Source organism: Numida meleagris, chromosome 2, assembly GCF_002078875.1.
Source record: "Numida meleagris isolate 19003 breed g44 Domestic line chromosome 2, NumMel1.0, whole genome shotgun sequence".
Classification (NCBI taxonomy): Eukaryota; Metazoa; Chordata; class Aves; order Galliformes; family Numididae; genus Numida; species Numida meleagris.
In genome coordinates, this window is record NC_034410.1 from 34,341,978 (window position 1) to 34,414,066 (window position 72,089).

General features: G+C 39.5%; 1 protein-coding gene and 1 long non-coding RNA gene across 7 annotated transcripts; one reads left to right on the forward strand and one right to left on the reverse strand.

Moving 5' to 3' along the window:
- Positions 2,057 to 16,312, reverse strand: DAZL (deleted in azoospermia like). 6 transcript variants are annotated; one of them, XM_021388367.1, is made up of 11 exons: positions 15,904 to 16,141; positions 11,459 to 11,593; positions 11,095 to 11,186; positions 9,735 to 9,786; positions 8,419 to 8,485; positions 7,949 to 8,082; positions 7,318 to 7,395; positions 5,718 to 5,768; positions 4,503 to 4,607; positions 3,703 to 3,801; positions 2,057 to 2,938 (listed from the first exon to the last, which is right to left on the reverse strand). In XM_021388367.1, exons 2-11 carry the CDS (start codon positions 11,495 to 11,497, stop codon positions 2,885 to 2,887), a joined length of 771 nt encoding a protein of 256 aa, XP_021244042.1. In that variant the 5' UTR covers positions 11,498 to 11,593; positions 15,904 to 16,141; the 3' UTR covers positions 2,057 to 2,884. The 6 variants fall into 6 exon arrangements, with proteins under 6 accessions (XP_021244042.1, XP_021244040.1, XP_021244036.1 ...); XM_021388365.1 differs by lacking the exon at positions 15,904 to 16,141 and adding an exon at positions 15,322 to 15,897; XM_021388361.1 differs by lacking the exon at positions 15,904 to 16,141 and adding an exon at positions 15,311 to 15,897.
- Positions 16,449 to 27,300, forward strand: LOC110394482. Its single transcript, XR_002435651.1, has 4 exons — positions 16,449 to 16,532; positions 21,586 to 21,747; positions 26,276 to 26,386; positions 27,264 to 27,300. It is a non-coding gene; the product is annotated as an uncharacterized LOC110394482 (long non-coding RNA).

The window sequence follows — 72,089 nt, forward strand, 5'->3', positions numbered from 1 at the left end:
GCCTTGCCAGCAAGGAAGCTTGGGGTTCACAAGGAGCCAGGAGGGGACGCTGCCACACTGTCAACCTAAGCTGGTCAAAGGGATATTTCTTACCACACAGCATCATAATGAACAAGAGAACCAGGGAGAGTTGGCCAGGTGGACGAACTGCTGTCAAGTAAGCGAATTGTGCATCATTTGTTTTGTGCATTTTTGTCTCTTTCCTAATTAAACTGCCCTTATCTTGACCCCCCAAGTTCCTCCCCCATCCTCTCCCCTGCCACACTCTCCCTAATCCCACCAAAGGGGGTGAATGAGCACACAGCTGTGTTGTGTTTGCCAGGTTAAGTCACAGGGACAAGTCAGGAAAAACTTTGTTTTGCTTGCACAAGCTAAAAATAAAGAGGCATATCCAGAAGAACCCACTGCTGCACCTACTAGTTCACAATTAACATGGTCCACTCAGTTTAGTAATACAAGTGGAACAAACTGCAAGAAGCTAATTGTGCACCTATTTTCAAACTGCCTTCAGCTACAGCCATACTAAACAGATGTTTTAACTTTCCAAATGCAACACAAAAGAGATTTACCTACAATTTTTGTGTTACGCTTATAGGGTACTTCAAACAAACATTAAAGATGTATGTTCTTAAGTTATAACTTGTTACTTTTAGTGGCATATGCCACAAAGTGTACAATTCCCAGATGGGAATAAAAAAATTAAAGCATTTCCTACGGGTGAGAAACAGCTAACAAAAGGAGCTCAACACAATCTAATGGAAGAGGAAATAAATGGTGCTTGTAAGGCCTGAGCTATGCATTTCACTATAAGCCTTCTCAGCATGCTTGTAAGAACAACTCATATCTAGCACCAACCATTTCAAACATACTGAACAATCAACTTGCTCAACAGATGGTCTGATTGGAAACACTTGGTCAAATAAACATAGAATTTGCACTTTATTTAGATATCTTCCATTTTTATCACTTCTTTTGGTGTTGAGACTCTTCAATGAGAGCTACATATAGGCACATCATGTTTTCTTATAGCTACAGCATAAGGAATCAAATACATACCAAGGCAATTAAGCCAACTAGAACATTAAGCAACATGAATTCTGCATTTGCAAAGAAACAATTACCTTTATCAATAAACTCACATCACAGATGTAATAACCCAAGCAGGCTGCTGCTTAGGTACTTAAAGTTGCAAAGGAAAGGGTCCTCGTACTCAGAAAACTACAGATTCCTTGTATGAGGAGTTTAATTGTGTACGACTGAAAACCACTTCCACAAAAGCCAGAAACGTGGAAGTTAAGTATATCAAACTAACAATACTATCAAAGGAATAGGTTGAGAAAAACATGGTGATTGATAGGATGGAAACACACGTACGGACACAGCATCTTCAGTAATGTGGAACAGTCTGAGCAGACAAAAAGTTAACTTTGTTTTTTCAAGTCAATTTACGTTACAAGAACTTTTTTTTTTAAAACCAATTTTATGTAGAACTGCACCAATTATTATTTATATCCCCCAGGCCCTGCCCCTCTCCTCCCCCTCCATTTAATAATCTCATCTTGAACACTCCTACTCCTGAGCAACAGTCCTTGCACATTTTTGTGCTGTATTTTATGGTCGGCCATCCAGGTCTGTAGCAACGCAACTCTTATTGCACATTTCACTGACATCTACTTCTGGACATTTGAAGTAGGACATGCCATTCTATTCATTCATATATACATATCTACAAAGGAACAGTTATTTCCTTTTTTATTTGGAGAGACTGAAGTGTTAGGATAGTAATAAGAGAAAAATCAGACTAGGACTCAACAGACATGAAGACTGAATGCTGTTCTCAGTTGTACTCTTTCAAAATTGCATGTAGGAACTTATACCAAACATGATAAGTTGTTGCTACAAACCTGCAGTAATTGCAATTCTTATGTAGGGTAACCAATCTTCCGTTCCTTCAATAAATATTATGCTGTATGTCTTTCCCAAAGCAGCTTAAAATTAAGAAGTATTATATTAGGACGTCACTCACACTGGGAAGGTAAGTCAAAATAAAAAATTTTAATTGTTTCAAAATACATGACTAAAATCTACATAATTATTATTAAAATATGCTTACATGTATTCTTTGATTAACAGATTGCATCACAAAGTTAGGCATATTTTAAATGCAGTATTTTCTCACAATTTTAAGATACAGGTATTGCTAAAATTAATCCAGTAAAAAAAAAACGCATACTCCACTAAGCAGCCAATATAACTAATTACATTCTTGCATCTTAAGTTACATACAGGAATTTTAGGATTCACGTAGATAAACTGTCATTAGCAAACAAAGACATTGATTAGGTAGCCTAAAGAGAACCAGGACTTAAAGGGCTTCAGTTGAGTTACACCTTGATGTCTTCTGTTCCACTGATTAAGAGCTCAGTTTTAAAATACTCCATCTTGGACAAGGAACTGCTTCAACTTTTGAACTGCAAGAGGTAACTGGTTGACGTTAGTAACTTAAAATTGTGGTTTAATAAGAACTAAATTTTAACATGCAACAAACTGTACCTTAAAGCTCAGAAGAAAATCCACATGTACCAAACAAACCAAGAGTGTTTTTCTTTTTTCCCCTTCCCCAGATAAATTCCGAAAGATTGGCATTCCAGTTAGTTAGTGGGAAAAGCATGCAAGCTAGTAATAAAACCTGGAAATATTTCAACTCTTACAACTCCAAACTTCTCAAGCAAAAAATAGCTACTTTGGAACAGGTAAAACAGGAACACAAACTTCAACTTGAAGCAACTTTTTGAAAAAGGTTACACTTTTACTACACATCTTACTAAACTGAACTGTAGGAACATCAAGGTAATACATTTATGTACTTCAAAGTCTTTGTTGATCAAACACTTTTGAGCACTGCTCTTCCTTTTCTGAAGTGATGCGCCCTCCTCTCCTGGAATAGGAGGAAAAAAAAAATCAGATAAAAACATGTTTCTAGACAACAATCAGACCAAAGCAACAAAAGCTTCACAAATATCTCAAGACATTTTCTGTACTACTCAGTCCCCTCCACAACTGTCAAACACAGCTCCTCTATTCCTGCTTCACAGTACAGGTTCCTAGTTCACGTCTTTTTAAAAACACAAAAGTAGCAGAATTCTAAGTATAACGTTAAAACCCAACATAAAACAAGAGAATGTAATTGGAAACCAAAACTCTATGAAGATTGAAGGCACAGCAAAAAAGATTTCCATTAATACCTGATGACCAGGTACTGACCTAACTACAGCCTACTACAAGTTAAAAAGTAGATAATTTACACAAAGTATAGAGAGTCATCTACAGTGGATTTTTAAGTGGAGGAAAGACCATAAACATTTAAACTCTGCTCCCTTGTTTAGAAAATGCAATCTGCTTACCTTTCAGCAGGTTGTTACTGAGGGATGATTAGCTCTAAATATCCAATAGCTGACTGCTCAGCAGTTTTTAATGCAGCTTTGTATCAATGCACTCAAATCCACTGAACTCAATTTCTGCAATTTGCTTTTAGTACTAAGCAGCTGAGTGCTAAACTATTCAAAAACTCATCTCAGTGCACATACAAAAAATAAAAACTCGAGCAAAGTACAAATAAATCTTTGTCTTTACAGTATCCTATATATGAAAAAAGTTAAGATCAGCTGGTTTTAGAGATTTAATTTTGCTTTCACTACATACCCTGAAGTAGTCTTCTTGTGACACAAAGGTGTTCCTCAGACGGTTCTCAGGATTAAACAGACAAGATACTACTGTTTGTATGCTCCTGTCCACAGACTTCTAAAATAAAAGTTAGAGATGCATCTATAACAATTCTATCAGTTACCTTACTACCAGCAGTGTGAGTCTGTCGCAGGGTTTACATTTCATTCAGAATTCCTCTCAGTTTTCTTGCTTCCTGAAATTTTCCCTTTAATGCTGCTAACTGGTATCAATGCCCCCAGTTGTCACTCGCAGCGTAGATGTTTTTATCAGTGATATGAGAGTACAGCAGTAGAAAAGGCAGACAGGAGAGCAGTAAAGTCTCCTTTAAAAAAAGGAATACAGAGCCAGCTGCTGGCCAAACAGAGATAGCTTTCCACAAAAGCAAGAAGAAAAGAGACTAATACATTTCGCCCACCTAGACGTTTTGAGATTCATAGATCTGCATAAGGTAGGAAGCGCTACCCAATCTGTCTTTTTAGTATCTGCAATTTTCCCATAATTCTTATCCAATTAAGTAAAATCTTGCCACTTAAACACATTTTATACATCCCTAAACACTACAGACTAGGTATTAGTAGTTTCAAGGAAGCAAGATAGCCTTCTGAAATCATGCAGGAATCACAGTGCATTAAGCAACAGCTGCAATGACGATTATAACCTTAATTCTAGGGGTGATGAAGAGGTCAGAAGACCTCTTCACCAAGCCACGTAACCCTCACACACAAAATACCTGGGAACAGGACTAACAACAGAAAATGCTCTGAGAAAGAACTTACTTTTTGTGGACTATTACCAGACGACTGTGTGGGCTCTGGAGCAGCACATTCTGTCTGTATAAACTCCGGATCCTCACTGTAGTGATAGTTTACTGAAGTATAAACCTGCATATTTAAGACAGTGCAGTATTTTAGTAACACTGCAAGAATATGCGTAACTATGTTGTCACTCATTCCCACCTATTCAGAAGCAATGTCTGCCTTATCCTCCTGGTAAGGCTTCACAAGTGGGATAACAGTGCATCCTGATCTGCTTTTAAGACAATTCTATCTCCTTCCAAGAAACAATACTTTCAAATATTTGTCTTTCCTCCTCACTGTAATTACTTTTGAAAGCCAGCTCCTCAAAACGTGTCCTCCATGTAGTGTCCTCACTAACAGAAATAGACTTTCCACAAACAGAAAGGCTGAAAACAAAGCTTAGTACACATGATTTAAAGTAAGTAGTAATTAATTTTTCTTTTAAATGATTGGAGACAAACGAATGCCAGGAGTAATATATACGCATAAAGTTTTGTTTTCTGATTCTCACCTCTGTCCCATTTGCCTTCCAGAGTCTACACACATCTGCTGGGAACAAGCTTGAAAGATATCAGCTCTCAAACACTTAATAGTACTCTAAAAATACAATATTATAACTGAGGAATAGAAGATGCAAATTTAAGATCCAATGTTGATCCTGTTCAAGTAATATCGTATAATTTTCCTCTCTTGTGGATGCCACTTGTGGGAAGTCACGAAAAGTTAGTTATTTTCTTGGAAGCCACCAGCATCATCTAGTCTGTACCAACCTCACTAACTGCTCAGAAGAGCTCTTGACCCAAAAACATGATCTGCAAAGAAAAATATTCTGAAGACTTTTATAAATCTGCAAAAGAATTGGAACAACCTGTAGTATTTTATTGATCTTAAAAATCCAGGTTGTGCATTAGATGTTATTGTTCCTTCAGCTTTTCGTGAAGAACCAATTCCGTCTCCATATTAAGATTCCAGAGTTCACTAATTAGTAACAAGGTAAGACTGATAGTTCCGGTTCCATCATACAGATTCTAAATTAACACCACGTCAAAAGAAGACCTAAACAACTATTTACTGTCAGCAACTATGGATGTATATAGACTAGATTCCACACAGACCTAGGAAACCCACAGTCTGATTTTTTAAGTATCAAAACACTTATCTCAGAAGTCTTCAAATTAAATACTGCAGACTTACCGGAGGCATAACATAGTTTCTTTGCTCCCCAGGAACCCATTGTGGTGGAGCCTTAAACAGGAATTGAAGAACAATCAACTTTTATCTATTCATTTCCTACACAGGTAACTGCTCTTTAAGAGCCACAATATATGTACGCACCATACTTCACACCTGGATTTTTTCATTCTTACAGTCCTTAGTGCAGCTCGATACCTTTTTCATGAGGACCTCACACAGTGTTCAGCGCAAGGTCTGTGCTACCACAAATTCAACTGCCTCCTACCTTTTCTCATTCCAAATTTAACAGAGATTTCTAAAGATTAGGAAAAGAACTAAGTGCAATCACAGCAGCCATACTGACAAAACATTTCAAACCTTCAGTTACTACAGTTACTAAGCTACCCCATTTAGTCTGAAAGAACAAAGACAACCTACACATTTCATTTACAAGCTCAAAAACTGCTACCAAGTACCTTCCTGTACATTTTTCTACTTTTTGAATATATCCCATATTTTAAGTCCAATTAGCAATTGTTTATTGATTTTGTTTACACTGTACAAGTGCAAAGTCTCCCCCCGTAAGAAAAACTAACTTATCAGTTTAGTTATCATTGCATACTTTAAAATACTAAGAAGTGATACCATGTTACTCAATGGTTTATTTTAAATGCACAAAGAATAAAAACAAAGTCAGTGGTTTTTATCAGAATCTGTCAAGCAGAAGCTGGTATAGAATCCATTTCAAGCAAAAACAAAAAGAGATCAAACTCCAGTTACAGATTGTTCATTCATATAAAATTATGTGAGGTTATCAACTTCACTTCCCAGAAGTTCAGAACTAAGTTTGTTTCTGTTTTTAAGTATTCACCCAAGACAGCATCTCTATAATTTTGCTGGCCAAAAATCTCCACTTTCTGATGCTTAGCAGGAACATTTTTGTTAAATTTGCCCTGATTTTCTGAAAAGAATTGTCAACAATTTCATTGTGGTTGAAAAAAATTAAGTATAACCTACTAGGTACAAGATAATATAAACACACAATACACAGTACATTTTAGAAGCTTTCAAGCATCAAGTCGCTGCTCACTTCCCCTTTTTTTTTTGCGCCAGACAAGAGCCTCCTTTTCCCCCTACGTTTCTAGTTTAATCCAAACTTGAACTCCAGGGCACTGCCCGGGTCATGGTGCACAGCAGGGGTAAGTTGCAGATGCACACCACCCTTCCATAAACTTTACCACCATTGACTCTGGAAGGTGCAGAGCAAGCCATGGAAGGAACATACTACAGTTACAGACCATGGTGAGTCCAAACAGGCTTCAGGATACATCACATGGCACACGTAAGCAGAGAGTAAATGCACCTTCCTGAAGTTCTGTGTGGTTACAATACTTGGCACCAGAACTCTTAACCAACTGAATGCAAAGCCAATTCTAAATGATTATTTTTTAGAACGGAATGTTGCCACCTTGCAATACTTTTATCAATACCACTCACCTAATAACATGAAACAGGTTTGACTGTTAACTTTCCTTAAAAGGCTTTTTTCAATCCCTCCAAAAACACCTGTAGCGCTAAGTCTCCCAACAACCTTTCTGCTCCAACTTAAAGAATTACGTACCTGATAGTTGTATGCTGGCTGATATCCTACAGGAACTTGCTGCTGTATCAATAAAGCTGGTGAACTGTACGCATATGTCTACAAAATGAAGTTATTTTTAAATTCAAGTTCAAAGCAAGGTGTTATGGTATCTGCTGTGACGAGCACAAGTGTCCCTACAAAGGCAGCAATAGTTCAAAAACAAGAATTTGTTTCCCTAGGAGAAATGAGTAACACAGCCAACATCTGCTTCCATAAATGAGAACACTGGATTTTAAAGTCTGTGGTTTATTTCAATAAGACAACAATACAGTAAATATCTGGATGCACGACGAGCAGCAAGTCCGCTGAAAAACTATGATTTAATTGAATGCTCTACCTACAAGAGTTCTTATTTTCAAAATAAGAAGTGCACCATCTCCCTGCATTTTGTTTTATAAAGAGATCACATCAATGATTGAATTAATTTTTCAGGGCTGTTGGAGCTATTTTCAAGTACTTTTAAGTTAAGACCTTTATTGGGAAACACAAGGCAAAAATGAGCAGGGAAGATGAGACTGGAATCCTTATATGGATTTGAGAAGTTGTTATGTGCTTTCGTTTTCATAAATGTTTAATTACAATTCCCAATCAGCAGCACAAATAAGCTTACCTGTACATACTGAGTTAGTGGGCTCACCACAGCTTGAGGCTGCACGTAGGTCTCTGTATTTTGATTACTCCATACACTGTGGAATTGTGGTGCAGGAGGATTGAAAGCCAATGGTCTAGGCTGCACATAAGAACCTTGTTTTAAGGCAAAGAAAAACAAAATATTAAAACATTGTAATGAGTATTTCATAAATAATTTGAGTTCAACGTGCAAAAAACTTTCCAACATTTTTACTCTTAAATTCAGCTCAATGACTTAACTATATCGTATTTTCAGCTATTAGATTGTGCTCCCAACCTTCATTCCATTTTATCATCAAAACTGTACATCCCACAAATACCGAGGCTGCAATTTAGAGCTGACATTAATTGTAATATATGCACTGCACTGGAAAAAAAAAGGACTCGCAAGAATGTTCATGTATAATTATGAAAAAACTAAACTTACATATGACGTCAGATTATACTTACACAAGTTTTGTTGTTTTCTAATTGCTGGCCCCAGTTTCAGCCTTTTGCCATGGACACTGATTTGTGACTGAAAAATACGTTATTCCATAAGCTGAAGAATCAGTAAGGTGGGTGGTCAGTTTAACTTTCAGAAGACTACTTTATTTCCATACTACAGTGCCACCAACTCACATACACTTTCCAAGAACCTCCATTTTCCTTCTTTCCCTTTCAACAGCCTAAGCCTTTTACCCTTAATATCCTGTAATGCTCACAACTACACCCACATATCTACTCACGGTCTTCACAAACTTTATATCTTTCACTCCTACTTCTAATCTTGAATTACTTATTAGTGACTGCCAGTCTTCATTCTGTTCTATGCACGCTATCCTTGCCAATCTTTGCTCTGTTTCATCCTTGCCTCAGTATGCAGCCACTTACCTTTCCTCTCACAGATCTTCCAGCAGGCTTCACATGACACAAGACTTTAAATCACACCAAGACTAGGACTACATTAATTTTGTTTCTGACTTGATATACAGAGAGCATACAGCAACAGCAGTAGGTATTTGTTTTAGTTTCAGCTGGTACAGTTACTTTCTTTCAGTCTGGTATGATGCTTTGTTTTGGTTTTAGGAGAAAAAACTATGTCGACTGAAACACACTGATGTTTCCAGTTGTTGCTGAGCAGTGCTGTATGGAACCATTTTAGTTTTCTCAACCTCTTGTACTGTCCTGCTACCAACAGCACTGGGGGTGGGGGGGGCACGAGGAGCTGGGAGGGGACAGAATCAGGGCAGTTGACCTAAACTTGCTAAAGGGATATTCCATAACATATGAAATTATGTAGAAAGAAAGTATGAAAAAAGGAGGAGTCCATCGGGCAGCCCGCCACTGCTCAGGGACTAGCTGGGCATCAGTTGGTGGGTGGTGAGCACTGCTTGTGCATCACTTGTTTTTTCTATTAACGTGTAAAGGGTAATAGTTATACACATATACACATAATTATCGTAACTGTTACCCTTTTTTCCTCTTCCTGTTCTCTCAGTAAACAGTTTTCATCTCAACTCACAAGCTCTACTTCGTGGTGTTTCTTTTTTTTTTTTTAATTAATTCTCTTCCCATACCACTGGGAAGGAATGCAGTGAGGAAATTACTATATGGTACTTAGCAACCTGCTGGGTTAAATCACAACAATATTTAAACAAGTTTACTTTGGGGTAGTTCTAGTCTCTCCTTTTCCTCCTTTTCTCAAGGTGACTGTTTTCCCCTAACCATGCCTACAGCCTTCAGACAGAAAGTTCTTCTGGTAACTTAAGACATGAGGAGCTTACCTCTACTATTTTTTGAACATCCACATTGTCCAGGAATGATACAAATCCATACCTGAAAAAGAAAAAAAATATATTGTTCAACTATTACATTTTCATTTCTTTGATAGCTGTTAGCTTATTTTTAACAAAAACAGTTAAAAGAATGTTAACTGGTACACCAAGTGTATTATTCCAAAATGTTAAACAGGACATTAATATATCATTCAGCATGAAAATGCATTTGCTGCTGACTGACAGTATACACTACTGGGCCAAATGAAAGGAATTAAATGCCAGATTCAATATTCTCCCATTTAAGTTACTCAAGTGAGTACTATTGTTAATATTAGTAGCATCAGAAGGCAAAAAGCTCCTTTAATTAGGATGTACTAAAACTTGTATTTACTGCAGAGGTTTTAATGAAAGGAGGATCTACAGGAATAATTACACTATTGAGGAAGTGATCCCAAAAGAGGTTTTCAATTTATCTCACGACTTCTTGTTTAAGTCTTTAATATTGGAGACAATGCTAAGTTTCAGAGAACTATAGCAGTGTCAATCAATGGAATGTGCCAATTAATTATCAATAATCAGAATATATGCTGGCTAATCACACATTAGAATTCACCACAAAGACCTGGCGAAAGACATTAAGCTCAATATTTTCAGCTCATTACTATATATGCTTACGAAAAAAAACACGCTACTTTTTGGAATCTGCTCAGAGTCACAGAAAAATTGGTGCACCTCTAGAGGTGAAGTCTTCTTCTCAAAGCAGGTCTAACTTCAAAGCTGGGAGTGCTTCCTCTGAACTCAACTGGGCAGGGTTCTAGGCACCTTCACTCAAGTTCTTTACTACAGGTCAGAGCTCTTTCTATATAAAGAATGGGAATTTCCTAACTTTCTACCATCCCTTAAGTTTCATCCACCATTTGAAATAGTTTGTCTCTAACTTATCCCTGAGCAACCAAAGACTGCAGGCCAACCACCCCGATGAAAGTCTACTCCCTCCCTCAATTGTGTCAGTGGTACTACACTGACTGTTGCTTAATTGCTATGGCCATCAAGGAAAAGTCAAAATTTCAGCCTGCGAAAGAACAGCCTCCACAAGCATCCTTTAAGTTTTATGCTTTGCTCCCATTGCTTAAGTGACAAGAACACTATTTTCCCTGAACAGGTACACTGGCAACATAAAAAAAATCTGACTATTCTCAATTGTAAGATTATAAAGCTGGACCGATCTTAAATCTGTAAGTGTTTCACGACTTTAATTCACCTTACTTTGAAAGGCTTAAGAAGATAAGTGAGCAACTACTTAACAACATACAATTTATGTTAAAACCACATCTAGATAAGCAGTAACTAATGACATTTCGCTCACCCTTTGGAAACACCAGTTCTGTCAGTGATTATTTTCACCTCTTTCACAGTACCATACTGTTCAAAGTAACTCCGAATTTCTGCTTCATTCATCTGAAAGAAACAAAGTCTTTAACTGCTTCACAGACACAGTAAATTGTTACAACTGCTTTAAAGCAACAAGTACAACTTTAAAACTTATCTCCTAATATTCCAGGAAATAAACTTATTTGTCTGTTTCAAAGTTCTCTTACCATAATGCATTACTTCAAGATTTGTAAAGACCCAATTAAAAAAGCCCTCCATCTCCAGAAGTTAAAATTCCCATTTCTTTCCCACTAAAGAGTGGGATATGTAGCTTAAAAAGATTGAAAGCATACAAATACCCTTATATCAATTCCACCAACAAAGACTGTATTTGGCATGATTTTTCCTTCTGGTAAAACATATCCTTGACAGGCTGTTGACAAACGGGTATTATCCTCTGAGATACTTGCACACTGGGCTTCCGCATTTACAGACTGAAAAGGTTAAACAGAAATACATCAGTCACATTATAATACACTTCCAGGTAAGCCTTCATCTTCCTACAGATAGTTTGACACAAATATCAATGGCATCTTTCCAATTGCTTAAACCAAGTATTTACTGCTAATGGAACACTCATCTGGACAAGTCTGAACCAACTCCTCTTTGAGGTTAAGACTTCAGATCTAGACTCAAACAAGGCTACATCAAGCAGCTTTGCCTGACTAGAAGCTTCATGACCATTGTTACTACCACCCAACATACAATGAGAACCCCCAATTTTTTTTTTATTATTTATTATTTATTTTTACACAATTACTTACAGATGTAAGCAAGAAATTATTAAATTCTTTACTACGAATTCCTTATCCAATGAACAAATTCCACCATTCTCCTGATCAAAAGCCTGAAATGCTCAAGAAATGAGTGAAGCTTATGAAATTCCTTAGAACACAGACAGAGTCATACTACAATTTAGTTGTGAGGTAAATAACACAATCTTGATGGAATAATCGCACTATTTATCTGCATCTCAGAAAGAAAAAGTTTTAGTCAATTTAACTACAGGAGAAATATGAACGACTACTACCTTGCTACTGAGTGGCATGCACCAGAGCAGGATCTCAAGTGTGCACAGCACATATCTACATCATGTCATGGAATAACTACAGCCATGATGCGCTTTGCACACCCACACGCCACATGCCCCCTTTTGACTTGAACGTAACTCACGATCTCAAAATGTCTCATTCAATTCAGGTCAGAAGAAAGTAGATGCTGGATTAATGCTTATTTAGGGAGTCATTTGTTCAGACAGACAACAAGCAATCCCATTTCTTGTTACTGATGCTACCAAGATGTGTTCCGTATTCTAAAACGGACTTCAAACATTATACAAAGATATTTGCAAGAATTGAAATACACCACAGACACCAGAAACTTCAGTTCCTCATCTTCTCACCTGAAGGAATGGTTCTAGGTACCTGCCATTCTTTATCTGGCTTGTAAAATTAAACTACTTTGACTACCTCAGTAGTGTTCATCTCTGTATTAAGGCATTTCAAAATGATAATAACCTCTTCCTTACAACTGAACTGGTGTTGCATTATCACTATTTCAGATAGGCAGATCTTTTGATTTAGTTGAGGTTACTGATACTTTGAAACCTAGTGATCATTTACAATCACTAGCACCCATTTTTCAATGTAACAATTTACATGTTTAATGCAGAGTTATTTCAACTGCAGCTATGAGTGATCAATGTTCATTCAAACTGGACACCCAGTAAGGGAATAAGAAAATTACAAGAACCAAACTGTCCACATGGCATGATTCAACCAGCAATTAAGTAATGCCAGAACTAGAATTCTGCCTTCCACAAGTATGATTTCAGCACGACTGAACCAAGTTAGCACCAGACTACCCCTAAAAAGCAGAGATAGTTTGCCCCATCTCTTTTCTTACACCTCCTTTGCACAAGTTTCAACAGCTGTCAAGTTCACAATAAGCTTAGTTTCTGAGAAACAGTAGCACTAAGAGAGCAGGTTTTGATCAGATTAGTATGCTGTTATTTTAGACAATAGAATCAACTTACTGTGCTATCAGATAAGCATCAGATTCACCTCAGAATCAGTGGACACAGAAGAAATGGAGATGGAAAAGACCCAGTCTGAGAAGCACAGTTCAACTGCATCTCATGAAGCTAGACCTTGAAGTACCTGGCTCCATCACATCCAGTACCATGTATGTACATAATTCCGTTTACTTCACTGACTACATGCTATCTACCGCAAATTGTGTAATAGAGTACTTCTGTTGTACACAGATAAACAACAGTCTTCCCCCTTCCTTCCTACTGTACCAGGACAACTCTTTATACCACTGCACATGGTATTGGGCCCTACATTTCACAGGAGAAAAATGGTCGTAATTTTCAGACACATCTGCTTCTGATCCAAGTTCATTCCGCAGTTGTATAAACACTCGTTCTAGCATGAGAATGCATCACAGCAAGAAGGAAACAAGAGGAGGGCTGGAGATCGCTTCTTTGACCACACCCCTAGATAAAGAACATTTGAACTCAAATAGGAGACTACAATTCCACAGTAACCTTGAGATGACCTGTTAGCTTCTACTGTTCCTTCCTTTTAGACCTGTTTCAGTGACCCAAGCTGAAAGAAAGTATTCACTTGGCTGTGCAAATTCTCTGGCAACATTAAACAGGAAGCAGCTCACAGCAAATGCACCCAGGAGAGCTAGAATCAGCGCAAGAAAGTGGGTCGGCATACAGATACTGCTGATATACAGGTAAGAAGTGGCCTTGGCTGCCATGGAAGCACATCATTAGTTTCCTGCAATACTGATGCAGAATAAAACTTTCAAAAAAATACAGTTCTTTAACCCTTTTGCACATTAAGTATCTAAAGAGACAAACAGGTTCCTTAGGCATTCCAACAAGCTTTTCAACATCAAAAAATAAGCTTTAAGATCCATTAATATGCTTATTTCTCAAAACATAGAAAGGAGCTACTGATGAACACGATGAAAAAGTCTTACAGTATGAAGACATAAAACGTCTTTCTCCTTTCAAAGTTATTTTTGAAGTCTTCAGTACTACAATGGAAAACTTCTGTCAATTCAAACAAAACATCACGCTTATTTTACCAGTATAAAGCATCACTGTTATTTTACTACCCAGTGCAGCCTTACGTACACAACTGTACTTCTATGCATACTATGGGCAAATGACACTGCTGCTGAATCAGTATCCAAAGCCTACGTTACTTCCAATTACCAAAACTGAAAAAAACGCTTCAACAGATGAATTGTACCATGAAGCTACAGTATCTGCTGAATCACATAATATCCCGAGCTGGAGAGGACCCATAAGGATCACTGAGTCCAACAAAAGTGACCCAACCATTCAAAAATGCCTTGAGCAGAGCTCCACTGTCTCTGCAGCTCACAAGGTAACTTTGAAAACCAATTTCTAGGTGTGAAAAGACTCACGGTTTATTCAGTCTTTCAACCCACTGAATTTCCCCCTACCCCTTTTCCCGTATCACAAGGTAAATTAAGTAATTTACTCTCGGCATTATTTTACAAAGCATCGACTTCAAGGCAGGAAAACGAAATAACCCCTTAATTACAGCGGGGGTTGGTTAGACTTCTGGCAAACAAAAGAGGTGGAACTGTGTAACCGAGTGATGTCCGCAACAGTGTCTAGGGGAGGACAACCTTCATTTTTCCCTCGGCCACGGAAGTACTGCTTCCTGATGTCTCATCAGACTGCTTTCTCCCTAAACCTCACAAGGGGTTTACTTAAAACAAGGGGCATCCAGCGCCGTATTCACGGCCGCTAGCCGCCTTCCCGACGAGCACTCGGTTGCCATGGCAGCAGCTGCGGAAGGAGAAGATGGCGGCGGCGCCGGGCCGCTCCGCCCGCCCGGAGGCGGCAGGGGGAGCCGTGCAGCAGCGCTGCGCCGCTCAACTCCGCTACGCGGTCCTGCCTGGAAGTTGCTGAGGTGCCAGCGTTACAAAAGCAGATAGCCTTCTTAAAAAAAAAAAAAAAAGCCAGAAAATAAAGAATCTCTTGAAAAACAGTACTGCGTGGGACCAGTTTAGCTTCAGCCGCCGTCTCATGCACCAGAGCACAGTCACCTCGACAGAACACTTTACTGCTGCCTTCCCTGCAGATGTTTAGCACCAACCAGAACTGTACCCGGATCCGGCGACGCCAGGCTTCGCCCCAACCGGGGCCTCATTACGCAGAAAATTCTCGAAGACGAAGGAGCACCGTGCACGGAAGGGGCACGTGCGGGGCCGGGCAGTATCCCCGCTGACCGCAGGGGGCCCGCGGAGCACTGCTGGAAACCACCTGCCGAGGCGAGACCGCTCTGCTCGGGCCCCGCGGCGGCTGAACAGCTCGGCGCCGGGAAACGGGTCACGGGCCTGGACGGGCTTAGAAAAAGGGGGAGGGAGGGAGAGTGCCAAAAGGCTGAGGACAGCCGAAGCTGTCAGAGTGATGGAGAGCCCGCGGCGGGCACGCCGGGCCCAGGCGGCGAGCGGGTGTGACTGCCACCTCGGGACACGGATTGGAGGCGGCGGAGACGCGTGGAGTAGAAGGGCCGTGACTCCGTGACGGCAGTCACAAAATGGCCGCTCGTGGCAGGACGCGTCTCCTCCCTCTCTCGAAGTCCTCACACCACGGCTCTGAGCCCGACACCACCTCATGTCTCAGCCTTATTATTACTTTCCTCGCAGTATCACTGAAATCGATACCCCACATTTAAGATTCTAGAACCTATTGTAAAAGGCAGTAATCCTCGGGCGTTCCGCCGGGCCGCCGCTCACGGCGCCGTGAGGCAACACTGCCTCACCTGTGGGGCGACCCGTCCCCCGCCCCAACACCCCGGCAGCGACGCGGGCCCCAACCGCCGCCGCCAAAGCCACAGGAGACCCGGCAGCGGCCCCACGGCCCGGCACACCTCACCACCCCGCTCTCCACCCTCCCTACCACCGCTCCCCTGCTGTCCCCCGCCCCAACTTACCATCGCTCCCCGGACGTGTGACAGCGCCCACTCACTTAAAAACAAACGAGGCCTTTAAAATAAACACAATAGGAGCGTTGGGAAAACAGACACTGGAGTACCCCCACTTTTGTGTTTCCCTTTTTCCTTTTTTTTTTTTTTCTTCTTTTTTTTTCCTTTTCTTTCTTAAAGGGGGGGTGTGAAAGAGGCAGCTCTTTTCGACGGCCGCTCTTCTCCTTAAGTAGACCCCGGGCGAAGGGGCGGGGAAAGCCCCACCCGCCCCGCCGGCCTGGCCCGCACCGCCGCGGTGTGAAGAGTGCGCGGCCCTCGGTGTGTGTTTCAGGAGGGGGCTGCAGACGAAGGGGGATGAGTGCCGTAACCTTTTCCTTTGTTAGGAGATTAGGTAGAGCCATTGTTTGCGGCCCTGTTGAGTGCGTGGTGGTAGCGCTTTTGTGTCACAAGAGCTGCGTTATGGCCTGTGAGGTTGAATTGCTGAGGAGGCTTTGGTTAGAATTGCTCACTTTGAGACAAAGCTGAACATTTTGGTAATGTTTTCTCAAACCGACGTTATATGGATATTCTGGAGTAGGCTGGTTCCATTACATCATAATGCCTGTTGTCTTCTCACTAGACTTAACAGATCTTTCTAGAAGGAAACATCTCTGGAAGCTTTTCTTTTTCTATGTTAATAAGGTGCTTCCACTGCCTTTGGAAGTTGGTTTTAAATACTCACTGCTTGCTTCTCTTGAGAACACATCTAGATTTTCGGATGCTTCTGGGAGAGGGAAACTTCTGGATGCTGTTACAAAATAAACTGTGCCAGCTTAGCAACTTTCTCTGAGTGTCAAAAGTATAAGACAGATGAGTCGGGGGGGAAAAAAAGTACAAGGCTAAACTGATCAACTGGCGTGCATATAACAAGCAGGCTGTTTTCTCACATGTGACTTTATTTGGTCTAATACCTCTATCATTTATAAAAGCGTACCAAATGTGCACCTTTTTAGATGCAGGCACTAATAATCAAAAACAGCTCGCTGCACTAGATATACTTGGACCCAGAGTTGGTTTAGATAATAGCAATAAATAAGTTCTTACTTACTTACTCCTTCTTAGGAGGCTACCGTATTATCTAAACATAAGCATCTGCATAGGTTTTCATGTAACAAATGTCCCTTAAATAGAATCAAGAATGATTTGGGTTTGAAAGGACCCTTAAAGATCATCTAGTCCATCCTCCTTGCTATGGGACATCTTTCACTAGAGCATGTTGCTCAAAGCATTGATCAACCCAACTGTGAACACTTCCAAAGATGGGGCACATGCAGCCTCTGGGCAACCTGTCCCAGTGTCTCACCACCCTCATTATGGGAAGAAAAAAAAAAAAAAAAGATGCTCTACAATATCTACAGTACCGTATCAGCTCTTTTCCTTTTTTTTTTTTTGTTTGTTTGTTTGTTTGTTTCAAATGGCTGAAACCTTGAAAATAAAATCCAGCAGTGAAGGGAAAGTACTTATCTTTTTCGATTGAATAGATTCATATTTGATTTCAAGAGCGGCAACACATTAGTATCATTATTTCTAAAGCACAAAAAGTAAATCTGCTTGTAATAGCTGCTGAAACTAAGCTAGTCTTAATATGCCAAAATAGAGCAGAAACCAGATTGTATTTTGGTTGGATTTAATTTTCTGAGGGGGGAGGGGAGGAGGGAAGCAGTTGCTGTCTTTACACCTCTATTATGGCCCTAACTAGAAGCATTCTTAGGGAACAATTATCTCCTGTTTGCTCTTAAGTGGAAGATACCTGTCTTAGAAGAGGTGCTACAAATACTATTAAAAAAAATTATTGATCTTTTAAATAGTAAGCTAGTTTTGAGACATCCTCTTGAGAAGAGTTCAGTATTTCTGTAGGTAGAAACTCAGAATAGTTGATTTAAGAAGGAACTTTAGAAGGTCATCTGATTCAGTCTCCCACTCAAGCAGGGACACCCAGAGCAGGCTGCCTTGGCCTGTGTCAAGGTGGCTTTTGAATATCTCCAAGGAGGAGACTCCACAGCCTTTGGGCAACCTTTGCCAGTGTTTTGTCAGCTGCATAGTCAAGTGTTTCTGATTTTCAGACACCACTTCTTGTGTTACAGTTCATACCCATTGCCTCTTCTCCTGTCACTGGACACCACTGAAAAGAGCCTGGCTCCAGCTTCTTTCCATTCTCCCTTCAGATTCACATACATCAAAAGATCACCCTGAGCCTTCTCTTTTGGCTATAGAGCCCCAGATCTCCCAGCCTTTCCTTATAGCAGCCATGCTCCAGTCCCTTTATCATCTTCTTAGCTCTTTGTCGATCTTTCTCCAGTATGTCTCTCTTGTACTAGGGAGCCTGAAACTGAATACAGCACTACAGGCGTGACCTCACCAATGCTGACTAGAGGAGAAGGGTCACCTCCCTTGACCCACTGGCAATGTTTTCCCTAATGCAGCCCAGGATATCAGTAGTCTTCGTTGCAGCAAGGGCACAGCACTGACTCATGTTCAACTTGGTGTCCACCAGGACCCCAAGATCCTTGTCTACAAAGCTACTTTCCAGCTGGGTGCCCTCCCCAGGTGCAGGACTTTGCACTTCTCCTTGTTGTGCTTTATGAGGTTCTTAAAAAGATGCAGTAAATATCTGGATGTATAAAATTCATGGAAATTAAACATAGAAACATAGAACATCCTGAGTTGGAAGAGACCCACAAGGGTCATATAATCACTCGAGCTGGAAGAGACCATTAAAGGTCAGCTAGTCCAACTCCCCTGCAATGAACAGAGACATCTACAGCTAGATCAGGTTGCTCAAAGCATGGTCCAGCCTGACCTTGAATGTCTCATCAAGTCCAACTCCTGGATCCACACATGACCACCCAAATTCAAACCCTACATATAAGAGTGTTGTCCAGATGCTTCTTGAACTCCCGCAGCTCGAGGCCATGACCTCTGCCCTGGGCAGACCAGTTCCATACTCACCACCCTCTGATGAAGAACTTTTTCCTAACTCACAATCTGACCCTCCCCTGACACAGCTCCATGCCATTCCCTCGGGCCCTGTCACTGTCACCACAGAGCAGAGCTCAGCGCTGCCCCTTCGCTCCCTGTGAGGAGCTGCAGCTGCCATGAGGCGTCCCCTCAGCTCCTCTGCTCTGGGCTGAGCGAATCAAGGCACCTCCGCCTCTCCTCATATGTCTTGCCCTCTAGACCCTCTCCCATATTTGTAGCCCTCCCTTGGACACTTTCTAATTGCTTTATGTCCTTCTTACATTGTGGTGCCCAAACCTGCACCCAGTGCTTGAAGTGAGGCCACACAGTGCGGAGCTGAGAGGGACAGCCCCTTCCCTCACCCACTGGCTGTGCTGGGCCTGATGGACCCCAGGGTACAGTTGGCCCTTTGGGCTGCCAGGGCACACTGCTGACTTCGATTCAACTTGTCATCAACCAGAACCCCCAGATCCTTTAACATGGGACTGCGCTCCAGTCTCTGGTTATCTTTTTTTTCCTTGATTTGGATGAATATGAGAATATTATTTTGAACATTAATTTAATGACTTGTTAGGGAATTCCTTAAGGGATTATTTTTCTAGAAACTGTAATATTTTTGAACACTTTAATTAACCTGATAATAAATTTAACTTGATACAGTAGGCACACAATAATTCAGTGAAAATTTAGCATCTAAACCATACAGACTTGAGTAACCCATAATCTCAGCTGGGGCAATGCTGAAGTCATCACATGAGTTTATTCTGTGGTCAAGATTATATTTAACACTAACTATTCATTGTGATTAGTTTTAGGTATTTAAATGCTGACTATTTAATCAAATTTTAACTTGAATTACTGCTGAAGAAAAGGTCTCTGATTTAATTTGTACTATAGCATGTGAGGTGACTGTGAAAAAAAAATAATGTTTTGTACAGGTGTGAAATATTCTTCATCCAAACATTTTTAATGAATGAATTGTACAAATACAGAGGAGCATTTAAAAATTACTCTGTATGGTTAGATCAGAAGTGCCTCTAGTCAGTATTTTTGTTCATAAGAGCCTGCAGGAATACTCAGACGAAGGGTGCAAAATCATGGCCAGAACAGAGCGATTTTTTCTTTGTTATTTCTCCTTGTGTTTGGCCACAGAGAAAGCTTTATTGTATTTGATAATACTTTATTTTTCCTGAAAGTTTTTCTGACCACTTCTGAACTCAACTTATACATCGGCCTGCATGGTAGTTCAGCATTGAGTTCCACTAAGTAAATAGGCATTGTTTGGAAAAAGTAATTGTTAGTTTAAGCTTTCAGTATCTAAAGGGGGGCTATAAGAAGGAAGGGAACGGACTCTTCAGTGGAGTCTGTTGTGACAGGACAAGGGGAAATGGTTCAAACTGGAAGAGGGAAGATTTAGACTGAATATAAGAAAAATGTTTTATACAATAAGAGTGGTGAGGCACTGAAACAGGTTGCCCAGAGAGGTGGTGAAATGCCCATCCCTGGGGACATTCAAGGTCAGGCTGGATGCAGCTCTGAGCAACTTGATCTGGCTGTTGATGTCCCTGTTCATTGCCGGGGAGTGGGACTAGATGACCTCTATGGGTCTCTTCCGACTCAAACAATTCTATGATTCTATGATTTTTTTCTGATAACTTTATTAGTTTGATCTCATTCATGTCTTAACAGCCAGGGTTGGAGTTTTTCCTATTACTGATGCCATTTGTGACCTTACAGACTGTTGTCATATCTACCTCCAGCTTTCAGACTAAAGAGCCTGGACACTGTTTGCTTTTCTGTTCAGGGCAATGGTTGTCAGAATTGAGTGTCAGCAGCCAGCCTGTGACTTGCTCAGCCTCTCACAGGGCAGCAGCTCTCGTTTCGGTTTAATCAAATTTCCCACCCACCCTCCTGCCCCCTCTTGCCCTGCGTGACCTGCGCATGTGCTCAAGCAAGGCCTCATTTGCAGCACATAAAAATCAGCACAGAGCCTCCATGCCACTTAAGGCCCAAGGTTTTGTGCCACTCTAGAACAGAAATCTGGAATTGCTTAAGTGTGACAAGGCCTCTGAGTCAGCTGCAGCTCAGAAGTAGGTACATCTAAGTCTTTTCCTTCAAGTGAGTCCCCAAAAAGGCCTTTAAGCGCAAAAGACTGTCTTTATTTGAACTAGTAATTAAACAGGACAGGGATTTTAATTGTATTAAAGACTATAATTCATTCATTCATTTATTTACTTATTTAAAGCAGTCCCCCCCCCCTTGCTGCATCCTTATTTCCATGCTTAATCAGCTTTGAGACCTGAGAAGCCACTGAACTGATTGGAACTGAGCAGACAGGCAAGTCCTGCTCTGAATTACAAGTTGTACACATCTCAAAATTTTAGAAGTAGGTTTTTTTGCATTGTAAGAGGAGACTTGAGTATCTTTTTTTCTCATCTGCTTCTTAGGTTTGCTGCAGGCTCTTCTGCCTCTTGTGTAACCCTGCAAACTAATTCCTTGAGCATGCTAAGAAGTGTGAGTGGCTTACAGTGTCCCTTCTTTTGGGGAGTTTCACCTTATACAGTACCTCTCCTGTCAAAAGAACAGAATGCAGAAGCTAAAATAGAGATGTAAGTACTGTCCAACACACAAAGTTTTCACTGAGTATGATGACATTACTAATGTAATTCTGTCAATTCCTTGCAGAGCATCACCCTTCTATCTGTTATATAAGAAAGGAGGAAAAAGCAGAATGGAAAAACACCCATGGCTCAGAGAATTGTTTTGGCCATGATTTAACATATCTTTTGCCCAGCTGTTGGCTTCTGAAAGATTTCACTGGGCCTAATTAATGCATCCTCACATGGTACACTACATACTGTGGATAGTTCTTTTTGGAGAAACTCTAAAAATCCCTGTAGTGCAGTTATATTGAGGACTAACATGTTTATCCTCTTATGCCTCTGAGTCCAAATATACCTTTCTGCTTATAATTCTTTATAGCTTAAATTGCAACCCAGACCTCAGCAAAGCAAGGACTTCTGCAGACTTTGCATTTTATATTTGATTAAACAAACCCAACACTTTGGTTTAAATCATTTTTCATTTTTATAAGCACTGTCTGCTGAAGAGATGAAATGGATGAAAAAGCACGTAGGCATTTGACATGCTTGAAATAGTGGGCTGCAATCTTATATGCATCTCCAGACTCTTGGACACTGGTATATAGAGTTGGGAAGCCCTGAAAAGAAAACCTTGTACATTGAATCTTCAAGTTACCACTCATCTTTTGAAGCTTGGACAAATCTTTCTGACTGTGGGCTGTTTTCAGCTATGTGTGATTTAAAGAGGAAATTGAAAGATCAGGAGTGCCACTTTTGCCCCTATTAGGAAAACTGCTACTTGATATAAATACTCAGTGCCAAGTTCCTTATATCAACATTGTCTGCCCGTTTTTTTTTTTGTTTTGTTTTGTTTTGTTTTGTTTTTGCTTTCCTATCAGCTTTAGAGCAGGGATTAAAGCTTCCCTCTCATTTAGGAAGATGATGTCCCATCTGTTATGTACTAAGTCACCAAAAACCTTTCCCTTGTCGTCAAAGAGCAGCATTTGGTATGGCATTGGGCTGCTTGCATATATTTATAGATGCCATTAGTTTCACCTCTTCCTGAATGAAATGAAAAAGAAGAGGACAATAAATGATATTTAGCACCTACTGATCTCAGTAGGAGAATGACATATTTACTATAAACACTGCTTTTCTGGTTTGTGTTCTTTCTTATACAAAGAAACAGTCAACTGTAGGATATCTGAATTCTCATTGGTTATTTGAGAGTTAGACGCCCATCGAGAGGCTCTTTTACAGCTATTGAACCAATAACTACGGACTTTTTACAGAGCTGTAGTAAATGGTTGGGGATTATTTGCATATGACTGTCCACACTTTAAAAGGCTTGCTGGTAAAGCTACCCTTGTGCTGTGGACACAACTGCTGTCTACATGACAAAAGGGTTGGAAGACCCATTTCTTTAAATGAGCAGTGTTACACTAGGGGAGAAATGAAGTGTGTTAACCAATTTACTTGTTTAGTATAACTGCATTTGTACTAGAACTTCCAGCTGAAATGAATATACTGCCCCCAGAAAAGTTACATTCAGTATAGCAAGTATATCTATACCAAAAATTTTTGTTGTGTCAGTAAATTCTACAAAACCTTTTGCAAACTCAGTAATTAAGCATGTTTTCTAAAACAGCTAGAATTCTTTAGGAAGGACAAGGGCTTCTTAAGCATGCTTTTGCCAAAGGGAGCCAACAAATATATTCAGATAGTTCTGACTATACTACTTCTATAAATATAAGAAAGGGATACTACTTTTTGTTTGTTACAGTGCTGGTAGTCTCTAAGCCTGAAGTCATTAACAGCCTTCAACTCCCCCACTCATCATTTGATTGTAGTAAGAGACAATTTCTCAAATCCTTCACATTTTTTTTTAATCTAGTAAATGAAAATCATAGATTTAAACCATGTATTAAAAATCTGTGGGATATTCACTACATAAGAAATTATCATTGTAGTATATTTCACAGAGGTGATGTGTATAGGGCTATATAAAATCAAAGTATATATATATACACACATATATATATTTCTCCACGGGATCACAATACCATTTGGTGATGAGTCTTCTGCACAAACAGCCAACACCCGTTACTTTTCAACCATTCAAAAATGTTTGAGTCAAAGGAAACAAAGAACAGGAATGGCAAGTACTGATAGTGGGCTATGTATTAGTCTTAGAAAAGTATTGCCGGTCTAGACATATGTTATGCAAAAAATATTAGGTGGCTTTATTATTATGTTATCAGCAATGCTAATCTTGTGGCCTACTCTCCTCTGAAACTCTTTCCGGGAAACTTCTGCATGGGCATTTTCTTGTTGTTGTTGTTGTCCCCTTCCATTTCAACACTAATGTGCTGAGGCGCCTCACTCCATCCTTTGTGTCAGGACAAAGCCAAGGTGATATGCCTGATGACATTCTGTGCCAGGGTATAGACTTGCATAGAAGCTCCTTTGTTGCACAAGACAGAGGAAAACAGAGAAGTTCCAGTCCTGTGTGCCATCTTCTGATGTAATCTTTATCATGCAGTTACCGTGGACTATGAAACAAACATGGCCCTGAAATAAGATTAGATTGTTTATAGTTGTGTTTGTCCTCTCACATCACAGTGCCTGAAACTTAGGAGCCATCTTCAGAAACGTTTATTTTCACTATGGTGTATTTCCTTTTATTTTTTTTTTAACTATACCCACTGAAAAATGATGAAATATCACTCGTTACCAATTAATATTTTTAAATAAGACATTTAGTTTAAGATACCACTCTTAAAAATTGATTCTTAAAATTAAACCATTAGGCAAGCACAAAACTTGCTGTGAATTTAAGTCTACAAATGAACTCTCATTTTTTTAGTCCTGTTTGGTCACAAATAATTAAGATAGTCTATAAATTATTCTGATTAAGTCCGTGTACAGGCATTCTCATTCCAGAACAAACCAGCTTGTTTTTAACTAAAATGGAACGAGGCACTTCTCTCATCAGAATGGCCCCATATGGAATTAATCAGGAACAGTTCCATGTGTAGAGAAGCCTTAATTAACTTTGAATGAGTTTCATTTGCAATAACTTTGCTGCCATGTATATTTGGCTCTAGATGTATATATTAGGATTCTAAACTGCTTACAAAATGTGCACAAAATCTTTGATATACAGTGTTTTGCTAGAATGTGACGGTGAATTCTTTTTCGTTTCAAAAATCTTATTATATGTAGATGGGAAAAAAAAAAGAACAAGAATCTGTTCCAGTTTTCAGTCAGTACATTATGCTATTTTTATGTTACCTGAGTGGCATTTTCTCTTGAGTACTTGATTTTGATAAATAAATAGATAAATAAATAGCATAGCTTACTTGCTCTTATTATGGAAATTAAGTAAGATAGAATATACTGGACTTAACTTTCACACTGTCAACTTTCACTGCCAGAATGATCAGAATTATTTTTGTTGAGCTAAACTCATACTTTGGTGTGTCAATAGATGTTTGCTCGTAAATAAGTTTAGTGTCTTTCCCATGCTGTTTGATTAAGGACAAAAAGATACCATCATCTAATGTTTTAGATTTGGTTTGATATAGACCAGTTATATTTTATTTGATTTATTCCAGTCTTTGCAGTTTAAAATATAGTATGGTCTATACATTTTGAGTTAATTAATTTTGAATCACTGGTGTTGTAAATCACATTATATTTGTTGTATCTATGAATATTATTTATACTATTATTTCTGTGTTATAGAATAAAGAAGAATGTCTAAGGCTAAATAGGAAGGGATGGACTGTTAGAGACCAAAGCCCGAAAACTGTTTATACTTCTGAGAGCCTTTGTATATAAAATGTATCCACAATTTCACTAGTTCTGTTTCTTTTTTTTAAAAAAAAAAAGTCTCCACGTTATTCTCTGCTTTCAATATTTTCTTTCCTTAGTGAAGAAAATTGATGTCAGGGATATTAGTGTCAAGGCAAGTGACTAGTGTCCCCTGTTGGTGTAGCAGATGACTTAAGAAAAGCAAATAATGCTTTCTGTCAGAGTTGAAAGCAAACAAAAGAAAAACAGCAAGCAAAAAAAAAAAAAAATCCACCAAATGAAAAAGAAAAGCAACAAAAAAACCCCACAACCCTGGAGTTGTTTTGCTCTGAGTACTCTGGTTGTTGTTTCATGATCTAATACCATGCAGCCACTAAAAAAAAGCAATTCAGTTCTGTCTTTCATCTCTTAACTATGTGTCCTTGTACTTGTGATCAACTTCCTGAAAATTTGTTGGGAGCAAGAAAAGGATTAATTTTCAGTTTGACAAGCACTGCACAAGGAGAGTGTGATGCGTGCCTGTGGTGGTGGCCAGAAAGGTTGTCGCTCAGAGTGCATGAGAACAGCCAGGTCCTTTTGTCTTAAACTCGGTATGTTCATTTTAAGATGTAGTTTCAGGCTTCTAATCTGGCAATGAGAAAAGGTCAAGTTGCCAAGTAATTAATATAGATTAACAAATCTATTGTAGCATTTAACAACTTCCAAACTCTCTAAAATTTGTCCTTCCTTGTTTATTTAGTGGAAACAACAGAGCCTCCTCAGAAAACCCTTGGTTGATTGAATTGTCTGAATTAACATTTACACGACCTCTTTGTGTCCTTCATTGAACACGCTTGTTGATCAGAATTAGGTGAGTGATAAACTTTCTCTGAGATTCTGACTGTTTGTAACTGTGTTCTATCTACAGTTTTTCAAAGCGTAGATACCCCCACAGTTGCCACAATAGACTGGAAAAGAATCAGAGAGAACAAAGTAGTTGCAGGTTACCATAGCCACAAGTGGCTGCGCTCAGAAATAGCAAGGCATTGCAAACTAGACTTGAGGACTGTAATGGTGTACCAGGCTAAGCTAACTCAAGTGTTTAAGCTTTGTATGAGTTGTTTAACATAATTAAACCGGATCTACTGTATTTGAGACCTTTAGGCTTGCTAGAGATGATGAGCTTAGGGCAACCATGTCCAACAAGCGGCCCATCTTCTGCATGTGACCCAACCCTTGCCTTGTGTTATCATGGTGGTAGCTTTTTCCCACTGAGCGGCCTGACCCAGCCCTGCCCCAGGTGTGCACCCATCACTCAGCACCAACCATGCAGTGGTGTGTGATCAGCACTGTCTGGGCTGAAACCAGGACACAGGAAGGGCACCGTGCAGTGCTAACTCAAGTTATGGCAAATAATTGTGTGCATTTTGATATGCTGGCTAAACACAGTCCTGTGAATAGTGAAAAATACACATCCTTGCTCTCTGTATTGATTAAAGAATTTGACAATAGGTTTCAAGATTTCCAAAACAGTCATCAATTCTGGGGTTTATTTGCGACTCCATTTTCAGTCAACATAAATACATTACCTGCAAATTTTCAAATGGAATATGCAGAGTTGCAATCAGACATTTGACTCAAAGATTTCATCATGTTTCTTTATCAGACTTTTATAAGCCCTGTCTTACCAGAAAGAAATAGCCCTCACATCACAACCACACCTTATTCATGTCACTTTTTTTTGACAGTATGTACATTTGTGAACAACTGTTTTCAAGGATGAAGCACAGGAAGAGTAAAATTTCATCAGAAATCTCTGAACACCTTGAGAGCTCATTAAGAATTGCAACCACTGCCATCAAACCAGACTGATGCATTTGTTTCACAAAAACAAAGTCAAATATCCCAGTAGTCTTATGCTTTTGTTGCTCTCTTTATTTATATTTTAATAAATATATATATATTAAAAAATAAGTTTTGTTGCTTATGTACGTTATTATATGTTTTATATGTGACCCAAGACAATTCCTCTACACTCAATGCAGCGCAGGCAAGCCAATAGATTGGACACCCATGGCCTAGGGCCAGCATGCTATGGTTGGAGGTGAGACAACAGCCCGTCTGAACTGCATCTACACCAATGCATGCAGCAGGGGTAACAGATGGAGCTAGAAGCCACTGTGTGGCAGAAGAACTATGACTTAGTCACCATCACTGAAACATGGTGGGATCACTCTCATGAACGGAGTGCTGCAGTGCAGGGCTATAAGCTCTCTAGAAGGGATAGGCAAGGAAGGAGGGATGGTGGGGTTGTTCTCTATGTTAGGGAGTGTTTCTGTGTTGTAGAGTTCAGTGCTGGGAATGATAAGGTCAAGTCCTTATGGGTAAGAATCAGGGGGAAGCCCAACAAGGCTGACATCCTGGTGGTAGTCTATTATAGACCACCCAACCACGATGAAGAGGCCGATAAAGCATTCTGGCAGAAGACACATAACTGCTAGACCTTGTTCTTGTGGGAGACTTCAACTTACCTGACATTTGCTGGAAGTACCATACAGCAGAGAGGAAGAAGTCTAGGAGGTTCCTTGAGTGTGTGGAAAGTAACTTCCTGAAGCAGCTCCTAAGAGAATCTACTAGAGAAGTGCCCTGGTAAACTTGCTGTTTACGAACAGAGGAGGACTGCTGGGAGACATGGTGGTTGGAAGTTTTCTTGGGCATAGTGACTACAAAATGATATAGTTCTCTATTCTTGATGAAGTCAGGAATGGGATCAGCAAAACTGCTACCTTGGACTTCTGGAGGGCAAATTCTCAGCTACAAACACAAATACAAATAGCTGTGCATTTTTGCCAGTAATGAACAAGGGCCTGCATGCTGTACTTGTAAAAATCTGCACCAGTGGAGATGACCCACTGTCACTGTCACCACTGCTGAAACACCATCCACTGCTTCACTGTGCTCACGTCCACTATTTGGTCTCCGGAAACATTCAGCAAACAACTGATGAATGTCAACGGGTATAATCTTTTCTTCACGGAGGAATCCACTTCCACACCTTTGCTTCAGACACACTTCCATGCCATACACCATTTTGTCAGACTATCCCTCTGCTGCCATCTGTCACATAGCAACAAAATGTAATGGAATATTGGTGGGAAGGTTCAGTCTCTACTGCCATACCACCAGCATCCACCTTGGATCCATCATGGGCCAAAGTAATAAAATAATAAAGTACTTTTGGAGCTGCCCTTACATATACATAAATATAATAATAAAGAAACTGGGAATTTTTCATGTGTTTGCTAGTCAGAAATTCAGAGTTGATACTTATTTCAGAATGAGTGTGCAAGATCCTGGAGCTGAGGCGTGCTATTTTGGATGCACTTCACTTTGCATTTCTGTTGAGCCTGAAAGTGGAAAGAAATGACTAAGCATTGATTTTGATAAAATATAACTATGCATTTGAGTCACTGCAAAGGAATTTTTGTTTTTTTTGCATTGAACAGAAAAAATCCTTATTCATATTTGTTAGACTATGCTGATACAAATGACATTCTTTGCAAAAAAAATTTAGAATTTGAGAGAAAATAGTGTAGCAGGCCAATTTAGAAGAAAAATGCAAGGAATATATGCGTGCAGCAATAATGTTCTGGGTAAGCAGTAATTAAATTTAGATCCTGAAACAGTGGTGAGTTTTTTAATCACACTTTTTACAATTTATCAGAGCTTACAGCACTCTGTCTCGAATTCTCAGATGTGTGATCTATGAATGCACTGAAAAAATTGTTTTTCCTCAAATTTATGCAACACCTTTGAGGTCTGGAGTCAATACGTATGTAAAATTGAGTAGAAGAACCCTCTTCTCATGGATTCCTAGGCCACGAAGTTCTGCCAAGAATGACAGTGCTGAATACTGACTTGTCATATGGATAGCTCCATCACTCTGATCCCTGCATGTTACTGGGCCTTGGAAACAAATCTTGATATCTTGCCAGCGATCCTGACTCATGTTGTTATAATACCAACATCTCAAGCATCAGAAATCATAGTTTAGGCCAGAAGTAATCATTATATAGCTTAAAAATCAGAAACTTGAAAAAAAAGAAACACATTTCAGGAGATTTTTTTGGTCTTCTATCTTGTCTTCCAATGCTTTGGATTTTTCATTTTCAAACGTTATTCAACAACTGAAAATTGGAACCAAAGTTTCTGCCAAAACCACATTTTCCAAATAATATATTGGACGTCCGAAAGCAATTAATTCTTTAGCTGCGGCATTTTATAAAAATATTTCAATATATATTTCTGGTTGGGCCTCAAGTTGCTTCTGTGCACGTGCTTTAGATTTTTGAGGCCTAAATGCCTAATAATTGGACTGGAAAGTTGTTGATTTTTTTTTTTTAGAAATATAGTATTCACATTATTCTGTTGGGTTTGTTAAAATTTATGATAAAAACGACATCTGTTAACTTTATTTGCTTTATGCATCTATTTCATGCCTGGCTTATCCATTTTGCAGTAGAACAAGGGAATCTGAAAATACCCATATTAAACCCACGCAAGGTGAAATTACTTAGCTGCAGCAAATAAAGGTAAAGTATATAAAGCAATTTTTTTGTGTTACATATAGTTAAAATGCAATTTCTGTTCCAGAAATTAGGATCTAAATGTAATTGTTATACTAACTGTGGTGGTGAATGTTCTAGAGATACCAAAAATAAAGGTATAAGTAGTTATACTTGAATTTAATGTTCATGTCCAGAAAGCAAACAGAAGTAGATGGTCAGTTCTAAATGTTGTATATTTGGGAGTTCTTAGTGCAAGTCTATTTGGACATTTTACGTGACATTTGCACCTATCATAGAACTGGGAACTGTGACTACAAATAGTGTTAGTACTCCATATCAGGTACTCTGAATGGTAGTCTTTGTGCAAGCAATAGGAAGTTTGATACTTAATGTTTCTTTATTTCAATTAAAAAAAAAAAGAAATATGTACTTGTTGGAAAAAGTATGATGTGAGAATCTCTGACATTATTTCAGTCTTCTTGCATTTACATGGCCAGAGGTTGGAAGTAATGTGGAGGTCAGCTGTGATGACATGGTAATGATTAAATGTATTGGCAACGTGGTAGTTCTATTATATGACAGTGGTAATAACCGGGGAGGAGGGGGCTGATCTGCACAGTCCACTTAGCCAGCTGTGGCTCATTCTTTGCTGTCTTCCTACCAACTCTGTCTCCTAAAGACTAGGACAGATAGCTGTTGGCCCCTTGGCTCTTCCAAGTGAGGGGAAGGAGAGACAATAGTTAGGCTTGCTTCTCAGCTGGTGGGGATTTTCTTCTGTATGGTAGAAAGAATATCTGTCAGATGTAAGAATTTGGAAAAGCAGTAGTCCCAGCAGGAAAGTAAGTAGATGAAGTGGTACTTTTGAAAAAAGTTGTACATGTCAAGAAAGAGATCAGTGGGTTCCTAACACCAGCATGCAGCCATCACCATCATAAGAAGGAATCTTCCTGGGTCTCTCCTGACTCTTGTCAAAATCTCACTGATGAGGAAGCAGTAAGAGAGAAAGAGACCCTTATGCCTATCCCTTGTTAAAAAGTTTAAATATCATGATAGTTGGCAGTATGATTTATGGTTTTGATACAAATATTGTGAAACTGCTTCCAGCAGCTGTGGAGAATGTTTAAAATTGCATTCAGCTAGAAACAAAAAAATGTTCTGCATCCATTTTTAATAGAGGGAAAAACTGCAAAGAAAGCCAAGAAAATAGGAAAACAAGCAAGTATTGGAGTGTATTCTTCATTCAGAGTGAACTGATGCAGTTTTGAATACCAAATCAGTATATTAATGGGTAAATAAGATGCAGTTTAATTTTTATTCCTCTTACTTTCCAGTTCAACTTAAAATTCTTCAAATGTCTGTAACAAAGCTGCTAAAGACTTTCTAGTGGCAATATTTTCAGTAATTTATTTTTGTTGTTAATGACTGCCTTTTTAAAACTCTGTTTATATGTACTATACGTAGTAAATATGGCACAACTGGAGGACACAGGCCCTACTGTAGTATAAAGCATCCCTTCCATATAAACTAAGGGTCAGTTTTCAACTGAAGACAAAAAGCATCATCCCAGCTTTGAACTCTGTCATGCTAAGAAGATCCCTGAAAAAAGCACAGTTCTCTTCTAAAGACAGGCCATTGTATGTGACAACCCTTTTGAAAGCCCATTCTTAATCATATGCCTAAATGGTTGTTGAACTATAATGAATACCCAATTTAAAATGTTGCTGCTGATAACTTGGACCATTTGACAGTTATCCATAAGCGACCTGAGAATTCTTTAATATAGATATATGCTTAATTTTTAAGGGTTTTTGAAAATTTATAAACATATTTGTAAGACATAAGAAATGAGTGAATGATCTGTTTTAGTATTTGAAATATTATGCTACCACACTGCTTCATAATGCCAAGTATTTACACCTACTAAGGAGTGTGTGTTTATAAATCATATTAAGTAGCTCACAGAAGAATTAAGTCTGAACAAAGTTGTATAATGTTAGTATGTACTAGAAAATGTTCTTAAAATAAGACAACTCATCTTAAAATACCAGGCAAGAAAAAAATTAAATAAAGTACTGGATTTTCTTCAACATTAATTAAAGTAGAACTACCAGAGTTTCACTTAAAGTAGTCAGGGTCTTCTCATTATTTACCATTTAAATAAAGTTAAGAATGATTTTTTATTCCTACTTATTATAGTGTAGACACACTGAGCTGACTTTAATCTAATGGATGTCTTTTCCCAATGTCTTTAAACTTATTTTGAAAAAGTTAAGCTGAAGCAACTTATTTGTTAAGAAGTATCTACGCGCTAGGTTTTGGTTTTAGCATGTCCCTCATTTAGAGAAAGCTGTGGTGTTATTATTATATTCCTTTCAGGAATGGTCATTTCACCTGTACAAACCTAGTGTGTCAGTGCTGGAAGCGCTTTGATTTCATTGGCTTATGCTTTAATACTGATGAACTGTGGAAAGAGTAGTTATTCCATTTTTAATTAGTTTTCTGTTTAAAATAGTTCATATTTAAATACTAAACAGCTGAGTAAATTTGTTCATCTTCAGTAAATTAAAAGTGTGCTTTTAACCTATGTGGTCTAACTAGAGGAAGAGTTATTTTCTAGAACTCTGGTCTACATGGCTAACAAGAGGAAAACTGTTGAGGAGTCCAGTGTTCGCTTTACTAGTTCATATGAGAAAAATGAGTTTTGTATATTCACTCAAACTTGAGCTCATCCTATTTGAGTTCTAGACTGCTAAGGCTCACTGGCGCAATATTTTGGCAGCCCCTAAGTAAACAGTTATGCGAAGACAAAAATAACACTGTTAGTTTGTCAGCGTTGGTTTTTTTTTGGGGGGGTCGTCTGGCTGTGTCCAGAAAGAAAGTGCTAGTGACCCACATTGTCACAAAAAATGCAGATGTGCCAGCTTCATCTAGCAGTGGAGATTCATCTAGCACAGACTAGCTCTTATCTAGATTAATTTAAGAATGTGAGGAAAATACAAATGCTGTGTGAGCCTTCCAGTTGCAACTAAATCCATAATTCTTCTAGTTTCTCTGAAACAATTAAATAGTTTTGAGTATTGGCAACTTGGTTTTGGATTCCATGATCATGGAACCCTGATTGCAGATTGGTGTCTGCTCAGAAGAATTGGGATCCACCTCACTAAGCAGGGTAGAACTATTTTAAACTAAGAATGATAGGTGAGTCGAAGAGTAACCGACAGGCCTGGGAGGGAGTGATGGAGAGGGACAATGAGCAAAAGGTATAGGGTGATGTGACAGAAAGGGATGACAAAATAAAGAATATGTAGCCAAAGCAGGTCACCTCCAGCACTCCAGCAAGAAAGTGCCCACAAAGCATGTGGGCATTATGGACCTCCAAACTCTTTCTAGGAGCTCAACATATTAAGGTGCCTCTCCTAATTGCCTGTACTTTACTAATACACACGCAGTGTGGGCATTAAATGTGTTAGAGACCTGTGTGCGGTTGCATTTCTGTGATTTTGTTGGGGTCACAGAGACATGGTGGGTTAACTGCCATGAGTAGTATTGCAACGACTCTTTAGGAAGGACAGACTGGGAAGATAAGGAGGGGGAGTTACTGTGCCTCTGGAATGCGTGGAGCTCTGCCTGGGGATTCATGAGGAAACACTGAAAGTTTGTGTCTTAGAAAGGAAGGGAGGAGGGTAGGTACCAGTGATTCTATAGCGAGTCTCTGCTACAGGCCACCTGATCAGAAACAGTAAGGAGGATGAGGCCCTCTACAGGCAGCTGGGCGCAACCTCACATTCGCAGGACTTGGTCCTCTTGGGGAACTTCAGCTGCCCCCAATATCTGTTGGAGGGAAACACAGAAGGACATGAGAAATCCTGGAGTTTCCTAGAGTGCATTGATAGTAACTTCCTCCTCCAAAGTCGAGAGGGGTCAATGAGAAATGCCCTTCTGGACCACGCACTCATCAGTGACAAACTGGTAATGTGAAGGTCAAAGGCAGACTTGGGCTGCAGTGACTGTGAGATAGTAAAGTTCAGAATCCTAGAATCCTCAGGAGAGGGAGAAGGGCAGAAAGCAAGTTCACAACCCTGGGCTTCAGGAAAGCAGACTGACATCTGAAAAGGTCTGCTTGGAGGAAACCCATGAGATAAGGTGCTGGTGGGAACACCCAATGAAAGCTGATTAGTATTCAAGGGCCACCACCTCCAAGCTCAAGAGCAGTCCATCCCAATGAATAGGAAGTCAGGCAAAAATGCCAGGAGGATGGATGAATGCATGGATGAATGAGGAGCTCCTGGACAAACTCAAGCACAAAAAAGAAATGTGCAGAGGGTAGAATCATGAGAGGAATACAGATACATAGGCTGATCACTCAAGGGTGAAGTTAAAAAAGCTAAAGAACAAATGGAATTGAATCTTGCTAGGGATGTCGAAGATAACAAGAAGGGCTTATATATGTGCATCAGTGATAAAAAGAAGACTAGGGAAAATGTGGACCCACTGCCGAATGAAATGGTTACACTCCTGATAATAGGAATTAGAGTGCATTAGTGGAATTAAGTGGAATATCAACAATTTTATGGAGTAGACTGCTTATAAACCATCCTACAGAGAAGACTACTCAAAAAAAACTACAAAAAAACCCAACAAAAGCAACAAACAAAACCCAACAACAGCAAAAACAAAAACAAAACAAAACAAAACAAAAAAAAACAACCAAAAACCCAACCAACAAAAAAACCCAACCTATCTACAGAAGCACTATGGATTATAGTCTTCCAGACAAGATTTTTGGTCTTTCATTTCTATGACAGTGCAGAAACCAGGAAGGAGAAAAAAAGAAGCTTTCGCACCTAACAGTAGCCGTACCAAGAAGTGGACAGAGCAGTCTCACACTTCAATTTTTTTTTAACATCCTCAGGAAGGGAAGAGTGGCAGTATTGTTACAGGACCTATGCAGGAGACCTGCAATGTCCAAATGCGTTCTAGATTGAGGTATTAAAGCCTTTATCCTTCATATAGGATTACTTGGTAGCACAAAATGTGAACTTTCACTTTTTCTCTGATGTCATGATTATAAATTAGACAGGTTATCTTTTCACTGAATTTAATGGCAGAGTTATCTGAGTTAGATAATACACAATTGGATACAGGAGTTATTAATTCTATCAGTAATTGAAGACTTAAATCATCACAAATTCACTGACTTTAGTGGAAGTTCATTACATTGGCTGAATACTAGTTCAGGTGAGAAGAGTTTTCTTTTATGTGTACTACAAAGATTGGAACAATAGAACATTGAATAAAAAATCCATGGTTTTGTGTTCCTTTGGTTCTTCACCATATTACTTGAACACAAAGGTGTAGGAAGAGTAGTACTTTGTAGTTTAATCACTGAAGCATTTATGTTTTCCTAGCTTATGTGTATGCCTCATGGGAGAGATCATCTGTTGTACCACTTACTAGATTTTTATTTCAACTGATATGGTGTGTTTTCATTTAGAACCAAGGTATACCTTGGCTAATTTACCTTTCTTATTTCGTCTCATAAAAGTAAAGTGACTAGGAGTCACTACATAGTTTTATGTGGGAGCTTGCCTACACGGGAAAGTTTTTTTCATGTTGATGTCAATGACTTTACATTGGAATGACCTAATTCCCTCAAGATTTATGAGACAATTCAGGAAGTTCTGTTGATGAAGTATTTCAGTAAGAGTATTTTCAGACTTTTGCTAGAGATCCTCAGAGGAGTTCTGAACAAAGATAATATGCTGTGATCTTAGACAAGATCTCATGGCAGGTCAATAGTAATGGAATGAAATGCCTTGAAAGGAAAAAATATTATATGATTGTAATTTTTTTATTTTTGAGGAGCTGCCCACACGTTAGTCATAAGCCATCCATTCTGTTAGCTCATGACCTGGGAGACCAGCAAGGCTTTCAATATGAGAGCTTGTTAAATCCAAGAGTATTTCTCAGGAAAAAAAAAAAAAGCAAACCCCACCATTGCACTATTAGAATTCCAAAAGATTAATAAATCATGGACTTGAAATAAGTATTCAGCCTTATAATCTTGTTTTCAGTTTCATTCCTAGTATTGTGAATGCTCAATCTACTAACCCTGTAGGAGACACCAGAACTGGTATTTGTTTTTGAATTGCATTTGTCTTAATTATGAATAATCACTTTTCATGCTTACAGCTACTGTTGAGTTACTTTCACAAGGTGCAACTTGACATAAGTAGATGTGACTCAATAATTATACTGAATATGATTCGTGCATGGTGGAAATAGGGACTATTAGGAGTCCAGCTGAAAACTATCATGATAGCACGAATTTAATACTTTACCTCACTGACCTCAGTCCTTGTAACAGTAAGTCTGGTTTCTTTTTCTACTGCCTCACTGTGACATTTGGCACATCTAATTTTAAAAAGTCACCGTAGAAAAATGCCTTGCAAATCAAGAGCTAACCTGTACTTTAAATACATGCCAAGGTATTGTATCACAGAAAATATTAAAATGTGAATGAAATGCAGTGCTTATAGGAATCTTCCAACAATGAAATAGCATATTTTCAATGCTACAGCATTTAAGGTAGTGTCTTCTTTTCAAATGTGAGGTCTACGAAAAAGGATAGAAATTTGTAATCTGGATCACACTGACAAATTATTGAAAAGTTTCCTTTTATGTTTCCGTATTTCACTTCCTGTCAGCTCCCAAGGAGATTAAAATGTAATGTTATGTGCAAAAACTTCTTAAAATCTCTCTCAGACTGTTTCAATAGTCCAGGTCAGAGCTGCTTTATCTTTTATATTCAGAAGAAATACCTATGACGTTTTCAGTCATTCAGAATGCCACGTGGACAACATCAAAGCATATTTTCATGGACTTCTCTCAGCCCTCTTAAGAAGAACCTTCTCAGCCTTCATTCACATGGATCAGCATCACATTTTCCAGTGTAAAAGTATATGTGTATTTGCAAATGCTACCACTGTTTTCAAAATTAATGACTTCATTGTTTAAAAGCTCTGCAATCATCCTGTTGCAGCACTTTTTCAAAAATGTGATTGCAGTTGTCCATTTAGTCTCTGAAAGCTCTGACAAGTAACTTTCTACTATGATGCACTGTAGTTGACAAACCATATAGGCTGAACTACCCGTGGGTTTCCAGAATTAGACAGACATCTAAGAAATGAAGCAAGCAACAGGTATAGAACTAAATCTAAGCAGCCATCCATCTATTTTGACTGTTGAAAGACTGTTGCAGAAACTGAACAACTAGTTTTTTTATTTTTGTGACTGTTCCAATGCCGCCACAGCTGTTAATGCCAAAATTTGGTGTTGTTTGCCCATAACAAAGTACTTGAAGGCAGTCTACCCACTCATACTGCACTGATGCAGAATGTTTCTGAGCAGCATTGTGGTTTAATTGCTGGCAGCAAATGCTCTAAAAATACATTCTTTAGCAAATCTGGAGTCACATGAATGAAAATTGGCAGTCTATTTGGATGACTGTGCCTGAGGTAGCAAATAATCTTTGATGATGTTATGACAGTGGGTGGAAAAAAAGTAAAGAAGTTCTTCTGAAGTCTACTCTGTAATTCAGATTTATTGTGGGACTGAGAGGTGATATAGTGAATGCAACAGTTTGGCTGTCAACAATACAAGAAAAGTTTTGAAAATTGTAATAAAAATATAAAGGGTGTCTTTTTATTTTGTAATTGTGTCCCAAAGTTTTATGAGGAGTGGCTGAGGGAACTGGTACTGTTTAGTCTGGAAAAGAGGACACTCAGGGGAAACCTGATTGCTCTCTACAGCTACCTGAAGAGACTGTAGTAAGGTAGACTTGGCCTCTTCTCCTGGGTAACAGTGATAGGATGGGAGGTAATTACCCTAAGTTGCACCAGAGGAGGTTCAGGTTGTATATTTGGAAAAGTTTCTTCTCAGAAAGACTGGTGAGGCATAGGAACAGGCTGCCCAGGGAGGTGGTGGAGTCATCATCCCTGGAGGTGTTCAAGAAACGTGCAGATGTGTCGCCCTGCGATATGGTTTAGTTTGCATGGTGGTGATGCACTGATGGTTGAATTAGGTGATGCCAGAGATCTTTTCCAGCCTTAATGATTCTATGAGTAAATGATTCATTCTTGAAATTTTCAAAATGGCTTAGGGGCCATGCATATACACATCTTAAGTAAGAGAACAGAAAGAGAAAACAAAAGGGCATAGGGAAAGTGGCATTTAGTGGAAGAGTATTGAAGCATAACCACGTGACATCTACTATGCCAGTGAGATGCTGTAATCATTAAATTTATTCATTTTGTTCCAGTTATTATAAAGGATTTCTACAAACGAATTATTCTTCTATACAGCATTTCTTGTCTGTGACTGCATATCTCTATTTGTATGTCTTAAGAGTAAGCTGCGTTCAAAGTGTTAAATCCAGTCATGCATTGATGCTACTGAGAGAGGGAAAAAGAGGAGTGCATTAGAGAAGAATATGAGACATGAAGCTGTGAGAAAAAAAAAGGATGCCTACCAATAGAAACTAAGAGTCTGTGTTGAGGAGGTAAGCATGGCCACATTTGGATTGCTATTTTCAAATTACAGAATCTGAGTGGAATTACAGTAGTTAATGTGTGTCCAACTGTCTTCAACAGAAAAGGTTACAGAAATGGGGACGCGTTACCAAAAAGCAAAAAGGTACTGTAAAGCCACAGAACAATCTGGAGAGATATATCCTCTTTATCCCTATTAAGATTTGGTAGAATGTGTGTTTGAGGGATTATGCAAACAGGTTTTTTTCTAAAAAAAAAGAAAAAATTGACCACTTTCAAAAGTAGTGTGTATTTGGCACTGTCCTGAATCCTGTCCCTTGTTAAAATTTATGTCAAAATTAATCTCAAACAAAAATTATTCTACCTCTGTAGCACCTGCTACTGCAATTGTCAGAGAGAGTGCATGAGGATAAACACAAACCAGTGGGTTGATTCTGGAGGCCGTTTCTTATTCTGCTAGTTACTAAATCCAACGACATGGTGGGAGATCATTTCCAGAGGCTAAGAGCAAGGGTTGGGGGAGAGAATGGTAAGAGAAGACAAGACAAATTCTTTTCTACAGACCTTCATTTATATACCATTATGAAATAATTTGGTATGAAAACATGCTTTCACACCTCCTTTAGCACTAGTCATTTGAGCTTGAACAGAGTTAAAGCATTCTGATGACTGCCAAAAAGAGAGAAAAATATGACCATATACTGGAACAACTTCAGTGTTTTTATCCACTCAACACTGTGAAGGCAAATAAAGTGAACATCTGTTGTATTTAAATGTATATTTTAAAAAAGTAAATTTCACACAAACTCACACCATATGCATACATATATGTAAGTAAACTTTAACTCATCCCGCTGAAGTGAATACACAAAGTATTTTAACCCATATAACATGTTTCTACCAATACACAGAACGGCATCTGTAGATTTCAGTGATTTGAATATTTGAAGGTGTACAGAAGGAAAATATGAGTGAGATGCATGTTCACTGTCTTGTATTTTTGAGAAGTCCTTGGAAACCTACAAGTTATGCAAATTACTGTATTTCATAGGAAGTAGGAGTATGCGGAATGGTTTTCACCTAACCCTGAGTAAAACAACATGTAAGAAACTCTGAAGGAAAAGATTATAGACTTCTCTGTGTTCTTTTTCTTGTTATTAAAGTGGGTAAGGGTGATTTTAAAAGTAGACTTTCCACTCACCTGAAAGATATTTTTATAGTTGTGCAGTGGAGGTTTGATTTTTTTTTTTTTTTTTGGAAATTCTACTATTGTGTTGTTTGCATGTCACTTTTAACACAGTGATTCAGATATCTTTGTTTTAAAAGTATTGTTCATATTAATGGGCCCAAATTATTTTCAGCATTCATAAATCTGAGAGCGCTAGCTGATCTCAGCATGGATATAAGCAGTCATTATTTAGATCTCTCCCTTCCAGCTCTATTATTTTACCTCAACTCACAGCTTCTTACTTGCTCCAATCTTGAATAAATAAAACCATTTTTTTTCTGGAATGCTTTTAAATAGCTGACTTTTGTGTAAGCTCAAAATAGACCATATAATTTAGCATCAAGGAGAAAATGGAGGACAGTTAAAATAGGACTTCAAATATCTTGAAAAACAAATGACTGTTCAAACCTTGATACGTGGATGGATATCATCGACTCATATTTCTCTCGTTATTGAGATAAATACTAAACTATTAACATCTTCCTGAGGTGAATTATTTATTTTTAGACATATTTGATGTCTCATTTTTGGGACTAAATGATGTTGTTGCAATATGAACTTCTGGCTTTTTTCAAACAAATACTAAAAATGGATCTAGTTGCTTTGCTCCCCGTGATTTTTAAAAGTTAGCCTGAATCGAGACAGAGCACGTAAAGAATATTTAGAGTTACGCAGATGTTCAATCTGTGAGAATATGATGAAGTTAGGCTAATGGTTCACAACCTTTATAGTCAATGTTTGCAACTTTGTCTATCCCACTTTTGCATATGTAACACTTTCTCTCTTCTCTAAACTCAACCACTGCAGGTGCAGGCAATGCAGAATAAGGGAGAGGTAGAATTGGCCCATATTGGTTATGGACCAGATTTCTCCTTGCTGTTCTCTGGGCATGCTTTATTACTGTCTGGAGGAGAAAAACAGTGCTTCAGTGATGGGTGGAAACAACACCTTCCTGTTTTCAGCCTGTGAACCTACAAGATCTAGTTAATGGTTTTAAACTGAAAGAGGAGAGATTCAGATTGGATATGAGGACGAAATTTTTTACAGTAAGGGTGGTGAGGCACAGGAGCAGGTTGCCCAGAGGGGTGGTGGATGCTCTGTCTCTGGAGTCATTCAAGGTCAGGATGGACAGGGCTCTAAGCAAGCTGACCTAGCTGTAGGTGTCCCTGTTCATTGCAGGGGAGTTGGACTAGATGACTTTTAAAGGTCCCTTCCAACTCAAAGGATTCTATGATTCTAAGATACTCTCTTATTAAGAGCTGAGAATAAGAGAGACATCAGCAGCTACACCTACAGAAATAATTGGCTTAATGACCAAAGGGGTTGTGGGAGGTAAGATATATCTTGCTGTTAGAAATAGATTTGACATTGTTCCGTATTGCTAGCAAACAATAGAAAAGAGTCAAGAGGGAAAGTGAAAAATTACTCTCAAAGATGTTACCAAAGTTTTCTTCAAACTGAGAGGGAATTTTAGGTTAGATTCCAGCAGAGTCTGTCCTAAGGTCATTTCTATTCAATATTAAAATTAAGCACTTGAATAGCAGGAAGGAGAATGCGCTTACAAAATTTATGAGTAAGAACAAGCTGGTAGAGAGGGCAAGTACTGTGAAGGACATAACTATCTTCACAAATTGAAATCATGGTCCACAATCAGCACGATAAATCCAGTGTAATAGAGCTGGAGAAACAACATTACAAAGCAGAAATCATATACACAAAAACAGAATGAAGAATGACCACCTGTCAATTATGCAGCAGAAGGAATCCAGAGCTAATTCTGGATAGGAAGAGAAATATAGACCAATAATGCAAGTGTTGTAAAAGAGTGAAATAATGTGTTTTGGGGAAAGATTTGCAGGAAAGTCATGGTTGAGGTAACAAAGCAAATTATACTGGTATACTCAGCACTGGTGAGACCTCAGTGGGATTACTGTGTCTGCTTTTTGCACCACACTCTAAAGACAGGCTATACATGTTGCAGAGGAAATAACAGAAGGGAGAGGTTTGGTCTGTATGGTTTCACAAGGCCTCATCTAACCCTACATTTCTGTGAAATGATCTTTGAAGACATCATCTTTTGTATGTTAAATGTACTTTACATATTGCGCTTTTGTGACTTCCCCTTTTTGTGATTATCAGAGCAAATTTGTCTGTTGCAACAGTTTGAAATGAGAAATCCTGATTTAGCTGAAATCTGTGTTTCAGTGCTGATTTCACTGAAACCAGGACTTGGCCTGAAATATTTAAATGAAGCATTTACTTCTCAGTTGAGTTTTATATAATGTATTTTTAACCAGAAATTTATAATAAACATCAGTTGTGCATAAAAGTAATTATTTTTATCAGGATGAGGGAATATTTGGGTCTAGGTGAGTAAAGGTAGGGTTGGGATTTAGCAGCGTTTACCCTTCACTATGTTTGTTTTTGCCCTCAGACTTTATGCCCTGTATTTTACCTCCTGTGAAACGATAATTCCTCGGTACTTTTTGAGGATTAAATCTTATTTGAATGGATTTGAATAAGAATTATGCTAAAAATTTTTTCTACAATTACTTCTTCTATAACCATTTTTTATTCTTTCAAGTCCATTTGTTTCTATTAGAAGGTGAAGTAAACTGATTAAGATTAGGTGTGCACTCAGCTGTTAACAACTATTACAATTCCAGGGATTATAGTTTGGAGATCTAAATGGCTGCATAAATGGGCTAATAGGTACCTGTGGAAGGGGAACTGGAGAGTCCTGCACCTGAGGAGGAACAACTCAGGCACTTGGTCATGCTGGGCTGCCCGGCTGGGAAGCGGCTCAGCAGGAAAGGACTGGGGTCCTGGTGGGCACCTAGTCGAGTATGAGCCTGGAATCATAGAATGATGGCATCATTAAGATTGGAAAAGACCTCTAAGATCATCTAGTCTGACCATCCACCTACCATCAATATTGGCCAATAAACCACGTCCCTAAGTACTACATCTACCCCTTCCTCAAACAGCTCCAGGGACTGTGACTCCACCACTTACCTGGGCATCCTGTTCCTATCAGTGTGTCCCTGTTGCTAAGAAAACCAGAGGTAACCTAGTCTGCATTAGGCACAGTATTGCCAGCAGGACAAGGAAGGCTCTTCTGTGTCTCTTTAAGGTCTTGTACTTAGAATTTCAAAGATAAACAATTCTTCAACCCTTAAAACTGTTTCCCGTATGTTTTTTTTTTTTTCCTGAATAGAAGTCCCAGACCATATCACTGGTATTTTAGTTTTCCCATTTCCTCCAGCTGAAGTTACTGTTGTGCACCAAGCTGCACAGTATGTGCAGGCTAAACTTCAGTCTAAAATATCCCCAATTCTGTTTCCCTCAGCATTTCTTACACATGCTTCTTTTTGAAGTTATCCTCAAAGGGATTACTTAGTAAAGCTTCAGTGTTAAAATCTTTGCTCCAAGCAGAATTTACACACCTCAAAAGCAAACTGCAGATGTAAAAATTCTGTTAAGTCTGCTGAATACCTGAAGAAGCTAGAATGAGTGGAGCATTTAGGTCACAAACTATGAACTAGTCTTTTATCATTCTCACTAATGTAACTCTCAAGTCCTTCTCAGACTACTCAGGTACCTCCTTCAGAGAAACTTTGGTTTTTTAAAGACATATCCTAACACAGTAAAAATGCGTGTTTACAGCAGATGTCAGCATCCCATTGCAGTACAGGTGGGCAGTGTGACAAGTGGCCTGAGTAAATGTCTGTGCTGCTGCAACTTCTCTGCTGTTGGTTTTCAGAGCCCTAACTTAGCAATAAGCAAGACAATCATATCCTTGGCTGCTGTGCAGACCTATCATTTGTGTATAGATAGTTAACCACACTGTAAATCAAATCACTTTGTCTACAAACAGAGTGGTTTTTAATGTTTAAAATTTGGGATATGTGGCTTTTGGCTGCTGCACTGTTTACTACCCACAACTAGGTAGGTCCATGAGCTGAAGGATTAGTCAAGTGGCATGTTGTAAAGTGAGGAAGCGATAGAGTGAAGCTAGTTTATGCATGATGTAAGGAAGTAAAATTACGCATTTTAGTATCTAGCATAATAAATATTTCTTTTTCCATAGCTGATGTAGATATATTAGTGAAATGAACAGAATTTTTATGTTGAATGTGCTCTTCTTCAGATGAATGTAAAATCTCCTCACTGCAATATTTCTTTTCTTGTCCTTTATGTATGCAATTTACTGCGTTTCAAAACTCATATTTATCACATAATTGAATGCAAACTATAATAAAAAGAACATATCTATATTCATCCATCACTATGATACAATCTTATGCAAATTCCTGCTTCCCTCTCTGCCTCCAATGCTGGAAGACCTTGCTTTACTATTTATTCACCCTTAGTACCTGGTGTTCTTCCCATGAATCATGTTGACGATGAGCTAAATTCAAAATACGTTTTATCTTAGCACGAGATTCTTTTTTTGCCTCTTGGGCACAGCTAGGAAGTATATAGGAAAACACTGATTTTAATTGGATCATTTTTCTTTCTGTTTTTTCTCCTGCTTAGTTTCTTTAATGGCGTATTCAAATCTCGTTTGATTCACAGTTTTATTTCTTTGGTTTTGATCCACTCAGCTCTTCTTACCTGTTTTGACATCTGTGCTAATTTTCACTTACTTCTCAGTTCTTTTGGCCTTTCAATGCCTTTTCTGCCTTTTCATATTGACACTCGTGTTGCCTCCTTATGCATTCCTTGATTCAGAGGAATGATGCACGTTTTCTTTGTCTCACAAGTTCTAAAACAAACTGCTTCTCTTGTCTGTTGGCACCAACTCATGCACACTTTGCTTAACAATCGATTCTAAAGCAAAGCAAATGAGAATTCACAAAACAAAATTTAAGCATAATGTATGTATAATTACCACCTGAACTATAATTAATATGATTTTATTCAATCCATTGTTACAAAACCTGCCTCAAGCAATTTTTCTGATCTATATTAAAATGGAAATTTAATTCTAATTACAGTAAAGATTTACTGCAAAAACTCAAGATTAAAAATGCATATGATGTTGTGAGTGAACATAGATAATATATTCCTAAATAGAGCAGCAGAATATTCATAATATATGTTCATACTTATATTTTGCATATTATTTTCACCAGATGAGTTTTTATATTTCCTGACTGTAGTATTTTTTCAATTGCCAGGACAAATTGCTTGCTCCTTCTTCCTCCGCTTCTAAAATGTGAATGTCATTTACATTTGTAATACTATAAGAATTAGTGATACTGAATCAAGGATAAATTACTGTCCATTGGCCTAATTACAACCTCATTTATATCAATATAATTCCACTGAAAATGATTAACTCCAATATTTTTTAATTTCTCCTAAGTTCCCTGAAAAAAAGCCTACTTCTTTAGGCCTTGGAAAATTCCCCTGATATTAGTTCATTAAGCTTCAGTAAGCGATTTAGTGTAAAAGTGAATTATTGTATTTCTGCTGATATCTATTCATATTCTTGTGTTGTTGCAAGGTCAGGAAAGCACCAATACAAATCCATAGCAAAAGTATGGTCCTTCCAAAGAAAAAAAAGATTGAACTCCACATCATGCTGGCGTTCTAGGTATGACTGACGAAGTATAACCATTTGAAAATATAGTATTGGAGGTTCTACCTGTACCAGTTGTGAATATCTCTCAAAATAGAAGCACAATAACCTCTTAAGACAAGCAAGACTCCAATTTCATCACTACTGTTTCAGTGAGCACTTCTGGTGAAACCAGCTACCTTTTACAGAGCCGCATTTAATTGGTTGTTTTCTGGCAAATGCCAATAGTCTTCCTGAATTAAATCCAAGGAGTCCTCTAGTAGAATAGAATAAATCTGTAGGCTGTTGGCCTAACACGTACAATGATATCAGTCAATATAGCCAAACTGCAGCGCATCTGAAAATGTAATTGTTACTAATCTCCTGTCTTGGAACTTGCTACGGTTAGTCATACAATAAATAGACAGTTGTTCACTATATTCCAGCTAACCTACCGCTGCCTTCTGCTTTGGCAATCAAACACTGATCTCTGCTTTGCTCAAGGAAGCATGATTTGTAAATTCTTGGCATAACTAGATAATCCTGACCTTTGTCATCAGTTTCTGATCCAAATAGATATGTCCTCAAAGAAACAAATTGAATTTTCTTTCTTTACTTCAGCATAATATTATAATAGTTTTGTAATTCTCCAGTTCCTTTTATGTGCTTATAATGCATATTTGCAAATGTTGTTTGAAGAATATTATTAATATGGCAAAGTTATGCATGAAAAATGACACAAACCATTGCTCAGGTTATAATAAAGCAAGTTTCTTTGGCCATTCTATGTGTGAGCAATATGATGCCATCTTTAATTGCACAATAACACTACTACTTCACAAGGGCAGAGCTGTAGTCTGGAGAAATATGGGTAGTGCTTTTTGTGTGTTTTTTCTTCTCTCTTACTTTTAAGAGTTTAAGATAGGGCCCTCTAAGTTACTGCCGAGTGTCCATCAGTCTGTCAGCTTGCATTTGAGTGTAAGTTTGTTGCCTAATTATGAATACATCTTTCACCTTTTGGAAGCCTAGGGGCTACGTTACCCAAGGGTTGCAGCTTGAACCCCTCCAGATGCCAACTGTAAAGGAAGAACTGATATTCCTAAAAGCCAGCGCCCCAGCCCTATGCAGTGTAGGTGACATGGTGATGATTGATGCACCAACTAACAGTGAAAAGGTGGCTGGGAGCAGCTTTGGAAGCAACGCTAATCAGGGCAGCAGTGTGTAATTCTGTCATGAGACTCCTTTCTCTTCTTGTAGTCTTCATACTGATTTATGGTGCAGCTTTCTCTCTCTGCAGCAAAGATGAGCAAAGATTCTGTAGAGAACAGGCTCAAATGCCATACTCATCCTTGGCACAAGGCATTGCGCAAGGTATGTGATCATTTAATTAGAGACTATATAAGTATGCTCAAGTGGAAATTCAAGCATCACAGGCATCTCAGTCCTAGCACTGCAAAACTTTAAAAAATGCTTTATTTTCTGGCGTTGAAAACGTTTTACCTTTTTTTCATGTGCCATTGACTGTGGTTTTATCAGTGCATGTTGGATTAAAAAAAATGGTATCACAGATGCCTACAGGTCATCAGCAGAGCAGTAGCTGCTACGTTAACTGACGGAGCTCCTGCCAATTTGGGCTCATATCAGCAGAGTGGTTGTCATCCTTTATGTGGGCCATGTCTAGCCGTGTTTCAAAGACAACTGATAACAGCAGAGTAACAGCAAGACCTCAGCAGTTGTGTCTCTCCTTAAAATCTTCCTGATTTTCCTGCTTAGTCTGAGCCTTGGCCCTCTCTGTCTGGGCCTTGGGGGTGCAGGGTGAATAATCTTTTCTCTTCTTCAGCTGTTGTGCATAGTCAGCATCCCAGCTGCTTGTCTGAAACCCAGTGAGTCATTTGCAGCATTACCATCTATTCCCTTTGCTTCTTACAAATCTGCAAATCTATTTAGGCTGCACACTGCAGTACAGTGTATGCATAAATCACCTACTTATAAGTGTATATGCACAGGTACTACAAGTATCCAGGTGGCAGCAGCATGGAACTCACATGGGTTAATTTTTCTTGCCAAGAATTGTCCTTTATAAGCTGGTCTGCTCCTGCTGCTGGGTTCTATACTTGGCTGCACCTGTTCAGATACGCATACCCAGTGCTGTGATGACAACTGTTGTTAGTGATTTTGTACCTCACAGAGACTCTTTGATCAAGAAAACAGTGTGTTTATCGTTGGCAGCCAATGCCTACAGTAAGCATGTTTTAAAATCAAATTCTTGTTTAATGAAGGGGAACACTGTGTTTGTCTTTTGATATTCTGAACCTGAATTCATCACTGCTTAAAGTACATGACAGACTTTGAAAAACAAAGCTGCTATGGCTTTTCTTTCTGTGCTACTGATACTGGGATTGCAAATATTATAAAGTTATCCCTAGAGGAGTTGGAGCAGTGGTGGTAAAGGCAATACTTTTGAATCTTTACTTTAAAATCCTGCACTAAGCCATGCTCAGAGTGATATATCTGAAATGAAATAATTTATTGGAACATTTTTGAAGTCAGAAAAATTATAAAGAGAAAACTGTATCTCAGAGGACCCTGCCCATCAACTGGTAAACATTTGACTGAAAGTGGCATGTCCAGAAAGTAAGTAAAAAAAAGTCAGAAGTGCAAGGAAAGGGGAGTGTTAAGAAAATAGAGACATCAGTAGCTCTGTCCTCCAGTTTAGAAGAAAATACATCACAGTGACTAAAGCCTGGCGCCAAAGAGATTTCCCTTAAAATTAGCAGTAAAACAACAGTTATTGATGGTCTCTGGACTTCCAAAGTTCTGTTTCAAAAGTTTTTACAATACAATTGTACCAGTTAGAGCTATTCTTCAGTCAGAGTCTGTTGACATGAATGTAGACCCATCAAGGACTTCCTGGGACAATGATGTTACTCTTTTCCTAATGCAGGTAATCTCATATACTGTCCTTTCATTTAGAAATGTATTAGTCTTCACTTGAAATGATTTAGTTTTTTTTTTATTACCATTACTCCCATTGAAAAATGTATCTGCTATCCATTTATTCCATTTTACAGTTCTTAGTAAAAGACTTATCTTTTAGGTTATGTCTCTTTCTCCAAAACATAATTTAACACCTGATTTTTGTGTGGTCATTTTCTCTCGCAACCTTCCTTTTTGGAGACTAAGCACTCAAGGACAGGCTGTGTTCTCTTTATTATCTGAGTAGTCATGTTTCCATTTGAATTAATCTTTCCTGAACACTACACAGAGTGTACACCGTATTTGAGAAGAAAATTCAGCATACATTAGTATTCAGGTATCTTTGCTAGAAACACCTCCTTCTTGCATTCTTACACGATACTTGCCTTTTTCACAGCTGTGCACATTTTGTCTGAGTTTCAGTAGCTGACAATTTTCTGACAGTCTTCTGTGACTGCCTTAAGTGCTTCTTTTCTTCCAGTATTTCCAGCTCTCAGCATATCACAAAGCTTCTTCTTGTTACTCTCCAGCAGCATTACATAGCATTCACACGGCCTCATTTAATTCCAATTTATTAATCTATTCCTTAAGGACAACCATATTTTCCTAGAGCCCAGTGACTCTCAGGGTCACTGACCTACAAATGCTGTTACTGCCAGAAAGCAGAACCAGAACACTGGATCTAACCGGAAGTGAGCTTCTCATTCTTAATGCTTCTACTTCAGGGCCCTGCTAAGAAGTGGAAGCATTAACCACAATCCTGGTTAGTTTAGGGGCAGTAGGAACATTTTAGATACAAAGAGTCCAATCACCCTCCAACACATCCCTTTGCTAATGGGGGACTTCAGCAAAAGCTCTGTTTTGTACCCTGGTGCTGCCCTGTGCTGCTCTGCAGGTGCCAGCAGGACCTCTGCATCTTGGGACTTTCTGCGCTTAGCCAAGATGAGCTCTATGTAATGTTCGTCTGGTAGACATGAGCTGGCCATTGCTGTGAATTCTCTACTTCTGCTAGCAGTGCTCTGCAGAAGGTTTCTGGGCTCCATCAGCCTGAAGTTCCCCGACTGTCCCACCTGGGTATTTCATCTTTCACCAGTGTGCAGGTTTCTCTGCCTCTTTCTACGTGTACTCTTGAGATACGTGCACATGCATATGAGCTCAGCACCCAATGAACACATGAGCAAGTTCACAAGGGGAGGAACATCCATCTCCTGCTCCAGCTCCCCAGCATCTAGCAGATGACATTCATTCCTGCAGTCATGTGCAGCATCGCATGTTCATTCTAGTTCCTCAGCTTTATCAACTGGTGTTAGTGGAGGCTGGGGTGCCTAAGCTCTGTCAGCAAGGACACTTCACTCATTTTTTAAAAACAGTATATGTTTTTACCAATTCCTTTCTTTGATACTTAAAATTAACCTTACCACATCTTAGAAATTTCTTTTATAACCATAAAGGCATAACTATAATTCCAGCTTCGTTTTAAAATATTTTTTATCTTCTACTTTGAAGATGGATTAGACATGAGAGAGTTGATTTAATGGAATTTTTTTTCACTTGTGTAGTTGTGGAAAACACTGGGGCCTTTTCTTTATCCTCCTGAGAAATCTGACTCTAATCGCATAATTAGGTGGCTGTAAGAAGAAGAAAAACTTCAAGATCAAAAGAGATATACTTGATTTTTCGGTACCTCCCCCGAGTAAATTCTCTTCTGGTCTGAAATTACCCAGGACACAGCTATGAAGTATGGTAGAAGTTATGAGAGTACTTGGGTTAGCCATCTGTATGCCTTAAACTATTAAGTGTCTCTTCTTACCTATATATATTTATACTTATAAAACCTGTAAAAGTCTTTCCATGGCCTTTTTGGTGCATTATATGTGACAGGAAGGTGACAGTAAACTCTTGTTTTGCATGAAAAATAATCATGGGAACCCGATATGCCCTGATAAGTAAAAACAACAACAACAACAACAACAACAAGAAAATGGATGTTCTCTACGTTATTTCTGTTCTAAAAGTAAAACAATACTAAAGTTGATAAACACTGACCAGGTTTTTTTTCTTCAACCAGCTGTTTTGCAGACAATAAAACACTTAACTTTAAAAGGGCCATCTCTTAATTTAATAAGGATTTGCACTCATAATTTTAGCTTTATTTTTCCCCCTCACAGGGGTAAAGATCTGCATGCCTTGGTAGTTATTGCCATGTTTATTGACAAAAAAATCTCAAAACAGGATATAAACAACACAGCGAGGAAGAAATTATAGTAATTGACACAACAGATGGATAGACAGTGTTGTAGTTACCTGCTGCCAAAGTCAATCCAAATAACATGGCTCTACAACACTATGAGTTGCAAGGGAGAGATGAAATAAGTTGATCTGTTAGTTGACCTACTGGAATCTCCTTTCCTTGTTAAAGAGATGGAGGTGCCCTTTCTGTTAGGCTCTTCTGTCCAGTGGCAATTATTGGAAAACTTGTAGGAGCTTACTATGTTTGAGATCTCTCTCCTTCTCTGGCCAGCTGTTTCCATCTAAAAGGGGGGCTTATAACTTAGATACAGGGCAGATGCAGAAACCTCGTTTCCTCAGAATATCCACTTAAGAATGAAAGATATCCACTTAAAAATGAAGTCATTTAAGTCAAAATTTTTGTTTGAGTTCAGTAAATATATACGTGCAGGGATGGGCATGAGTTGGGCGCGTGCTGCATCCTTAAAGCTTTTAGTGGCTGAGGGACCTGAGCAGGATGACCTCCTCCTGGGACAGACGATGGCAGCAGTCCTGGTCCTAAACTGTTCTAATGGAAGATCCGAAAATCCATCCAGAGAACAAGTTAGACTCCAGCACCTTCTCTGCAAGATCAGCTCTTCAGAGAACTATGTGGTGCATGGCGCTCTACCCAGTCCAAATAACTCAACTGCTTATGTTTCCACTGAAAAACAGTTTTCTTCTCTTCAACACTCTTATCCATCATAAATTGTCCTGCCTTTCCATGTAATATTTTATTTTTTCCTTTACATCCGTTGTCTTCCCTAGCGTATGTAGAAGAGTGCTGTAATCCATCACAAAGTGGAATGGATCACGGCATAGTTACTCTTCCAGCAAAGGACCTGCACTGCAATTTTAGTTTGCAAATGCAACATCACCCGAGACCACCAGCGGGGCGTTGCAGTTTGGGCTCCGGACAGAAGAGGGGGCCCTTCGGATGGCCAGAAGGAAAAGCTCGGCCAGTTGCGGGCCGGTTGCAGCCGCAAACTGCCTTCTGCCGCAGGACTGCGCTCTGCTGACCGCAGTATGCAGCGAGCTGGGGGCTTGCTGGAGTCCCAAGGACGGCGTGCGGTTAATATCTCTGCCCCACTCCGAAGATGGCTGAGAGAGTGTAGATTTAACGCTGGATACTCGCTCCAGGGCCTCCATGCTGCTTAAATCTGCACTTTGGAAGGTTGTTGCTTATTCAGTCAAGGTTGCATCTTGTGAACCACCTGAGGAACAAATTCTGTGCAAGGTTGCCTGCATGCAAATGTGATTTTTGACACAAACTGCTGGATTCCCTGACGTCTGTACTTCCACCTCTGGTAAATTTGTATCAGCTGCACTGAACAAGCAAAAATGCTTCCACACTGTGAAACACTCCCATAACATTGATTCAAGATTGATCACTTGCACGAGGTAGTTCATAGAGTAGTTATAGCTGTGCAAAACCTTTTATTCAGGGTTAGAATTTGACCTAGTGTGATAACCAGGCAATAAAATGGGAGTCGGCTGTCAATTTCAGCAGAAATAAGACGTCACCAGAGCTTAAAGATCTGGTTCATTACATTTCTATCAAATAAGTCACATCTCCTGAGTGGATATTTCCACAATTTTTGACAAGGAAGAAAGAAAATATTGTCTTTGCATAGATCTGGTGAAGTGAAATAAAGCTGTAATGATTGCTAGCCAACCGCATCTACACACAGAATTAATGCAAGCACTCAGAGCGCTGAGATGTTTTAAAATCTTGATTTACAGTCTGTGTTTTGTAAATTAACAGAGTCCTCACAGCCCTCACATGATCTTCATCAGATAATTTTGTGTTTGAAACATGTGCCATCTGTTTGAAACTGACCCTAATGCTTCTGAAGGAATGAATGGTTGGTGTTTTCAGGAAGCAGCCTGGAATCCAGTGCTAGCTGGTGAGTCATTAAACAAGGAGAAGAGCATTTGCAGGATGTAATGCAATATATCAGTTTAGCAGAACTGAAATTTAACTTTCTCAAATGCCACTTCGGATAAACAGAACATAGTCTTTCTCCACTGGATCTGGACCAGGTGCAGAATAAGCTGCTATAATTATGCTTGCCCTACCACGAAGACCATTGCAAGTATTTTAATCTTTCTTAATTCTTACATTACAGTATGAAAACTTCATTCCAAAATATGTTTCAACTGTAAAGCTGTCTGAAGTATGAAATCTAAAGCGTATCCTGAACAAATGTTGCACATCTTCATTCTGAATTGGTGAAAACCGTAAGTACGAGATACCAGAATTCATAATGTTGTGCTACGTTATTGTTACTGAATGTAGTAGAAATGCATCAGGATAGGGTCTAGTGGCCACATTTACCCAAATACATGAGGTCAACTCTGAGAAGACTGCTACAGGCTCTTGAAGAATAATTACAGAAGCTGTAAAAGTATTCCATCCTTGGAAAAGAGATACTGGCTTGTATAGGAGTAATAGAAAAAAGCAAACACAGTCTTGTGGCTATAAATTCACCTTCATAAGGATTAGTTTCCTTTGCCCATCCATGTACAGTTAACAATGAAAAGACTCAGAGAAGCGCAAAGTAATATTATTCTTTTACATGTGAGATAGAAAACAAAGCAGAACATGAAAATATGATGCTTGACTGCTTGTTTTCTTCATTTTTATTTTCCCCAAATACTCTAAATACTCTCAAGTACTGCCTTCTACTATGGAAAATGATGAAGAAATCAGATATGTATTTGCTGCAGTTTTAGAAGAATAATATAAATCTACTTGTTTAGTTTGTCTTGTTCGACAGAAATTACATGGCGTCCTGACAGCAAAATAGACTAATAATCATGACAAATCTAATTCATCTCTGTTCTACTTTGAACTAGAATGAACTTTCTCTGCAAGACAGGGGAACAACTCACGGATCTATTATTCTGGAAGAATTATAGGCAAAATCAATACACGTTGCTCATGATATACATCAGTGGGCTGTCATAACAGTGATTATAACTTCTCCATCAGTAGCCGAAGTGAATGCTCAGGCTATTCTGAAACTTTCTGTCACTTGACAAAACAAGAGTGAGTTTTTCCAAGCCTACCCCACCCTATCTTTTTATTTAAATTAATGTAGAAAAAGCTTGCAATCAACGTTATAGACCTTGCTGCTCACTTGCCATTTGCTATGCAGTGGTGTCATGCTAATAATTTTTTAGTAAATGGCCAGTAGAAGTAGCCTCTATTGGGTCTGTCTACTTTGGTTATGAGTTTTTGTTTATTGTTTTCAGCAGAGAAAGAAGCTCAGATAACCAGCGTCCAGTAATATATTACAAATTCATATCTTTACAATTTCAATATTTTTCCTGGGGAAAAGAGGAGACATTGTATGCACACAACAATCAGCACAGTATCCTCTAGCTAATGAAGGACAGAATGCTACAAAAAAGCTTTGAAAGAAAGGTTAGAGGCTGCTAAACTGAAAGGAAAATCTGGGAAAACTTTCACTTCAAATTTCCATTAAAAAAAAAGAAAAAAGGCACAATGCAGCAAAGCTGAGGGTGATTTTAAAAGCAGGAGGTAAATGTTACTCTGTTGTAAGCACTTAGGATAGAAGTACCAGTCTAATAGGATTTGAGAAAACTGTCCAATGGAAGCATCAAAAATAAGGAATGTTACCAGGTTAGTTTTGCGCTACCAAAGATCTGCAATTTGCAAAGAATCTATGAGAAAACATAAGCCCATTTTATGGGAGAATCATAGTTTACATTATGTCTCAGTACTGTATGAGGGAGAAAAGAGCCCTACATTTACAGTGGATGATAAGAAGATTTTTTTCACTCTGTGTGTCTCTTACCTGAAGCAACTTGGACATGTTTTAGCATGTCCACCTGTAACTGTACATTTTGCGTTACTCCTGCTGGTGTAGGATGCACTATAGGAGTAAGAGGATGAGCATCCAGCCAAGCCTACAGAATTACCTGCGTGAGCTAGAAACAGAACTGTGACATCCTAAAGAATTTGTTAGGGGGAATTACTTACTTCTATGTCAGCTTGTCAATTTGTTTCTTAGTTTCTTGGCTACTTATTTCCTGACTGCGTAATTAGTGAATTCTAAGATGTCAGTTACTTCTTTATTGGTGTTCTTCTACACAGTGGAGACTGCATTTGCCTTTCTGGATGGGGGAATGCACGGTACTGCAGTGCTGACTCTGTACATGGAAGATGTAGATCACTTAAAGCAGAAGAACTGTGTCCATTGCTGTGTGTGAACAAAGAGTTTGCTTCAGTACTGGTACTGCCAGTGGCATGGGTAAGAGCATAATGCTGCCTGCTCCTTCCTACTTAGTGAATAAACTTCTTACATTTCTCCTTCTTTCTACTTGGGTAGACAACATATAGCCATGTCTAAAATCCGATGGTTTAGCAGCACTCAGGTGACACTTTCAATCTGGCTTCCTACTGTACATGTCATTCTTTGGCTTCAATAGTTTTGAAGCCAATGGTTAAACAAATTTGGTAGAGGGTAGCTCATAAGTGTCCAGCCCTTTGGCTTGAGTTACACTGAGTGAAGAGGAATTGTGTCAGGCCGAAGGCCGCTCCAAACGTAATGCCTCCTATTTATTTCCATGGAAACTACAAAAGATAGAATGAGCACAGTAACACCTTTTGATAGAGCAAATTCTCAGCTACACAACACTATTTTTCAACATAGTCACCATCATTACCTTTGCATTTTCATCAGTGATGAACATGAGCTTGCATTCCATGCTCACATAAATCTGCACCAGAAGTGGCCCACTGTTGCCACTGTTAAAGCACACGCTCACCACCTCACTGTGCTGACATCCGCTGTTTGGTCTCCATAAACATTCAGCAAACTTTGATGCAAACTGCAGTCCCAGTGTGTCCACAGGCATGGAGCAGCTCTGATGGCAGAGACCAGGTGGAGCAAAGAGTCTGGTGATCTCCAGAAACATCTGTAGGGATGAAGCCTTCAAGCTGGGATGCCAAATCAGCAAGGCAAGGATGGGATCAGCAAAGTATACAACCAGGCACCGGCATATCTGTGAGGCGACTCGGGCAAGGACTGATAGCAAGGGCCTGGGCCTGGGGGAAGAGGCCCCAGATAGCACAGCTTGCGGCTCTTTGTCACACTTTGCTCTTCAAAGTGGCCTAATCCCATGTTACACAACTCCACCATATCAAAGTGACCTTTAGGAGCAGCAGCCAGAACAAAGGAAAGGAGGCTGGAGTCTGTCTGCACGCACAAGGCCCAATACCGTGCAGTGAGGTACCTGTAGGATGTACAGCACTTTCGTGTTTTTATTTTATACTATACTATAGACTTAAATCTGTTGCTTCTGCACAAAAAAATTTGCACCAAATTAGGCTAAATTCTCACTTATTCAAAACCCAGTGATCCAGCTGTGGCTTCTCATATGCAGATTGATTTGGCTCCTATCCTAGTAAGACTTCTACCACATTTAACAATAATCTTCCATACCTAGCTTTGTCTGCAGCTCCTCATGTGTCGACCAGTTGTTTGTAAGACAAAGACCATATGGTTATCAGAAAAACTAGTGAGATTACAGGAAAAAAAACAACCACCAAAGCGACAGAATTATTAGGTGCTTCTGACCACCCTCATTCACAGACAGCAAGCTTTTGTGGGACACCTCCAAGCAGTCATCTGCAGTCAGAGTGCTGGCTGAGTGATACATGGTGCAGGCCCTTAGGTAACTGAGTGCCCTTGTGTGGAGAAGTTCTGAGTCATATATTCAGAGAAGTGTTCATAATTTAGCATCAGTAGGAAGAAAGGTCATTTTGTGGAAAATTGAGTTTTAACACACGTAGAATTCAGGCAGTTTAATTACATGGAGAAGTGGTTTGCTGCCTAAATATTTCTTTCCTGAGCTTTGTGCTTTGATCCTGCAGCACTCTGTGGAAGATCCTGGCAACGGGGTAGAGCTCATTGCTTTGAGTCCTCAATAAGGGACTGCTGCTGCTCAAGTGGGCACTAGAGAACATGCAGGGAGGTCTCACAGGATTCAAATTGCTCCGGAAAAGGATCTGATGTTTGAAAGATATTACCAAATTCCCGTCTTTTTTCACCTCTGCTGTCCTAGAATAATTGAAATATCTACATATATATCTATAGATATTTCTGCAGCTGTACTTGAGCTTGGTAGCTGTGAAGCATAGCACTTGTTTTTTCTTCTTCTTACTCTGAATACGTACAAGCTGCTGGAAAGTATTAAAAACAGTTTTATTAAAGTCAATATGACTCATCAGCTTCGTTGCTGTTGTGACTTAAATTGTTTGTCAGTAAAACCAAGAAGTTACATTGAATGTGAAGTGAGGTTTATGAGAACACGTCTGAGCCTTGTGTTATACTCACAGGTTCTTTTTCCTCTTTTTTCCTCGGTGGACAAACGGTAACATGGTCAGCATAATGGCAGAGGGACTTTTCAGGAAAAAAACTTGTCTTTTTTTGAATAGTGCTAGAGCAGAATTTCTTTCAAATTGTGGAGAAATTCTTAACTTATTTAGTGTCACATATAGCTAATACTATTTTTAAAAAAGGCTAATAATAAAACCCACGTAGTTAAATAATTGGTTTTCAGGATTGCTTCTGTGATGGGTGTTTGTCTTTGTTCCGTCACAAACTGTCACACTGTGCCTGTTCCTCTGCTCTGTTACTATGAGGAGGAGCTCAGTACAGTTGAACCAGATGCAGTTGCACGGAATATATCATTTCCCAAGAGTAATTAATTCGGCCGCTACAGTATTTATCTCGCTTTAGTCTGAATTTTTCCAGCTTCAGTTTCCATTAGCATGCTGTCTTCTTCTGCCGGGTGACAGACAGGGGAGGACAACACCATTTTTACTGTGCGTTTGGAGGGGAGCTGCCATAGGCTGCATTCTCGTTCATTCCTGGGCCTGTGCCTGACCATGAGTACTGATGCACATTGCTTTCCTCCCTGTTCCTCTCTTGGATCAAAGCAATGCATTCCCTGGAGGACAAAATTGCCTGCATCTGGAGGATGTACCTCAGTTGCTGTCCCAGACATGGGTACAAGTGAGGCTGCGTTAAATTTGGCTCCTCCTGCTCTCCCCTGTCCCCCATCGCCATCCCAATATCACCTCTTCTCCTGCGTACACTCATGTGGGCAGTGCTCACCCACAGCATCGTGTTACAGAAACACTGCCCTCATGGGTTTTTGGCACTTGGAATGGAAAAGTCAGGGGGGAAAAGAAGGTGATGTTTTAGGCTTGGAAGGGCAACAGAGGAGACTTGAAACAAGTGCTGTGTGTCTGGGCACAGCCACACTTCTCACCCTGGCCTGGGGGCTGCCTGGGGAACACACGATTGTGGTGCGGACACTGCCTTTGAATCAAATTCCTCTCTGTGACAACCAGACACTTCCACTGATGGGAATGTTTCTTTTACAAATGCATTTAGAGGTTCACACAGCCACAATATAAATAGTGGAGGAGAGGGATTTTCACAGCTATGCCGCTGCTGTGAGCTGCAATGTGCACATGTGGGATTGGCAGCAACGAGGGCTGCACAACCAAGGATGAATTCTGCCTCATCCTTCTCTGTGTCTGTCTTCACCTGATGTTGTTCAGATCAGCAAAAATGAAGTACTGACTGCTATCTTTCATTTAGTTGTGGTTAGCAGACAAAAAAAGAATAAAAAAAATAAGGAAGTATTTTTTTTATCTATCATTCCATATTCCTCTCAGTAAAAAGTGTCCTTGAGTGAAGAAAAATGTGACAGGGGCACATCCTGAGTGACAAACCTTGAGCTGTGGAGACAGTACAGCTAGTTCTGTGTTTCTAATTAATGACATTTTTCTTTTTACAGCTTTTGAAACATGTATCTTTAATACATTGCTTTTCACAATTGTGTTTAAATTTGTAAACATCTCCACTACCGAAAAATGGTATTTGTGCCTATCATCTGTAAGGCTGTGTGCTAGAAAAGCATGCTGCATCAGGTAGAGATGAATGCCACGTTACTTTGATAAGACAACAGAGCCCTGACTTTTTCCAGCTCTGCTTGCATGTTATCCTGAAATGAACTTTCTTGCTCAGTGGCTTCGTTTGTATCATCATTTTCAGTCACTAACCCAGAAAAAAACATACCCTCAAATTCCCTGATCACTTTTGAGCACTTACTGAATTGGAACAAGATTCATGACTGCTTCTGAGCTGAGTAATTTCTGCTTTTATTTACAGTAATGCCTTGCTTTATGTATTTACTATTAAGACTTTAGTCAGGTACGATTTTCACTATATGTTCATGACACATCTTCTGTGATTGTTCTGCCTTTCTCTCAGACCCGTGTTAAGGTTTGATCAGCATGGACTTACACCAGCATGAGAGGAATGTGAGATAGGGTTATGATTTCTTTTCCAGGGCAGTCACATTGCACAGCTCCCCATGTGCACCATTTATAGAAGGACCAGGGGCTGCAGCTTGTCCCGCAGTCCTAACAGAGATCAAGCTGTTACAAGGTAAGCATCTTTTTATTGGTGTGCCAGGGGTGACACAAGGTAATGTCACTCTTCTAACTCCCATGGAATAAAATGGTACAATTTTGGTTTGTAAACAAGTTCTCCTAAGCTGAAAGCTTAAAACCTGATCCCTTGGATCACTGTACTTCTCCCCTGCTTTCCTTCACCCCTATTTCAGGCCACGTATACGAAGCATGCAGAGAGCAGTGTGCTGCATATCGGGTATCTCCGACAGCTGGCAGCACCCTGGGAGTACATGCATAGCAGCAATGGTGCAAGAGCGAGCCCAAAGACTTTGAAAGGTTTTATGAGGTTTGCTTATACATTACGTTTTCTCCAGGTGCTGATGAATGCTGAAAAGCAGACACTGTACTGACCGCATATCAGCACTTTTTTCCCATGTATTTATTTGAAGTCCTGAAGGGCACTCTGGGAACTACTACTTTTTTTTTTTTTCTTTTTTGCCAACAGTCCTATAATATGGTTTCTATTTAAATTTGACATATGATTTGTTATGCTATCTATACATAGATTTTTGGTGTGGAGTGGATAAGAAAAATATTTATGAGAAGAGATAACTGGAGCCAATGTGAGTAAACCTGACATGATAAAGTCTGCAAACTGTACAGCAAAAATACTTCCCACTCCTTCTACTGAAAAACACCGCCCATATCTCCTCCTATTCTACTGCTGTAATGTATTTCTTCACACTGTAAGCTATTTGTCAGTATTTTCAATTATTGTTTTGTGTACCTTTCTAAAGCAGCATCATTTCAGCTGTTTGTATGATGATTTCTCTGATGATAGATGAAAATCCCAGCTGAGTTTCTGTCTCCAGTATGCTAATTACTAGACAAATACAGCAAAATCAAGCGGTTGCATCTTGCAGCGTGCTGCCTGCTTTAACTAACTGGGCTCCCTCTAAATGCGTTTGCAGTTTACAAAACAAACTGTAGGTTGGTCTAGAGGGATTTGTTGCAATACATAAATAACATGGATTCTTTTTTCCTACCTAAAAGCAGTGATGTAATTTTGATGGTCATTTGCCTTCGCTGTAGCTGTCTGAAGTTCAGACTATTGAAAATAAAATTTAAATCGGATTGCACAGAAGGTTTGGGATATAATTCAGATAATTTAGTTTCATTATTTAATCAGAGCATGACAGGCGCATGCATTTATTGATGGAATACTGCTGACTGGAAGAGCCAATGCATACAAAAGACCACTGGAAGTAGCAGCTGCCTCTGTCAATAGATTAAAAATCAAGAGAGAGTTTTGAGTATGCTTCTATTAATTGAAAATGGAATCATTCTACTTAGAAGGATTTTAATTACTCTTAGTCTCAATGTCCTCATTACACACTTACATGGACTGAAAGTCTGTGATCCTGAAATAAAATATGGTTTGAGAAAAGAGAAAATGGGAGAGCAGCAGAAAAGAAAATTAGGAGTAAAAAGTAATCTAGGGTGAAGACATTATGTCTGTGTAATTTTCACAGAACAATCGTGAATGTGAGATAAGAATAACCAGATTTTCACTGCAGGCTTTTCGTTCATAAAGATCATAACACATCAGAAGTTGATTCATGTTTGTTAGCAGATTTAGAAAATTGTTCACATTCTTCAGGCCACCAAGCTGAGGCTGCCTTATGAACATACCCTGCTGGTTTTCTGTTAGGTGTACCTCCAATGGCAATGCAGTGAGAGCAGCAGCACACAGCTCTTGTGGTCAAAATTAATTTTGGATTATTTCTCGTCCATTGCACAAATATCACCTTTTGCTATCAAACTTTTAATAGAAAAAAAAGCAGGTTTTTATTTCCATACAAATTAATATGCTCTGTACCGATATATCCACCAAGATTATTTAGACTCTTGGGAAGTGTGCCACATCCAGAAGACCCACTGAGGTTGCCCTTCCAAACACAGTTCTGTTGCTCATAGTCTGTCTTTTGCTCTGGGCAAGAAAATGTTTGGCTCTGCACAGATTACACAGCCAATTATCAGGCTGTCACGTCTTCATTTCGAGCACTTGATCTCGCTGCTCATTCTTTGAAGGCTGGAGCACTTCTGTGGATCATGGAGTTGTTTTTATTAATTTGTTTCGGGGGGAAGTTAAATGTCAATTCCAAATCACATGCTGGGTGAAACAGAATTCTGTTTTATTCCATGGCTTTGATTGAACTCGGGAGAAGAACATTTTAGGAAGCTGCAGTGAGTGGAAACAAAGAAGCAAAGAACACAAAAGGGAATGGAAGAGAGAAATGTGTGCGACTGATCTGAGGCAGAAGAGCCAGATTTGCAGCTAGGGAAGGGGGGCCGAGATCTTATTAAAAAGCACAGATTGTGACTGGGACAGCACAGTGAGACACTTCTCCCAGACACAGAAATAAATCTTGCAGGCAGCTTCCAGCCATGCACCGTCTGGCCGGTGAGGCGGGCAGCAGTTCTTGCCGGGCTTCTGGGGAGTGGAGCGGGCCTCAGCTCAGAGCAGATAGGGAGGGCTTTGTTAACTGTAAGTAGGAGTCAAGTGCGCAAGTCCCTGCTGCAGCTGCAGAGGATGTGCCAGCTTCATTAGAAAAACCACAATCAGCAGAAGGAGAATGGGTGAGGCCTGATTCTTGGTCTGAACAGTGAGAATAGGTGCAGGCACCATGGGGAAATGTTTGCCCGTCTCCTGCTCTGTGGAAGGAAGCTGCCTTGTGCAGAAGTGTGAAATCTGGACAGCAGCACTTATGCATCACAGTCGATAATAAAAAGCAAAAGGTTGTAGGCACAGCCAAGTCAGGATCTGGTAGTCATCAGTAGGCATAGAAAGGCTCGTGTCTCTGCATACAAGAGTTTAGCATTACGCAGAACTGAGCATAAGCTATTGGTGTCAAGGACTGCTTGGCAAAAACTTCCCTATGTTTTCATCTACAAATACTCATTTACAAGCAGGCTGCAGCTTCATAATAAACTGCACTGGTGGCAGACACAATACCTTCAGCCTCTGGGAGAAATTAGAATCCCAGAATCATAGAACGGCTTGGGTTGGAAGGGACCTATAAGATCATCTAGTTCCAACCACCCTGCCATAGGCAGGGACACCTCCTTCTAGCCCGGGTTGCTCAAAACCCCATCCACCCTGGCCTTGAATGCCTCCAGGATGGGAGCATCCACAACCTCTCTGGGCAACCTGTTCCAAGTTCAGTGCAACAAGGTCTGCAGAGCTCATTTACATTGAACCGATTTCAACAAACAAATAATTCTGATTAGTTTCAGATGAAACATGAAGTCTGATTAACCAAATTATTTGTGAAGTTAAGATCTTAGAGAATGTCCCAAAGATATTACCACAGAGTGACAATAGTGGCATTTCCCAGCCCTGACAATTAAAGGGACAAGTTTCAAGTTTATCGGGGTATTACTTTGAAAGAACAAGGACAGAAGTTCTAAGTTGTTCTAACACACAGGAAAATGAATCCATGAAGCAGAGACAAGCAGAAGAGTCCAAGCTGGCAGCAGGGGAATTGCTGACCTCCTAGAGCAGAACAGGTATGGATGCATTGAGACAAGCTGAAAAAGTAATTCAGCTCCATGTGTTGCACAGCAGCCGATTGCTGCTGCCATTTGGCAGTTTGTGCAGCTGACTGAAGGAAGGCTTTGAGCCCACTCACCAGATGGTTTTTAAAAGGAAGAGGGCGAGGGAATCCCTTCTGATGTTCAATACTAATATTCACCAGTAAGGATGAACGGCAGTTCCTTCTTGCCACACCACTTCAAAAAGTGACTATCAGCAGCTAAAAGGTACAGCAAATTAACTCTCTGCCTACCTCAGATTGGAAAAGCTGTGGGTAAATGAGGTTGGATTAGATCTTATGCATCTCACGCATCAGGATTTGTACTGGATGATGCTAGGCCTTCTTCTCTATCACCTCCAGCTCCATGGGTCTGGGTGCGGGCTGTGAGACAGCTTCAGCACGTTGTGAGCAGGAATCAAGAGCAATCTCCCAGCGTGAGTGCAGCTCCTCGCAGAGCTGTGCAGCCGCTGCTCAGGTCTCCTCCAGCCTTCCCTCTCAAGGCCACCAGCTGCACTATCACTAAGCTGGCCCTGAGCCCTGGCGGCCGAGCCCCCAAGCTCCTGGGTGCTATGCAGGGCTCATTTTATCTGCTTGGCAGGGACCTGTCCTATCTGCCACAGACAGCTGGCCCCAGCCTCTGTTCCCTCCTGCTTGTGGTCCTTAGAACTGCCTCCCTCTCGTTCATGCTCTCACTGATTTAGGTTCAAGGCAAGCAATGCATTCTTTGCTACAAGGCCAGCTTTCCCCAGTCCTTTCCACCTCTGCAAGTAGGTGGTTCTTTCAAGCTCCAATACTATCTGAACAACAGTGCTTTAAGCTGAGTCTATAAAACACATTTATGACTTAGATTGCTGCTAAATCTTTCAGGAATTTCTGTCTGCAAATTAAGCACGTTCTGTTTTGCTGCAGGCTGTAGTTTATTGAACATGAATTTAAGTAGTTTGCAGAGTACAGTTGCTGTAACTGAAATGTGAAATATTGGTTGCCATAACTGTCAGTCTTACAGGTTTGTGGAATACCAAAACAAGAAATGAACTATTAAAATATGTGAACTTAACCTCTGAATCACATTTGGAGTTTCTGCATTAGAGAATAGAACATGTGAAATATGGGTTTCCAATACTTAAGTTCATTCAACCCTGGGGTTCATTAAGCCAATATGATCCTACCATTGGAAACTGGTACCAGAGGTGCTGGGCACCCACAGAATACAAAGAGACTGATAGACAGAGCAAAGCTCCAGGGTGAATAGGCTCTTCTAGCATGCTGTTTCCTTGTGAAAATGACTCTGTGCGCATATCTATTATAGAAAATAATGTTTGAGAAAGAAGTGCTGTCTGTCATATTAAATAGCCGATGGTTCCATGGCTTTTTTTCTTTTTGCATCAGAAGTATGCAGATTGTGGAGAAATAACACCTTATTTAAATACCAGGCAGGAGAGAGATAAGAGTATTGATTCAAGTATTCTGTCTGAGAAAATCTTGGGCAGCGAGTACAGCATGAAGCAGCCCTAGCAGCAAGAGATAATGCTCCTGGGTGCAGAGTGGGGGGTTCATTGCCCCCTGATGGAGATGGCGTGGATGATTCAAGGCAGTGCCTGTAGGCTTAGGCAGCACTTCAGAGCCGTTCAGATACCATCAGCTAACACACTGAATAGTCTGAGAAATTCTGAATGATGTTAATATCTTCTGTTGGCAGTGCTGTGCTTGGGAAAGGAAGCTGTGAGTAACTGGCTCCCAAAGGGGGTTTGCTATAAACTCTTGGGAACATATTTTATTCAGAATTTCATATGGAGAACTGAAACTACAGAAGAGAGAATCCTTTGTCACTTCCTCTTTTTTAAAAGCATTATAACGAAGCAGAGCCTGTAGAAAGAAAAGTCTAGGTAAGGTGAAATTTAGAGCCCCTATGCAATTTAAATGCTTTTGAAACTCCTCTGCATCGTAAGTAGTATTTGTTAAGGGGAATCAGAAAGCTCCATAAAATGAGCAGAGTTTTTACTGACCACTGTTGGGAATAGCCTGGTGACACCTTTTTGGCAGGGAAGGAGGTGACGTTGGTTTAGCCAGAGATGATGCATGATCGAGGCTACAGCCTCTGGTGAATGTGAGCTCTGGCTCATGCGTCTACCTTCTGCCACTGTAGCCATGCATGGAGCTTCACAGAAGAGTGATGTCTCAGTCTGTTCCCTGAGAATAGGTGCCGATTCCAACTTCTTTCAGCAGTATTTATAACAGGTCTTACTCTGGATAACCAGGCTACTGCATTTGCTATGCCTTGTACAGATTTTAACCCATACTGTCTGTAAATGCAGTTTGAAATACTGGCTTACCTGGAATTTCAGTGCTGTGCATTTTGGGGGATTAGACGTATGGGTGGTAGATGACACAGTTCTTTATGTGTATAAAGATCACGTATTTTGCACTTTAAAAATAGTAACAGATGCAGATAAAAACATGATTAGCAACAACAAATAGTGTTTTCAACATCAATGGGCAATGAAGCTGCTGAAAGGTCTGGAGCACAAGTCTTATGAGGAGCAGCTGAGGGAAATGGGATTGTTCAGCTGGAGAAGAGGAGGCTCAGGGGAGACCTCATTTCTCTCTACAACTGCCTGAAAGGAGGTTGTAGCAAGATGGGGGTCAGCCTCTTCTCTCATAACAGTGATAGGGCAAGAGGGAATGGCCTCAAGTTGCACCAGTGGAGGTTCAGGTTGGATATTAGGAAACGTTTATTCTCTAAAAGAGTGGTAATGCACTGGAACAGGCCACTCAAGGAGCTGGTGGAATCACCATCCCAGGAGGTTTTCAAGAAACATGTGGATGTAGCACTGAGGGACATGTTTAGTGGGCACAGTGGGGATGGGTTGACAGTTGGACTAGATGGTATTAGTGGTCTTTTCCAACATTAATGATTCTGTGATTCTATGATTCTATGAAATAAAACTCCTGTCTGTTAAATCAATAAATAGTGATCTGATTAATCTAATTCTGTGGAATAATCCTGCAATAAACGTTCAGATCTGTAGAGGAAAAGGAAAGTTGAATCTATAATGAAGATATGTTTCACGCAGAACAATAAATTAATTCGAAAACTTGAGTGCAACACAAAATCAAGTTTGGCCGGAGGTTTTAAATGGTTTTGATCTTTCAGGTTATACCAGGGGCAAAAAAAAAAATACTATTTAATTTAGGAAGCAAATACTACAGATTTGAATAATTCTTTATTTAAAATGTTACATGTGAATACGTAATGCATATTTGTTTAAGTAGCAGGGTAAGTTAGCAAAATTCTTTCTGGCACATGGGGGTAAACAACGTTATTTGGTAAAGATCTTTCATTTAAATTATGGGATAACATTTGCAATTACTCTAAGTGTTTTGGCCAGACACCTGTTTTTAAAGGGCTATTTGTCCTTCTTAAACTGAGACGTGAGGGCACTTGTGCTGTTAGGAGATATTCAATGAATTAATATGGGGAGTGATTCCAGCAGACAGAGAGCAGAGGTACTGCAGATGAAATCATTCCTCTGCAGAAAAACTAAGGAGTGTTATGTGGTAGGTAATGCATTGTACTGGGACTTGTGCAGCGTGAGTGGCACTCATGACTCATTCCTATAATGTCTAAAGGTCTGGCATTGGATATGGACATTGATGGATAGTTTCCCAGTAGGAATACAGTCCTTTGCTTCATAGGCAAAAAGTTTCAAATGATTGAACATGAACTTTAGGTATTTATATTACTGAAATCAGATATGTAAATATGCTTATACAAATTCTAAAATCAATTTTTACATTGGTTTGACTTTAGTTATCTGAAGGTGATGATAGAGTGTAAATCCTGTATTTGTTTCAAATACCTAGCGAGTCCTTGAGAATATAATGCAGTGTTATATTACACAGTGACCTCTGCCCAGTGAAAGCTGTTTCCTGTTGTCTTTCTGACGCTGTGATAACTCTTTATTTGCTGCCAAGATTGTGTTCAATCAAGGTATCTGAGTCTTGAAAATCATCCAGGTACTTTTCTCTTGAAAAAAAAAAAAACCAACAACAACAAAAAGCAAAACTGTAGGTGAGTCAATAATAAATTGGCTAACTTTCTCTTGAGATGTACCTTTTTAGTGTCTATCTATTGATTTCTTCTTCTAGTTACAACACAATAAAATAAAAGGAAAACAGCAATCTGTCTAATTTGGTGGTTCTCACCTAAACAGCAAGGAAAAAAATGAAATTGTTTTTCTTCTCCATCTTAAATCAAACAGTACAAGAAGGGTATTAAAATTTTAGCATTACCCTTTATACCCATCCTGAAGTCTTTTGTATTCATTTGGCCATGTATTTATTTTATCACTGGGCAAAACAGAGGAAGAAATCAATGAGGTTAAAGCCTTTTGTTGTATGGTCCCATAGTTCCAGCTTCATTTTGCTGATTGTGCTTACTCCAGGTCGTTGTATTTTTGGCTCTTTATATTTTTCCCATTATGCTGTTGCCTTATTAAAAACGGGAAAAAAACACCAAAGAAACAAAAGTGAAACTCAAACAGGTAGAGATGCCTTACATGTCATCCAGGCTACCACACAATTTCTTGGCTCATTGTCACCTGAAAGACTGCAGGTGTGCAGTTGGACTTGGGTGGTGCAGTGTGCTGCCCTGCAAAACAGCAAACAAGTCCAGAGATAAGCTTTTTTTTCTTCCTGAAGCCAAAGAGTCATTGACAGGGCAATGCTTGGCTGTACAAGAAGAAGGTGCGTTTTCCCCAGCCTTCTGGGTGGAAGGTGCTTGGAGGTTAAGTGACCAGCTGGGGCGGGCTGGTTGCCTGGAGAAAGCCATATGGAATTTGGGAGTCCTTTCTGGTCTTTCCCTCCCAGGTGAAATCTCCCTGCTTTTCCAGCTGCAGGCAGCCATGCAGGGACATTGTAGGGGAACTACCTGTGAAGAAGGAAGGAAGTGTGAGGAGGAGGATGCTGAGAACACAAGACTGCTAAGCTGCAGTTTTTAGTAGTCCCCTCTCATCATAGTGCTGAATATTGCTTTGCTAGTATACTCTTTTCTTTCTTTCCCCCCCCCCCCCCCACCCTGATGGACTTTAAACAAGCAGCTTTTCCACTGAGAAGATTGTTTTCCACTCTACTTACATGAAGCCTCCTTCTGAGCTTGTGTAGGTTCACTTCACAGAAAGGTCATCGATGTGCCGTAAGTACTATCAAATGCATCCTAGAAGAGTGTCAGCATCCTATTTCTCCATCCTGAGTAATTTTTAGACTTTTTTTCCTCTCTCAGTGGCACAAAATGCGTTTGCAGCTTTCTCTCTCATACCCAGAAATCTCAGTATTTATTTGCTTTTTCTTCTGATTGATGCAGCTTTCAGCCTGGTGTAGGACTTCTGACTGAAGTGGAGACACTCCAGGTTTATTCCAGTGTAACTAACATCAAGGTCAGACCATGCTGCTCACTTGCTGTGCAATTGTTGTACTTCTATCCAGTTTTGTTTTCTTCTCCTTTGTTTTTATTAGTTATAAACAACAGTAGGTTGAAGTTGTTTGAGGCAAAAAGCATTTCCTCATCAGTATTTGTACAGCCTCTAACATAACTGTACCATCTTAGAGTCTCTGTGTAACACACAGTGCTATGTAATACAAACTATAAGATATTGCTGGTGGTAAATACAGTTTGGTACCACAGGGAGGAAAAGTTTTCACCTAATTTCTGAACAAGCTTTCGGTAAGTCTTGCTTTAATCTTCCTTCTCCTGACCTAAGTAAATATATGTGACCAGCTTTACAACAGGGTCAATTTTCTTTGCTCTGCTTCTGTTCCTTCTTATTTTAATACCTTCCTGAACTTTGTGAGAAGAGTGGCAGTTGCTCCTGGTCAGGAGAGCAGTTATTCCCAGAATTTTCATGTCCTTTTCTACCTTGTAGCTGTGTCCTTTGTCCATCACTTTTTAAGGAGCTTTGCATGTTTCCCCAGCAGCCTCTGGTATCCCAGCCAGTCCTTGCATGCAGGCGGCTGGCCCAACTACTGATCTACCTGCCACACCTGCCTCATCTCATCCCACTGAGCATTTCTGAAAAGCCTTTCAGGGTCATCCATCCTCTATCACTGCTCAGTATATATTCATAAGCCCAGAAAATATTCTTCATCTATTGTTTATCCCTTCTCTTAGCAAATATCATGGCAAATCTTGGCAGAATCTAGCTCAGATTACCTGAAGTCATACAATGCAAACAGCTGGAAGATGCAGAAATGGAAATTGGGTTTGGTTTTTTGGGGGGGAGAGATTCCCCTGATTCAATGACCAAGCTCTTTTTCATGTAAAGCTGTTGGGATGGAGAATCCATAAGATGCCATAGTGTTTTCCCACCTGTAAGGGATATTATGCCCATTTGGTACATGGTCCTGGCAGCTTATGACAACATGTTTGTACCCCTGAGGATACACAATCTGCTGAGGGCTGATGCCCTGGGCAGCTGAGAAGAGATCAAAGCAGGAAATACAGCTCTTTAGAGATATTCTCTTGATACAGCCTTTTTTCTCATGGATTGTATCAATGCTAAATCAGATTTTCACTGTAATCAGAACATTAACCTGATTACATTTTTTCACAGATTTTAAATTTCTATGGGCAAGGCTCCCTGTCACACCTGGAATGTCAAACAAGCCTTGACCTTCAATTTGAAAAGTATTAAATTATTTCTTCTTTTGTCTCTGTCTGGCACACAGTAAGTGTAAAAGTCTGTGCACAGCTCCACTCTGTATATAATGGTCTTAAGGACACATTGTTCCTATGCACTTTAATCATATACTCTGCTTCCTCTCTCTTAGGGTCTCTTTAAAATCCTGGGATTCTGCAAGCAAGCAGGCACAATGCACACTACGTATCTGTGCTTGGTGCAGAAGAAGAGATGCATATGTGAACGTCCATTCTAAAGGTACTGTGAACTGGAAAGTATTTGCTCTCAAATATCTATGGCAGTGTGCATAATGACAGCACATCTGGAAGAATCCCAGCTACCTTTTTTTCTCCTAAATTGCACCGCACAAATTTTACTTGTCAAGCTCTGCACCAGACATATATCCTGCACTGTCAAATTTCGTCTATATTTTCACTTTGCTAGCAGAGTCCCAGACACAAAACAATGGAACAAGCAGAATTTCAGAAACTCTGATCAACCACAAAACCATAATCTTCTGAGTTATGCAGATATTTCTCAGGCATTGAGAATAATTGTAGACTAAATTACTGCAAGTATTAACCATGACCATTTAACCCCGGAATGCTCTTCGTCTCAGGCTGCTCTAAGAACCAATGATATTTCCTCCTTTGAAGTTTCAGATTACCATATTCCTCAAGACAGAACTATAAAAACAAATTGTATCCAGAGTATCATCCAAGCTAGTAAAAATGGGTTTTAATTGAAAGGGCACTTTGAAATCTCTGTAGTGAAAGTACTGAAATTATTTATGGGTGTCTTGGAGGGGAGGGAAGGAGCAAATGTTTCCAAGAAGAGCAGATTGTTCTTCCAATAATGAAGTGTTGTCAAAACTACTGTTTAACATTTAGAATTTACAAGCTGGCAGCAGCATGCTACATGCCATATAGACAGTAATGAAAATAATCAGTCACGCTCTTTAATGGAGTACAACCACTTTCTGCTATGTAATAATGGCAGTAGCTGGCACAGGGAAGATTGCTTAGTTTCAAATGTATGTGTAATGTTGAGACAATCTAGCAACATTACTGCTTCTCTCTTGTCTTAGTTTCAGCTGGGATGGAATTGTTTTCTTCAGAGTGTTTGGTAGGATGCTATGTTTTGGTTCTAGGAGAAAAGCAACGTTGATAACACACTGATGTTTATACTTGCTGCTAAGCAGTGTTGTACAGAGCCAGGGCCATTCACAATGAAGGGCCCAAGGAGCTGAGAGGGAACAGAATTAGGACAGCTGACTTAAACTGGCCAAAGGTATATTCCATACCATATGGCATGTGGTGGAAGGAGTTTTGAAGGGAGTGGGAGTTTGTTGGGCTCTCTTCTGCTGCTCAGGGGCTAGCTGGGCATCGGTCAGCAGGTGGTGAGCAATTGCTCGTGCACCACATGTTGTATAATTTCATTTATATATATTGTCATAACTATTTTCCTTTTCCTTTTCTCTATCTTAGTAAATAGCTTTATCTCAACTCATGAGTTCTACTTTGTTTTTTCCCCCATCCCACTTAGAAGGAAGGGAGTGAGGAAATGACTGCGTGGTGCTTAGCCACCTGCTAGGTTAAACCATACCTCTTCTCACTGCTATTATCAAAGGGAAGGAAGGTGGATGAAGGAAAGGAATTCTCTAATCAGGTTTATTTAGAGATCTTTCCAGTTTTGTGAGCTACAAGAGGTTTTCCCTAATGTAAAAGAAGTAATCCCAAAGAATGATAAGCAGAGGTGGGCAGATTTAGTCTTAGAATTTCCATTCTAACTGTCATGCTGAAAAATAACAGAGTTCGTCTCTGGTTACTGTTACAGGCGTATTTCTAAGAAGCTGAGATTAACATCTGTCCACAGTGAAGACAGTTTGGCTAAGATATCTTCAGCAATGATTAGGGGAAAATTCAGAATTTGCTTTCACTGAGGAGTAACGTCTTGAACTCAAATACGTTAGATATCATGTAACTGTAATCATTTGTAATCATTGATGTTCTTTCTGATTTTTCTGGTTTGTTTTTGATTGCTTGCTGATCCTGAATCATAACTGTGCTCCAGGAGGAAGTGGAGATTCAGAACTTTATCCTTTTCAGATATATTTGCAGTGACTTTCAGACTAAGAGTACTTGGGGCTGGTGCTTACTGCATCTGATACAGTCTCACTTTGAAGTCCAGACTGTAAGCCCAAGTGAAATGTTCTTTTTTTTCCTTGAATATGAAAGGTTATCCTATGTCTAGGAATACAGCTACTTGCTTCTCTTTGAAGCAAACACCACAGTAATTACTTATTCCAAAGAAGCAGCAAACAGCTAGGCCAGATAAAACTTCTGACATCTCAAACAAAATCCAATAGAGAATTAACTCTCTGAATGTAGGGTTAAGTGTGCAACCTGAAGAGTGTGCATTCCTGAGGTGAAAAGAAAAGCTTGACTTTTGGTTTTAAAGACTTAGGACATTGGAAGGGAATGATGATCTAAATTATATTCAAGGCCCTAAGTAGAAGTGACCAAAAGAAGAGTTATCTCCTAAACTATCTTTGGTACTTACAATGAACAAGCACTGATAGATAAACAAGGAAAGGAAGGAAAGCAATTTACTCAGAGAAAAGAGCTATTAGTACTTTTAGCGATTTTGGCTGGTCAACATAATAATGAAAGTCTTTATTGTTAGCTT

Bases quoted from the DNA above. Each gene is read 5' to 3' on its own strand.
- DAZL (XM_021388361.1), bottom strand. From the start codon at position 15,364: ATGAGGCCCCGGTTGGGGCGAAGCCTGGCGTCGCCGGATCCGGGTACA. The intron at 11,187-11,458 runs GTATTTGTATGC...TGTTTCTTTCAG, and splicing joins TTGGTGGAATTGATATAAGG to ATGAATGAAGCAGAAATTCG. The intron at 4,608-5,717 runs GTAAGTCTGCAG...TTAAATATGCAG, and splicing joins GAAACTATGTTATGCCTCCG to GTTTATACTTCAGTAAACTA.